The 71292-nt window shown below is 44.5% G+C and overlaps 5 protein-coding genes and 1 long non-coding RNA gene across 7 annotated transcripts; 3 read left to right on the top strand and 3 right to left on the bottom strand.

The window, feature by feature from the left end:
• The first annotated feature begins 5709 nt into the window (after positions 1-5709).
• On the top strand, positions 5710-8036 carry LOC100383062 (40S ribosomal protein S2-1). Of its 2 annotated transcripts, XM_008646192.3 has the most exons (3): positions 5710-6568; positions 7356-7521; positions 7717-8036. In XM_008646192.3, exons 1-2 carry the CDS (start codon positions 5906-5908, stop codon positions 7515-7517), a joined length of 825 nt encoding a protein of 274 aa, XP_008644414.1. In that variant the 5' UTR covers positions 5710-5905; the 3' UTR covers positions 7518-7521; positions 7717-8036. The 2 variants fall into 2 exon arrangements, with proteins under 2 accessions (XP_008644414.1, NP_001169209.1); NM_001175738.1 differs by having other exon boundaries at positions 5842-6568; positions 7356-7986.
• Positions 8037-11210: 3174 nt separating this feature from the next.
• Positions 11211-15141, top strand: LOC118476188 (uncharacterized). The gene is made up of 2 exons (XR_004855665.1): positions 11211-11494; positions 14789-15141. It is a non-coding gene; the product is annotated as an uncharacterized lncRNA (long non-coding RNA).
• On the bottom strand, positions 11652-13081 carry LOC100381951 (uncharacterized). Its single transcript, NM_001174724.1, has one exon. The coding sequence runs from the start codon at positions 12197-12199 to the stop codon at positions 11867-11869; it is 333 nt and encodes a 110-aa protein (NP_001168195.1). The 5' UTR covers positions 12200-13081; the 3' UTR covers positions 11652-11866.
• Positions 14554-23694, bottom strand: LOC103644217 (polygalacturonase). Its single transcript, XM_008667413.2, has 4 exons — positions 23166-23694; positions 15666-20004; positions 15327-15555; positions 14554-15225 (listed from the first exon to the last, which is right to left on the bottom strand). The coding sequence occupies exons 2-4, from the start codon at positions 16203-16205 to the stop codon at positions 14684-14686; spliced, it is 1311 nt and encodes a 436-aa protein (XP_008665635.1). The 5' UTR covers positions 16206-20004; positions 23166-23694; the 3' UTR covers positions 14554-14683.
• A 21201-nt stretch (positions 23695-44895) lies between these two features.
• LOC103644218 (polygalacturonase ADPG1) lies at positions 44896-46780 on the top strand. Its single transcript, XM_008667415.3, has 3 exons — positions 44896-45619; positions 45724-45952; positions 46059-46780. The coding sequence occupies exons 1-3, from the start codon at positions 45071-45073 to the stop codon at positions 46604-46606; spliced, it is 1326 nt and encodes a 441-aa protein (XP_008665637.1). The 5' UTR covers positions 44896-45070; the 3' UTR covers positions 46607-46780.
• A 2924-nt stretch (positions 46781-49704) lies between these two features.
• On the bottom strand, positions 49705-55402 carry LOC541803 (cellulose synthase 5). The gene is made up of 14 exons (NM_001111485.2): positions 55123-55402; positions 54788-54980; positions 54242-54489; positions 54044-54143; positions 53769-53955; positions 53192-53458; positions 52762-53107; positions 52534-52671; positions 52299-52424; positions 52002-52214; positions 51581-51833; positions 51195-51397; positions 50614-50964; positions 49705-50533 (listed from the first exon to the last, which is right to left on the bottom strand). Exons 1-14 carry the CDS (start codon positions 55141-55143, stop codon positions 49949-49951), a joined length of 3231 nt encoding a protein of 1076 aa, NP_001104955.2. The 5' UTR covers positions 55144-55402; the 3' UTR covers positions 49705-49948.
• Between the last annotated feature and the right edge of the window lie 15890 nt (positions 55403-71292).

Here is a 71292-nt window from a genome sequence, read left to right on the forward strand (position 1 = left end):
TAGGATGCCACGAGCCTCCTCGTGTAGCTTATTCGCCTCAAAATATGCTGTGAGCATCGACCTATCAACACCTGGACGGTTGACGACTCGCTCGACCATTTGTCGCTCGTGAAACGCCACCATGTGCATGTTTGGAAGATGGAGTTGCAACTGCATCACAGGTGGAGATATCTGACTAAGCTCAAAGTCGTATATCCTCCACAAGGCTTCTAAAGGAGTCACCCACCTTGCATCTCTATACTGCTTGATCTCATCAACATCATCATCTGCCTTGCTTGCATCTCCCATAACAGCAGACGCACGATCATGGCCTTTGTATATGTACTTGAACAGGTATTTAACAGCCTTGAAGCTCCCACATGCCTCAACATTGATGTGATAGTTGAAGAGACGAAGGAGGTATGGGTTATAAGGGACAACCCATCTATTGTCTAGTTCGCACCCTCGGACCTTTTATTTACGGTCATCGTCACGACGTCTATAAATAAGGTACGAATCCTTTAGGGTTAGCACGGAGCTATCCCCTACTTATAGCGTCCGACTGGTTCCAAGATTCTAGTAGTGGACTTTGTTGATTCTACTCAACAGCGGCAAGCGACAAAAAGAAATAGGAAAATGTCCGACTGAAATGGAAATAGGGTTAACCTTTTTCCCACAATTAATTTTGGTGGTTGAATGCCCAACACAAATATTGGACTAACTAGTTTGCTCTAGGTATATGTTCTACAGGTGCATAAAGGTTCAACACAAACCAATAAAAGATCAAAGTTAGGGATCAAATTCAAAGGAGCAAAGAAACCGAGTGTGCCCTAGTCTGGCGCACCGGACTGTCCATTGTGCCACTGGACTGTCCGGTGCACCAGCGGAGCAACGGCTACTCGGCTCAACGGTCGACTGCAAAAGCCGCTGACTCAATAAACAGTGAAGAACAGTGCGTACAGAGACAGAGCGCAGAAGTCAGAGGCGCACCGAATATTGAACAGTGCATGTCCGGTGTGGCACTAGACTGTCCGCTGCAAGAAGACAAAGCCTCCAACGGTCAACTGCTCCAGAACCCTAACGGTTGGGTGACGTGGTGACTCACCGGACAGTGTCCGGTGGCGCACCAGACTGTCCGGTGCGCCCATCGACAGCAGCCTGCCCCAACGGCTATGTGGTGGTTGAGGGCTATAAATACCCCCAACCACCACCACTCCAAGCATCCAAGCATTCAGAACTTTGTATTCAATACAAGAGCAATAGACTCCACTCCAAGACACAATCAAAGCGATCGATCCACTCAAAGTCCCCGAATCAACTCTAGTGAACTAGGACATGCGAGAGGATCATTTGTGTTCCATTGTTGCTCTTGTTTGCTTGGCTTGGCTTTCTTTTCTTTCTCACTTCTTACTCTCAAGAGTTTTGTAAGCAAGGCAAGAGACACCAATTGTGGGGTGGTCCTTGCGGGATCTAAGTGACCCGTGAGATTAAGGAAGAAGGCTCACTCAGTCTAGGTGACCGTTTGAGAGAGGGAAAGGGTTGAAAGAGACCTGGTCTTTGTGACCACCTCAATGGGGACTAGGTTCTTTGGAACCGAACCTCGGTAAAACAGATCATCGTGTTCACTCGCTTTATTTCTTGGTTGATTTGTTTTCCCCCCTCTCTCCCGGGCTCGGATTTAATTCTAATGCTAACCCTGACTTGTTGTTTGTGTTTTAAGTTGTAAATTTCAGATTATGCCTATTCACCCCCTCTAGGCGACTTTCACCGACCCGTTATAATCCCCTGAAGGGAGACATTTCCCCTCAGGGGCTTGAGGCTACTATCAGGGAAATGATCCCCAGTCCCTAGGGCCCATCGGTCAGTGAGCGCATGAGGAAAGAGCACCTAATCGTGGGGGCCCGTTAGTCAATGCAAAGAGGCAGATATGTTAACCCTAAAAAGACCCGCCCCTGGTCGAACCCCGCGGCACCAAGCCTAGGGTCGGGCGTGGCGGAACCTGACAAGGGAGGCTGGGCATGTTGGAAGAGAACCACTCGAGTGGATCCCACGTCCAATCGTAGACTAACCCGACGTAAATGACTGGCCGCATTAAGCACGCCTAGCACCAGGCCATAGTGTGGATGCCAGTCCGCTTCCCACTTATGGCCTACGAACCCCTTAGGTCGCATAGCGCTCATGACCTACGAGCCCTCGGACGGCGGGGCATCAATGGCCCGCGTGTCCCTCGATCCATGGCACACTTATGGCCTATCGAACTAGGCCTGAGTGTGCAAACCTCCTCGTAGGGCACTACACGACGGGCTCCACCGAGCCCCAGGCTACGGAAGCTAGGGGTTGGCATAGCCCGAATGATGGCGCATGGGACCAATGCCGCCCCACATCATCCACTACAATTAATGTGAGATAGCCAGGTAGCCCTAGACCCCACAAGTACGCGTTACCTCACCCAAGGTAAAACAATGGTTTTGCAATTGCCTTACAACTCCTTCCTGGGGAAGCCACCACTGGTCGATCCCTATCCCAGACTATAAAAGGGAGAGATCGACCTCCAGACAGAGGGATCGAGGAGAGAAAAAGAGAAGGATGGATTGAGAGGAGAGCTCTTGGAGACAACTAAGCGCCTTCAGACAGAAACGAATCCACAAGGACAAATAGGAGGAGGAGCACCAACGAGAACCAGGAGGCCGGAGCCCCGCCAAGCCAAGACTTAACTAAGACTCCACCTTGCAGCTTCTAAGCCCCACTTCCACCTGATAATAGATTTGGGACCTCTCCTCCCTCTCTTGACTGCTTGTAACCCCTAGTACGAGTTTGATCATCAATGGTGCTGGTAGCGCAAGCCATCGATGACTGCAAGTAGGGACATTATGTCTGAACTAGTATAAATCTTGCGCCCTTCACGCATACCCTTAGAGCTTAGAACATGTACAATAAATTTACTTGTTGGAGCAAGGTACGAAACACTGATAAGTCCAATCCCAGGGAGTTCGATCTCTAATTCCAAATCTCAATTCTGTGTGCAATCAAACAACCTAATTTAGGAAAGCTGATTCCAATTTCCAATTCTATGCTCCAATATCGACATCCAAACGGGCTATAATATAATTGCTACCTGAGAATAAGTGATGCTACACTTTGTTACTTTGACTTTGGTTTCCGTACTAAAGTTTAGTCCTTGTCATATTAAATGTTTAACTATCAATTACAAGTATTAAATATATGTTTGATTAGGTTTAATAGATTCATCTCATCTTTTAGTCTATCTGTATAATTAATTTTATAATTATATTATATTTAATATCAATAATTATTGAAACATTCAATGTGACATGGACTAAACTTTAGCTGTGTGTAACCAAACACCCATTGCTACCGACATGGATAACCACACGAAAAGTCTTTTTGCTCTTCCTTGCTTTCTTGTAGTATCGATTGGTCAATTCCCTCATGATTGTGCTCTAGTTTAACCCCATCTTCTTCTCTCTCTCGGAATCCTAGTTTGGAACTCTAGCTAAGGCCTTATTTGGATACCCTTGTATTCACCTCAATCCACGCTTTTTGAGGTTGATTGGAGTGTAACTTAAACTAATTTACACTCCAATCCACCTCAATACACATGGATTTAGGTGAATACGTGAGTATCCAAACAAGGCATCCGGTGGATCGGGATCCCCTCGACCATTGGATCTAGGGTAGTTTCATGCTTCTTCCGCCTTCTATTGTTCACTCTTGATTTTTGTTCACTCTCCCTTTTATTAGTTTGGTTTTGTTATTGGCTGGAGCTGGTGATTTCATAAATGCTCATAGTTTCACTTCACAACAATGGTAGAGAAAGATGATCGATCGTCTTAGTAATCTAAATTTTCTGTTTTCTGTTGGTAACTCATAGTTTTATCGGAGTTAGCTTGTTCTAACTCCTATCCTGCTTCTATGTTACTGTTGATGTTATCAAAATTGATCCTTGCAATGCTTTTACACTAGTTGCTTGTTGCGGTAAGTATACAACTAATCTGGATTATGGTATGGTCGAAATGGGCGAGCAACAACACATTTTGTGGTTTGATTTGAATCATAGTTACAACTTAGAGACAAATTTGTAGATAATATGGACATCAAGATAATATGGGGTTGCACTCAAACTCTTACAGTATGGACAATAGAGAATGACTATATAGGTCAACGGAAATTAAGAACTAATGAGCACTTCTAAGGAGATGGTCAAGGGCATGTTAGCACAAAAGGTTGGAGATATTGTAGTAGAGGTAGTTGAAAAGGAGGATTACAATAAAATTCATAGTTCATTTGGGTCAAAAGCCACATCTAGTGTGACCAGCTTTGATTGTAGACCGCAAAAATTCCCTGAAGCTATTCTAGATGTTGGAGGTGCATGTGTTGTTAGCGGTTTAGGTGATAGCGATACTTTTACAAAGGGACCTGATGTTATTGAGTAGCTAGGTGTTTTTGTGGATTGGAGTACCTTAACAATCATACCTAAGGAGGGGGCAGATTGAGAAGCCAATGTGCTGGATGATGAGGAGAGAGTGTTTGAGGCCATGGATTTCGAGATATCTGATGAGAGGATAGAACAATTGGCCACTAAGGATCTGCATATTCTAGTGATGTTACATATATGTACCAAGGGTATCCGAAGACATTTCAATAAATATGACATTGACCTGTGGGACCTATGGACTCGGACTCAACTCGAGGGACTCGTAGGCTATTCACTTTAGATTAAAGCCAATTATTCGCACTGCTGCATCTGCAATCCATAAAGACAAAACAATGTAGAAATAGTAGAAACCAGTACAGATTAAAGTCAAGAGAACAAGCTGTCGGACTCAGATACCGAAGGGGCTTGTCGGCTTGGCCTACATGTGGTAGAGAAGGATCTTCCTACTTGATAGATATAAGGGAAGATGTAAATTCATGATAAGAACGATATCTTTATAAAAACAACATATCTCGACTTATAAGAGAGTCCACATTTAAGATAGAGATAAGTCTCCATGTTTTAAGAGGGGACTGGTAAGGCCGGACTCTATCCTTATCTAGCTAGCGACTAGATAGACTTTTTTAATCAACAACACCTCCTTGGACTATAAAAGAAATAATAGCGCCCATCCAGCACATATCATCTGATCATATTGCATAGAAATAGACACCATAGTGCAATGTACGTAGGGTATTGTCTCATTGAAAGAGCTTGAACATGTCCAAATCGTCGTGCCCCTTTTGCATTTACCTCTCGTACTTGGTTTTACGATCCACCCCTTAATTTCACTACTAAATATTTCTCGATAGTTGGCGCGACCATAGGGTTGGTCATGCTGAATAGTTCGAACCTGCTATATTGATTTTTCACCATATGTAGTCTATATGTAGTTCATTTAGGACTTGCTTTAGGAATGATTTTAATCTTTAAAGTACAGAATTATCTATTAGTTCTTATATAAGAATATAGTGCTATAAGAGCTATAATATGGAACAATTTTTAAATGGAAAGTGATTGAAAACATTTTATTGTAAAAACTAATAAAAACCTTTCATACAAACCGATTAAATTCGATTGATTTGTGTATGGTCCGTTAAACAAAATTCGACTGATACTGTGAGTCTGTGACGAGCCGACCGTGTGGTGGGATCGATTGCATTGTGTATGGCCCGTTAACCAAAACTCGAAGGTCGATTATAGAAAACGAGCCTTAGGGCTGTAATCCTGGAATGTTTACTGGATCCAGGCCCATGTTTCAGCCCATGGCCTCCGTCGCAACATCTACTGGAAAACCCTAGTTCTATCCTGACACATAAACACCTCCACCCGTCCAGCACCGCCACTGTTCGCGCCGCCGTAGCCCCCAAACCACCATCACCCTCCGGAGCGTCGCAGCGATCCCACCCTCATTCTCCCCTTTACCCGTCCATGGCGGAGCGCGGCGGCGAGCGTGGCGGCGAGCGCGGCGGGTTTGGCCGCGGCTTCGGTCGCGGCGGGCGCGGCGACCGTGGCGGACGCCGAGGCGGCCGTCGCGGCCCGCGTCAGGAGGAAGAGAAGTGGGTCCCCGTTACGAAGCTCGGCCGCCTCGTCAAGGAGAACAGGATCACCAAGATCGAGGAGATCTACCTCCACTCGCTCCCCGTCAAGGAGCACCAGATCATCGAGACCCTCGTGCCGGGGCTCAAGGACGAGGTGATGAAGATCACGCCCGTTCAGAAGCAGACCCGCGCCGGACAGCGCACCCGCTTCAAGGCCTTTGTCGTCGTGGGCGACTGCGACGGCCACGTCGGCCTGGGAGTCAAGTGCGCCAAGGAGGTGGCTACCGCCATCCGCGGCGCCATCATCCTCGCCAAGCTCTCCGTTGTTCCCGTCAGGAGAGGCTACTGGGGAAACAAGATTGGGCAGCCACACACCGTGCCCTGCAAGGTCACCGGCAAGTGCGGGTCCGTCACCGTGCGCATGGTGCCTGCGCCCAGGGGTTCTGGCATCGTCGCCGCGCGCGTGCCCAAGAAGGTGCTGCAGTTCGCTGGCATTGAGGATGTCTTCACCTCGTCCCGTGGCTCCACTAAGACCCTTGGCAACTTCGTCAAGGTACTACTACGAAGACCGTTTTGCTCTTATTCATACTATAATGTTGCGTTTCTAATATACACCTAGGCATGTGCAATTTCGGCACCTTAGGACTGGTATTAATAGATGCAACGATGAGCTACTGATTCATGCGGTTTTCTAATTCATACTTGGTTATACTAGTTTTGCTGTGGTTTCATATTGGTTGGACACTTATTATTGGCTGCCTACTTGCTCTAGCATGAAATTGTGCATTCTTAATGGCCTTTATTGGAACATGGTCAGAAATTGGTATAAAGTTCTAAACTATCTTCCAAAAGTTCTACATTTACATAGCAGCATTCTTTCATTTACGTATACTAGTTAGTTGCCTGTACGTTTCTATGGTTTCTACATATTATATAGGTAGATCTTGTTTAAATGAGATATTTATTCAAACATCATCGCATTTTTTACTTTCCAATCATTAGTATGTATATTTATAATATCACCTCTTCATATAACACAAACAGACTTCTGCCGTAGAGGTAGAGGCCAATCGTCGTTGAGGTGACTGGCCTGGGTTTGAATCATGTTGCACACATCATTTTTTTTGTTGCATATTCTGTGATGGTGCCGGAGACTTATCATGGAGTCCTGAAGTATTGGAAATTCTAAAGTATATAAGTCTCTTATGTGGTTACACCAGAACTCGATCTGTTAGCATGTATTAACCTTTTGGCTGTATTGCAATTTAATTCATAGTCCTACGTTATTATATATGTCTATCCAGTGCCATTCATAAGCCATCTGGTTTGGTTGTGCGCAGGCAACCTTCGACTGCCTCATGAAGACCTACGGCTTCCTTACTCCTGAATTCTGGAGTCAGACCAAGTTCTCCATGACTCCGTTCCAGCAGTACACGGACCTGCTGGCGAAGCCCACCAAGGGTCTTGTGCTTGAGGCCCCAACTGAGACAGTAGAGGCTTAGGATGGTTTGTGCTGTCTAAATGCACTTTCTATGTTATAGTTAAGAACTGTTGTCAACTTTCAAAAAAAAACTTTGGGTTTTGTTTTGCCCTGGATGTTCTTTGTTGTCAAGTTTTGGATATAACAGTACTCTTTTTTAATCAGTGAATGCTACATAATCATCTCAAAAATCTCATGATAGTCTTTTTTTCACGGTGAAGGCTTTCGGAATTTGGAAGCTGGTGGCCTGGTGTTTGTTGAGTTAGGTTTGCTGTCAAGTGTCTTGGTGGTGTGAATCTGGTGCGTGGCCTTGCTAAATTGGTATCCAACGTTCAAACAGACGAACCAGGTTCACAGAAATATATCGGCATGTTTGGAGAGAATCTGTGATTACGTGAAGGAAGATAAAGATATCCATCGTGTTCAGGATTTAGATAATGATGGATCCTATTACTGTAATGGCTTGATCGATTATATGTTTTTGTTGATTTTGTATGGTTTTTAATATATCGATTTTTATAAAAGCTAGCTTTCAGCTGAACTTTTAGAAGTCCTTAGTAGCTTTTGGGCTAGAGGCTGAAAAAAACTTAAACAAACAAAATCTATATCTCCAAACGGGCAAGCAGCTGGCGTCCCGTCGTTACTTTTATGTAAACGTTATCTTTTACACACTCACATTCACCACACGGAGGCCTACAAACACATATCAAAATTTACAAAATAACACTTTAGTAATTTGTTTTTCTTATATTTATATGGACCATCAGCTAGTATATATGAGGGGCTATAAAAGAGATTTTTTAAATACCGGCAATGACAGACCCTCTCATCTGGCCGCCTGCATGTGGAGTGTGGACGCGCCTATGACACGCGGGGCCGCACGTGAATTCCTCTTACAGCCCCTTTAGATGCAATATCAGAGCATAGAATTGAGAATTATAATCAACTTTTCTAAATTCTATTGTTTAGTTACACACATGAAATTGAGATTTGAAATTAAAGACATAATTCTCTGAAATTAGACTATAACTAGAAACTTACTCTTCCAATTCATAGCATCATCCCTCTGTATTGTGTAGAATTCAACCACACAATTTCAAGCTTCGATTCGGTGACATCCAAACAATAGAAATGAAATTATATCTCATTTTAATACCATAGTTGATTTGATACTGAATCCAATTCAATTTCATGCCCTCCAATATCGACATCCAAACGAAGCATTAGAATCTTCGCAGGGCCTACGTGCCCACCCGACCACGGCCACGTGGCGCTGACATGAAAAGCTTCTCCCAATCTGGGACTGCCGCGCGTCCTGAGCCTCAGATCATTTGGTTGGCAAGCGCGAGAGCCAGCCACGAGGACGGGACAACTTGTGGAAAGCACTACAAGTCCTCTTCTCCCTTACGCGAGAGCCATATCGTCGCTACTAGTTGCTTCCTAGTTCGTCGACCAGGGGAAACGAGTTGCGGCTGTCGGCTGCTGTTGCAAGAGGACATCATGTCCAGAGTTCAGGTGATGCTGGCGACCGTGGGCAGTGTTGAGTTTGTGATCCAAATCCATGAATTGATTATAATGATGTTTTCTCTTTAGTTGTAAAGCATAGCTCTAATCATACTTTCTTGAGTATTGTTGCTATGCAAGATCTTGAGCTTGAACAGTTAGATATGAAGAATGCTTTCTTACATGGAGAGTTAGAGGAAGAAATTTATATGGATCAGCATGAGGGTTTTATGGTTCCTGGTAAGGATAATTTTGTTTGCAAATTGAAGAAGTCCCTTTATGGTTCGAATCAGTCTCTGAGGCAACGGTACAAGAGGTTTGATTCATTTATGATTTCTAGTGGCTTTAAAAGGTCCCAGTATGATAGCTATGTCTATATTAAATTTGTTAATGGTTCACCTATCTATTTGTTGTTATATGGTGATGTCATGTTGATTGTCGGCAAGAGCAAGAAGGAGATCGCTACCTTAAAGGCACAATTAAGTAGTGAGTTTGAGATGAAGGACCTGTGAGCCGCTAGAAAGATTATTGGCATGGAGATTGTGAGAGACAGGAAATCTGGTTCGTTGTTTCTCAGTCAGTGCAGTTATATTCAAGAGGTTCTGTGTCATTTCAATAAGCATGATTCTAATTCAGTAAGTACTCCCATTGCTCCTCAGTTCAAGTTGTCATTTGCTGTCCAACCAAAGATGAAGATTTAAAGTATATATCAAAGGTGCCTTATTCTAGTGTTGTTGGTTCTTCGATGTATGCTATGGTTTGCTCACGCCCCGATTTGTCATATGTTATGAGTTTGGTTAGCAGATACATGACTAATCCTGGTAGAACACATTGGGAAACTGTTAAGTGGATTTTCAAGTACTTGTGTGGTACGTCTAATGCTTGTTTGTAGTTTGGCAAGGTCAAAGAGGGACTTGTTGGACATGTTGATTCAAATTATGGAGCAGATTTGGACAAAAGAAGATCATTGACATTTTATGTATTCGCTGTTGGTGGATGTGTAATCAGTTGGAGGGCTTGTCTATTGTCCACCGTTGCTTTGTCTACTATAGAGGCAGAGTAAGTTGCAGCTTGTGATGCTAGCAAAGAGGCCATTTGGTTGAAAGGTCTACATGCTGAGTTTTGTGGAGATACATCTTGTATTACATTGTTCTCTGACAGTCAGAGTGCTATTTTCCTTACAAAGGATCAGATGTTTCATGAGAGGACAAAGCACATTGATATTAAGTATCATTATATCCAGAAAATAGTTGCAAAAGGTAAATTGAAGGTATGCAAGATCAGTACACATTTGAATTCAGCTAACATGATAACTAAACATGTTCCTGGAGCTAAGTTTGAGATTTGCTCGAACTTAGTTGGTATAACTGCTTAGCCCTAGTGGCTATGTTGGCACCAACAGTTTACTCGTTCTATTATTCAGAAAGTTGCTTACAAGTTATTGGCTACAAGATAGAATTTGTCTCAAGGTGGAGATTAGGGATGACAACGGACATATTTTACCCGCATGCCCGCGGGTAAAAACCCTATAGGGTGCGGGTTTGAGTGTGAGTTTGTATCCGCGGTACGGGTGCGGGTTTGATTCTCAACCCGTTAGATTTTTTCTCGCGAGTATGAAAATGTTGTACCCGTTCCCGCAAACCCACAATGGATATATATGTGTATGTGTGTATATATACATGTGTGTGTCTATATATATGTATGTGTGTGTATATATGTAATTATATATATATATATATATATGTGTGTGTATATATATTATATACATACATGTATATTTATGCATGTGCCTGTGTGTCTATATATATATTGTACATGTCACGGGTAATGGGTAGTATATTGTACACGTCGCGGGTAATGGGTAGAAGTGTGGGTTTAATATTAAACCCGCGGGTTTCAAACCCGTTGTCATCACTAGTGGAGATTGTTGAGTTTGTGATTCAAATTCTGCATATGCAGGCCGTGTTGGCGAGTGGAGCGGAGTACCGTCACTAGGAGGTTTGGGCCAGAGCGTAGCGATGCCAACTGGTCCATCGACCAGCAGCCCTGCACGCAAATGGTGTCGAGGGAGTAGAGCCCCGACAATATATATTATTGACTCTAATTAGGGTTTTATGGCGCGTCACAATCATTACTTCTCTTATAAGCCACCGTCTAAGGATGGCGTTCTGTAAATACTCCACATCATAGTAAAGGTTTCATCTGGCTGGTGCCCACAGTTTTCTCTTCGTATTAAATGGGTTTTCACGTAAATCTGTGTGTCGTGCTCTGTAGTTTGTTGGTATTTCTTTTTATCTGTCGATTCTGCTAACATGCAGCAGTACTACCGGCTTGTTCGCCGCCGGCGACCGGAGGAGGAATGCTCGCCGCCGCCCGGCGTGCTCGGTCTGGGCACTCAGGCTGGGGCGGAGCAGCAGCGGGAGTAAGAAGGCAGGCCTCGGCATCGTCCGCAACCTCGACGGATAGTACGAGGACACCTTTAACGACGTCCAGCGGGTACCCGTGCCTCAAACCTCATACTAAACTAGGAGTCTCTTGCACTTAACTTTCATCACTTTTCATTACTTGTGATGAGCTTCCCTCCTTCTGTCTGTGGCTGCAACAACTGATGAACCACTTAACCTAATAAATCTTATTAGGTTGTAATTTGTATGAAAGCTACTAGGCCCCCGCGTCGCCCCTTTGGCGACTTGGGCGGCTGCAAGCCTAGCCGCCGCCAACTCCCCTCCCTCCCCATCTCTTTGCCTTGCCGCCGCCGGAGCTAGCTGGTGGGTTGCCCGCGCGGCTAGCAATGAAGGCGGTGGTGGGGTGCTTGCTGCCCTGCTCACGCGTCCAACCCGTGGCAGCGCTGTCCGTCCACTCAGGCAGCTAGCCTTCGGCTGGGTGCGCGCCCGCGTGGATGGCCCGGTGGCGGCATCTGCCCATCCCTGATGCTCGGGGGGTTGGAGGTGTGCCTTGACTGCGTGCTCGCGCAACTGATGCGGGGAGGGCTAGATCTGGCGCCCCTAGGGCTGGGAGCAGTGTCGGCCCGTGGAGGGATGGATCTGGCGCGCGCGAGGTTGGCGGTCTCCGTGTGCCAGCCGTCGGAGGCGCTGGGAGGCTGGTCCCGGGCCAGCGCATGAGCGGGGGTGGAGTTCGGCGTTGGTGCGCCGGCAGGCCTGCGCAGTCGGTCGGAATGGCGGTGGCTGGACCTCCTCTCATCTGCGGCTGCGTCGGCTAGTGACTCGGGCTAGCGCAGGGTGGTGGTGGCGACAGGCCCCAAAATCTTCATCATTGTGCGAGACGACGGGGCAGTGGCGACGACGGAGGCAACTTGTTGTGTCTCGAGGTTTCTGCCAGATGCTGTGCTGGGAGCTCTTGGGCGAAAGTCTCGGCGACGGTGACGCTCATGGGTGCCGCTTCACCTGTTGAGGGCGTCGCATCCCCAACGTTATCTTCCTTGGGTGAAAGCTCGGTCGATCGCGGATAGGCGACAGTGGCGTCACGGTGACGTCACTCCCTTCCTGAAGACGTCGCTTCTGAATTTCGTCTTGGCCATGACTTTGCCTTCGGCTATTGCTTTGCTTCTCAGCAACGTGAAGTCGGAGATGCTATTTCAGGGGATGTGGCTCGTCAACGATAACATGAGGCGAACCTCCCTTCTTCGTGGTCCACAATATTTCGAAGGTCGGGCAAAAACGAGAGGCGGGGCGGAGGGTCAAGATTGAAAGTCGGAGCTGCTCTGTGCCTTGAGCCCGGCAACGATGACCTGTTGAGACCTTTCGTTTCGAGCTATTTATCTGTTTTTCGTTTGGTTCGCCTATCATCTGCTTTGGGAAGTCGGAGTTGCTGGAAGCTCTGCATCTTTGCTTGACAGCGATGACCTTTAGCAGTTTTGTGTGCTCTCGTGTGGGTTGTCGCTGCCTGTGTTGTTTGGGCGCTCTGTGTCGGCGGTGATTGTGGTGCCGTATTGATGTTCCAATCCAACCGACGAGTTGGGTTGTATGATGTCAGCGTGTTGATGTCCCAATCCAACCGCCTATTATCTGTTGTTTAGTCCGATCCGGACCACTTCTTCTTTACTAATATAATCGGTAGCTCTCTTGTTTGGTTCGTTTCAAAAAAATTGTATGAATAACAAAAAGCTTCGGTAGAGGTCTGGCGGTCTCTACATTTTCCATTTGGAAAAAAAATCCAAATTACTCCACCGTACAATGTTCACATAATCTACTAAAGTATTTTATTAGTTTATTTTATCTCTAAACGAGTTGGTTCAATTTACAACCTAATAAGATTTATCTTTTTTATTTTATTTACGTACAAATTAAAATTTCAGTTTAAATTTTGTTGATAATAGCTAATAGCATAATTTAGCAAAAAAAAACAGATTATGATTCTTTATAATTATTTTAATAGTTTAGAGATTAGGCATGATAATAATATTAATTGTATAAAAATAAATATTAAATAATGATATAAAATTCTAGATGTGCGACATCTCTCTCGTCTCTGTCGCATGTCTTTGGGCCTATTTGTTTTGGCTTATTTTTAGTTTTTGTCCACGAGAAACTATTTCAGTTTTTAGCCCGCTTTTATGAGAATCGTTTTGGTAAAAAAATGTCTAAAATAAATATGAACATAGAATCGGCCGAGTCGACACGGATTTTGGAATTCGACACTTTCTAGATCATAAACTCATGAACAGTTGAACACCTTCATCTCCACACGTAATTTTTCACGATACTTAGATATTCCTACAGTCAAATTTTTGGTAAAGCTCGTTGAAAAAAAAAAACAAAATAGTTATGGATTCTTCCCAGAGTCATATTTTTCCATTGTGACAAGCCACATCATCCACAAATTGTAGGCTACAAATCTTAAGCTGCATGTAACCTTAGGGCCCCTTTGGAACACAGGGTAGGAAAACACAAGAATGAGAAAAACATACGAATTGAGGTGCTAGATTTCGTCGATCCTATGGAAACTCAAAACATAGGAATTTAGATGGAAAGCCTTTTGGTAGCACCATAGGAAAGGATCGATTTTGGTCTTCTGTACAAGGAGGTGGGAAGAGGGAAGGTTTGCCGCCAAAATGCAAAACAACGTGCACGTACGCAGCGATGCGTTGATTCGCGCCAGGAAAATTTACATGAGGTCTGCGATCTTTTTTATATTTTCCTATGAATTGAACAACGGGATTGTTATCCTATAGATTAATTCCTTCCCTTTCCTGTGAACAAAAGGCGTAGATAGAAAAAAAAAGTCCATAGAAACATGAATCCTCCAAAAATCCTATGCCTACCCTTCGATCCAAAAGAGCCCTTAGAGGACATGGATTTACTAAACTAGGGTATCCATTCCTAGAAATATCAGCTGTTGCTACTTTATTTCCATAAAAGACGTACTATACATTTCGGTCATGAATGAACCAATTAACAAATACGCAGTTATAAGTTTTTTTGACAAGTGAGTTATAAGTTGAAGTTTTTATGGATCTTAAACTATCTCTAGTAGACTTCCTATTTCACTCGTTATCTCATTTTCTATTTTAAACTTATATCTACAAACAATGCATCTACAGTGCAAAACAATATTATACATGACCGCATGTACGGTGTTACTAGAGTTGGCGGTATATATATACATGAGTATGACTACTCCATCTGTACAGACTACAAAGCACGAGCAACAGACTTCAATTGCCCCCTACTTTATGGCAGTGCAAGGCTGCGGGCGAACTGTCCCAAATTCTGTCCATTTTGCATTCTGACAAGTGCTTCTTGTGTTGCCCTTGCCGTCCTGCATTTTCAGGTCGATGTTCTGCAAGGTAATGCCTTGGCATGGGACGTTCTCACTGCAGTTCATCTTGATGGCGTCCTTGGTACTGGTCGTCCCTCTAATGTTCTTGAAGACGACACCGCTGACCTGCACTGCTGACTCTTGTTCTCCGCATGGCTTAGCCTTGTCGCAGTAGTTCTGGTCGATGATTATCGGGTTCTTGACGTCGTACATAACCATATTTTGGAACGTGATGTCCTTGGCGTATCCGCTGCCTCCCTGGTACGTCTTGATGCGTGCTCCGTTGGTTGTGCCGTGTAGTTGCACTGAATCTATGGTGATGCCGGAGACTTCTGCTCTTGAGTTGTCGTCTCCTAGGCTTCCGATGCTGATCCCATGCCCTGGACCACAGTTAACTTTGGAGACATGGAGGTTGTGAGTCCCGTTCTCGATTGACATGCAGTCGTCCCCTGCAAAATTCAGTAAAACAAGGGAACTAAGTTCAGTGAAGCTTGAAGACACAACAATGGCATATGTTGTATATGATCCAAATCCTGAACATGCTATTTACCTGTCTTGATCTTGCAGTCTGTGACGCGTACATCTTTGCTGCGAGTGATGTGGATGCCGTCAGTGTTAGGGCTGGTGCCAGGCGCTGTGATGGACAACCGCGCCAGCAGCGCATTTGCAGAATCCTCGACTGACATGTGTATCTGTTGGCTGTTCACGATTTTCAGATCCTCCACTTTCAGGTCGACGCAGTAGTGGAATGACAGAGCCGTCGGAGCCTCCTTGCAAGGCTAAAGAAAAGAAAACAAAAAAAAAGGTCAATTCAATTACATTTGCCTGTATCTGTGAAGTAGAAGCTTATAGATATTTAGATCGACCAACGGGCCAGCGCCACACTTACGAGAGCCTTGTTGATCTTGCACGAGTGAGGCCACCATTTCTCGCCGTTGCCATCGATGGCGCCACCGCCGTTGACGGTGAGCTTGTCGATGCTCCGGAACACGATCCAGTGCCTCCTGTCATTGTCGCTCCAATCCGCCCGGTTTGGCGATGCAACCAGAGTGCCCTTCACCGTGAGCGTGACGCTGGACTTGCACGGGCCGCGGAGGGTGAGGAGCTTCAGCAGGTAACGCCTGCCGTCAGGGACGAGCACGACGGCCGGCCGTGGCGAGGCGCACGCCGCCTTCCACGCCATTTCCAGCGCCCGCGTGTCATCGTTCCTCCCGTCGCCACGGGCACCGTAGCGGTCGACGCTGTACACGCTGCTCTGCGATGCTTGCAGCGACCTTCCCCTGGGCGCGGCGGCGGGTCTGCTGGTGCCAGAGCTGTGCAAGTTGCCGTTCGTGCCGTCAGCCGAGCTGTCATTGCCCGCTCCTGCAGCCTCAAGAACGCCGGACATGAAGAGCAACGGTAGGAGGGTCACCATGTACACAAGCTTCATCAGCTTCCCGCTGGATGCGATTTGTAGAGCTAATCACGCTGCAGTGCAGGTGGTTAGTTGCAGGCTTGCAGCCCGGGCTGAACACTCAAGCTAGCGAACAAGATCAGAACAGAATCGATGGATATAGTGCAGCTCTTTTTGCAAGGCTTGCTCAGGTTGGTGCTGGTGCTGGTTGCTGGATTGGATGGTGACCTGGTGGTGAGTGAGTAAGCTGCATGCCCACGGCCGTTTATATAGGCGCGCTGAAGAGAGTTGCATGCGTTGCTTGTGAAGAAGAACAACGCGGGAGAGTTTGGTTGGCAGCAGATATGTGCAGTAGAGTGTGCATGCTTGCAGACACGCCATGACCCATACGTGCAGACATAGATGGATCCGGCCCTCAGATTCTTCAGCCATGATCGCAAGGAGATAAATGTGCCCGAACTGATTAACTGCTGAATCGAGTCCACCTGCAGGTTTTTCATGACGAAAATTCTCAAACATGTTTCCTTTCTCGTTGCAATTGGCATGGGAAGCAAATCCATGTCCATCTGATTCTGTGGAGTGGACTCCATGAAGATTGGAGCATGAGAGCCCCCACGGCAGTGACAACAAAATTCAGTTAGGCATCCGTGGAACCGATATAATTGCCCCGTAGCAACATATATCTACGTGTCGATGATGATGCAATCCGGTACTTGGTACATATACGCCTGATTGGATGACCGTACCCACGCGTATAATCTCGCGTGAGCCTGGCCAACCACGTACGACTGTTTTAGGCGTACGTGTGGATGCAACCAATATAACTTATTTTATGTCTGTCTATACAGCCTGCACTTCACACGTGCAGGCAACCAAACACAAACTCAGATAAAGTCAACGCACGTGGTGACGCGGGACGAGACGGTACAGCTAACCAATCACATATTACCTCGGTTTTCGAATATTTGTCACCAACTAGTTTATTTTTGAACTAAAATGAGACAAATAAAAAAGAACGGAGGGAGTATATGTTTATTTGCTATAGCCAACCTGAACGTCACTGTATGATACTTAGAGAACAGGTAATACTAACGGAGTAATGATGTTCACATTCTAAAATAAAATCACATGTACAAGAGAGTCATCATGTATGTAAAATGATCCTAAACATAGTTCATGCATTTCCTTGCTATTGATGCATTTAAACTTTTTTGATATAATAAAAGGAGTTAAATGTTAAGTATGTCACTTAGATCCACAAACTTTGAAAATGCATTTCTGGATCCCTTAAACATGCTAAGAACTTGTAAAAATGGTAAATGATAAGTTCATCTTTGGATCATACCGACCACTGCGGTATGCCACTTAATAAATTTAAGGACCCATAAATGTATTTCCAAAGTTCGTATACCTAAATGACATCTCTTGACAAGTACATGGGCTACAATGCATTTAACTCTAATAAAAATGTGACAAGAAAAAAGGCAAAAGATCTTTGTTCATTATCCTGGGCATCAAATACACTTGGGCGAAGTTTCTAGGATTTTTACAAAAAAATCTACTGGTTTTAGAACATTATAATACTACTAACTGGAGGTCTTCATCAGAGGCTCCATTCTCTTTCCCGAGATAATCTTTGTTCGTCTTGTATCTATTAGCACTATAATTTAGACATCTCTGTAAGCCTTCATAATCCTCACCTCAATATAGGATACAATAGTTCCTACACACGTGGATCTTTTCGATACCCATAATCAACGAACTCGCTAGCTTCTTTGTACATTACATGTTAGCATACACTTTGTTCTCCTCTAGAAGGAGTTTTGCTAGAACTAATAACACTCGTTGAAGCTAACATCAGACTAACTGAATTGACCTTAAAGTATCAACAACTAAATAACAGATCACAATATTGTGATTTTTGGGTACAACCCTTAGACTCTTCGTAAAAATGTTATGTTGCGGTCTCCTCTAAAGCCTCCATACTTTCATAAATAATGTTGATGACTCAGAATAATAATGCAATTTTGCTACGAAAAAAGTTCACTTGTTTTCTTTTACCAACCTAAACTTCGACGTCGTCTTGACCCACGTCTTTGTGCCCAAAGAAATCATTAGTAACACCTGGCATAACGTGATCAGTCTTGGTAGTGGTGTTGTGTCTCACATACCATTTTCCCCTCAATACCCATATTTGATCCCTCTACATGCATATTACATCCCTCGATAGGCATATTTGGTCCCTCAACATTGGTGTATGTTGGGTTCCCAATTGCATAAGGCGCAAAACTGTGGCGGAACCGCCCGAATTATTCCAGCTTAAGTGCCCAAGTCGCACCCTTAAGGGCAGCAACACACTTAAACAGGAATAATCTGTCAGTCCCTCGGATCTAGTCCGATAAAGCCACTTACCAGGATCGAATACCACTAGCTCACACGAAGGTGAGGCACAGAGAAATACAATAAAACATAATACCACAAATTTAATAAGTATCATTAGTGATTACATTATCAGAGTTTCAAAAATAATAACCATAAATTTTAATGCAGCGGAAATAACTAACGGAGAAGAACCGAGTAACATGGCGAAGTCTGGCCACACTACTCCTCCTGGTCCTCTCCTGCGGAAGCAATAACCCACTCGACCGTCTATCCCGGTGGCAGGGATGGAGGCCAAGTCACACCAGCAACCAATCACCCTAAGGGAACCTGCAAAAATTATGCCACAAGCAAGGCTGAGTATACTAATACTCAGCTAGACTTACCCGGTGTGAGGAGTCTACTCCTCTACCTCTAGACATGCAGCTGTTTGGCTGAGGGGTTTGGTTTGCCAAAAGCACTAGCTGAGTCTAAAATCAAGTTTTAGCTTTTCAAGTTTTAGTAGAATCCTTTATACTAGATGTGTACCTAGCTATTCATACATGGTATCAAACATTTTATCAATCAACATCTTTTGCCAGTCACCTCATTTCCACTTATTACTCAATGCAGTACAATGGATCAAGCAGTCTCATTAGCTGCGAGAAGCAGACGATTCGAATCGAGTTTTTATCCTTGCAAGGTAAACCTAAACACACGACGTGGCAAGGCACTCCGTCCCCACACACATCAACCGTCCCCGTCGATTCCCTGGCAACAGATCAGGGCTCACCGCCTTGGCGTACAATGCCTCACTGACCCCGACTGCCGTCGTGCAGTGACCGCACTTGTACCCACCATAACCGGAATGGGAGACCACGTCTCAGGTCGCGTGAGGGGATATGTCTGCGGGCAGGTTCACTCAGGTACTAGGCTTACCGATTTACCATATTTCTCGGTATGTGTTTAGTACGTTCAAACGCTTGACACAGGTATCCGCACGTTAATCCTTATTCCAATTTTCATCTCGTAGACCACGCGTCCCCATGGACTCGTGTCCACAGACCATCACCATTCTGTTATCAAAGTGGATACAACCAATTCATGACCTCGCGCGAGTGCTAGAAAAATCACTCGACTTCTACCAAGATCCCTAATTAGTAAAGCAGCTACTCGACCTAGCATACTAGTATCCATCTCAAAAGGGAACCTGAGTTCATGCAACTAGGGTTTCAGTCAACTCCTACACTTAAGTGCACAGTACAAGCCTACAAACATTAAGTGTAGTAAAATAACATACAATAACGGTTATGCATAAAACCGGGGCTTGCCTTTAATTTAACACTTAGGTAGTGTTTGCTGGGGGGGTACTCGCTTGGCGAGCATCAACTGGGTAAGTCCATCAGTCTTCAGGTCGTCCACCAACTGCATCTTGTGGTTGGCACCACATCACTGGCTCGATCATCATCTCTCGGTCCTATATGAGGTGCAAGATGCATATGTATGAATATAATGAAAAGTTATCACAAGATATACAATACACGGTAGTGAACTAAATATTTAATTGTAAGACACCGCAAACAACCACATGTTAGATTTAGTTATCTACACGTCATCGGGCATACGTAGTTACTACCATTAGAAAGACGACCGATACCTTCTAGACTTAACCAGCGCAATACGACATCACACGTGCAAGCATTTATCACATTCACTTTAATCATTCATTGGTTACTTAACATTAGGTTAGTTAAGTACTTAAGTTTCCTATGACTGATATGTAGACAGATTTAGTTGAAAAGGAACTAGACACTTAATTGGGCTTTACAATTATTTATTAGGCGAACACGTATTAGACCTTAACCAATTTAGTTCCCTAATTTAGCGAGGCGTGTACTAGTTACCTACATACTTATGCTCACTTATATTAGTTATATTATCGTTACTGCGTGTTCAACCAAAATCAAAACGAGGAAACGGTGACATACGCCACAGAGTAGAGCAATCCACAAAATACAACAAAATTAAGACAGCAGCACAGCAGTGGCTTGTTTTAACCATAACTCTTTAAATATTAATCCAAAACTAGCAAACTAAGATTTTCTGGAAATCTTAGAAGGTGCTCTACAACTTTGGTATTGTCATCACCGCACGATTAAACACTTAGCAAGGTCAAAAGTGCAATCACAGCAGCTCTGTCCCGATTTGGACAGATTCAGACCTGTGACTTTAAAAATCCATAACTGAAGATTCAGACATCCAAACAAAGTGATCTTAGACTTTCTGGAAAGCTAATTAAATGTTCTACAAATTATTTATAAACATCTCAAGGTGATTCAATATTTAATTAAGGATAAAAGACACTAGAAGGCTTGCTGTCCCAAATTGGACAGATTCAGTCTTCAGACTGTAAACGTTCATAACTTATTCTTTAGACCACCAAAAATAGTGATCCAAGACTTTTTGGAAATCTCAGCAAAAGCACTACATAACTTTTATAATCACTAAGAAGTGATTCAATGTTTAATTAAATCAAACAACATAGTTTTCGAAATCTGTTCTGACGGTGGACAGAACACAACAACTAGTTTGCAAATTTCATAACTCCTAAACCGTCAGGCCTTTAGTTATGAAATTTTAACACAACCAAGATCGGAAAAGCATCTACAACTTTCTTATAACGATCATAAACAGATTGCAACATTAAATTGAGCAAACAATGCAGTTTCTGAAATCTGTACAGAAATTGGACAGATTCAGTTACTGAATTTGTAAAAAGCATAACTCCTTAACTGTCAGACCTATGGCTGTCAAATTTTAACACCAGCAAGATAATAAAGTTATTTACCACTTTTCTATAGCACATATCTACAGAAAACACAATTTGGTTCATCAAATATACAGCACAACTAAAACAGTGCATGCAGTCCAAAACAGCAATCAATAAATTCCTTGATCTAGAGACTTGAATTATTCTAACACTTTATCATTTGTTAGAGTTAACATAATCAAAGGAGAACTAACAAGTAGACTTACTAAATTTCTATCCGTATCATTTTGTACGCTAGAATCACCACACACAATTAACAAACACATCCACCACAATAATCGGACCCGGTACATATACATGTATCGATGCGCCCTTCACACACTAATTTGCATTTTAGCTTAGACATCATATGAACACTACTGTTTTTTTACCCGCGGTCATAACCATGCGCAATTGGGCTACAACACGCAATTCATCGTGACCATGAACTTAAAGTCATCTAATAAGTTGATTAACCTGAGCAACAACCTAGGCCGCTATACAACATACTCGTCGGCTAGCCTATTATTATCGAAATCTGAGACACAACATATGCCACAACATTTATATAAACGTACATATTCACATGTATTTTCACACATCCACTAAATCATATGACCCGTAAACCACTATTCTCTAACTCGAAACCATCATGTGCTTACTTCCCAATTCATGAACACATAACGCGTATTGACCCTACTCAAGATATAGAGGAAGCGATGACTACTTTGACATGTCACCACCTCTCTATATAAGCCAAAACAATTTCTACTATCGACTAAGAGTTCTAAGTATTAATCACATTATTACTTTACACGCGCAAATAAACCTCAACTTAACACCAGTGACACCGATGAATTTTTACTAAACTCATCATGCGCATAACCATTTAATCTCTAATTGGTACTAAGGTATATTTCAACATTCCAAGAGACATGCAAGCTTTTGTTTACTTCTAATTTTCACTAACTCTTCTTTATAATTATAAAATGGGTGTTATTTTAGCACCATACGAAAGTACCTAATTTGGGGCTGGAATTTTTATGAGGCAAAGGTAATAACAATTTATGACTAATGTATAAATTTCACATGCCCAGGTTTTATATTTTATTTAATACAAAAATAATAAATTGTCAATGCAATAAAGCATGTGAGAGCAAGTTAAATCTAAAACTAATTATTTTCTGTAGATGCATTACCATATTGAGTTTTCTTAGGCTACTATAATACCATGCAAGGACAGTAGAACACCATTTTACATTTTTGCATCTATACATTATTTTTAAATCATTTAAAACTACTTAAGGTGCATTAAACAAGTTAAATCACTAACTTAATCATACATGCACAACAATTCATGAAATTTTTACCAGTCACCAAACATCACACCAAGAGTCTACTGTAAAACTTTCAACCTATTTGGAGCACCAGAGCTACAGATCCAAAAATAACAATCACAACAATCATCTTTTTCCTATTTAACATGTTTTAATTAACACACCAAGAAAACAGTGAACAACATATAAGTTTTATATTTTTCCTTGATGGAGTATAACAATATCTAACTAACAAAACAGGTTTCATCATTTTTAGATTTTTATAAATAAAATTATGGAGAGAAGCAAGTTCATTTTCTTTCTAAACCAGTTTTTAAATATGAATTTCTACAGAAAAACTTTTCCACTAAAACATACCAACATATAGATCCAAGAGTTAGAGCATTTCATAAGGAAGCCAATAAAACAGGTTTTACGATTTTAGGAGCTCTAAAACTCGAGATATGAATTTGTGAAGAAATAGCAAAAATCTGGAATTTGAAACACCCTTACCCTGCCTTGGGCCCACACGTCATAGACCCAAAGGGGTCTTCTTCTTCCTTCAGAACGCACGCACATTTCTTCTCCGGCAACAGAGAACGCTTGGCAACAGAGGACACCGGCCGCCGGCCAGGCCATGGGCACAAGTCGCTAGCGCGCCCCGGCAAGCACTGGGCGGCACGACCATGCTCTTTCCATCTTCTTCTCCAACGCATCCCTTCTCTCCATTTGCACACGCACGCAGACCTAGCTGCTGCTTGGTCATGGCGGTGCCGGGCGCGGAGGAGGGAGAGGCAGGGGAGGGGCGACGACATTGTGGGGGGAGAGAGAGAGGATGAGGCCAAGGGCGTCTGTTTATAGGCAAGGAGGAGCAGCAGAGCATGGACAAGTGGCGGCAATGGAGCTAGCAAGCTCTATGCATGGCGTCCAGGTGTTTTCCTGTGAAGCATACTGACAAGCATGTGGCAGACGCCAAAGGTGTCGACATTATGTCGACATTTAGGCATATTCCAAGCAGATTCGGTCCTAGGCGTCTATAGCAAGGTTGAAGCTGGCATGTTGGTCTTTGATTCGTATTAAGGGCTCTCAACCATTAGAGTGTTGTAACAGGAGATAATGACGCCCCAATTTACTAGTGTTAGAGAGTTGGAAATCAGTGGAAACTTATAAAAACTGAGTGCCAAAACATGTCAAACAGAATCGGATGAATGACATCTTTTAATATGTTATGCCTCTATTAGTTATTAACAACTTTTATATTTGAGGAAACTTAAGTTTTTCAACAAATTTTAGGGAACGCGAGACGTCGACCCGAACAACGCTGATTTCAGACTTAGAAGAATTCGAATCCTGAAATCAGATTTTTATTCTGTCTTGATGGCACTGATTGAGATACTTAGAGGTTGAATCAAGGCTTGGTTTAAATATAGTATTTGTTGTATAACACATGTTCTACAACTTTTATTAAAGGTCAAACCTCATATCTTGAATATAAATTAAAGTTTCACTTTTGTCAAGGTAGCATCATTATAAGGCTTTAAATTATATTTTTAAGGCAATCGGGGTATTTTCTCGATATTTTCTTGACATTTTCTCTAGATGAACCCTTAATAACTTTTGTTATAGAGTTAATATAGAGTTGTTTGAGCAAGATTACAAGGGTTGGTTGAATTTCAAAATTTGCACATGTTCAAACGAGAAGTTTCAAGCAAGTATATGATCTATGTTTTGATGTGAGCATTTGGTTCAAACTTTGAGAAATCTTTAGAATACACTTGATAGATAGAGATAAATGATGATATAGAGATAAGAAGTTGATTTGCATAAGAATTAATTAGAGATTGGCACAACAGAGATTCCACTGGATAATGCGGATTCGGACTATGTATTTGGACATAGACCGAATATCGAGAAAGCGGATTCGAACACCGATTGGATAACGTAACAACTATCGAGAGTCCGAATAAATGAGTCTGGATGGGAGTTGCGAGACGAGATTGACTTTCAAATTTGTGTTTGCTTCAAGAAACAAAAAGTTTTAACAGGCTCCAAATTTGGCTGTTCTGAGATCGAATAATTCCGAACTTGGTGAAACTTTCATGAGTAACTTGATAAATGGAGATAGATGTGATCGAGAAATAGAATTTTTCACTGAGCATCCGAGATTAGGATAAATCTCCCGACATAACGCGAAATTGACACCTGGGGTGTCACAAAAACTATCTATCAGTGTACAGGGAAGCCTTACCCCTAGATACTAGCAATACACCTTCCAAAACCTTTTACGAAAAAAACCCAAAGTGGGCTTAGCTGGTACCAGCCTCGTACCTTTGGGGCCCTGTGCCCCAAGGGGGCCATGTGTAGCTCTGGCTAGGTCCATGTCCATGCAGAACAGAGCACAAGATCTTAAGTCTCTTTTAGACCTCTAGGGTCCTTTGGGGCACTTCATACTTTGGGGTCTACCGGCCTCCTTGGGCCCCTTTGGATCATCGGAGCTCTGTCAGCCTCTCGTGGCCCTCCAGGTCAAGAACTAAGCCCCTTGCTTGATCAAAGCTAGGCATCCCTATATACTAAATCCAATAACTAGTCCTCTTTGGCATCCTTTAAGATGCACTCAGGGCAAGATGACCCTAGATCGAGATGCCTCTAGGCATGATAGGCCTAGGTGGTAAGGCCTCGATGCCATGAGTGCCCATATGCAAGTCAGATACATGGTGCTAGGTGATCAAGTTAAGGATTCCACCTATCACATTAAAATGCAATAGACGGTGTTGCAATCAAGGAAGTACATTGTTGCCACAACAAATGCATCATGTGTACCCATGGCCACTATGAAGTGTGTGTTATTGTCCCTAGATCGAATATGAACATGTTGATGCAGCCACAAACATTATAAATTACAAGCAACTATGTCGTTTACCAACTATGCCATAATGGCATGGACTTTGATATCTTTCTAAAAGTAGCCTAGAAGGAGCGAATAGGCTACACCTGCAATTCTCAACAAAAACTTCGAAGTTTTGTGAGAATAGACATATCAACAAGGGAGGTCAGTTCAACCGTTATTCTCCTGTTCAACTGTGAAAGCATATAGGCCCCTGGTTGGTTTTAGTGATTAATGATAACGTAAGATTATATGTGACTAACGTGTGTTTTGCAGAGTAAATGGTAAGTTAGGTCACATTGCAGGAAGTTGTGCTACAACGGTGAAAACAATCCCTCAGATGAGAACTTGAAGTGACGACTTAAAAAGGCGAATCAAAAGATGAAGGACTTCATATTCTAAGTGTCGAAAGAGTTGTGTACACTTGGTATAGAGTTAGGACTTCTATTTTTCTTTTAGCCGTACTATAAAGAAGGGTTGTGGATGAGTAGTTTGACCAAGAGAAATCTAGTGTAGTGTTGGTGCATGTTCACACTCACAACTAGTGTTAGCTGTCACTCTCTAACTCACTCACAAGTTAGAACGAAAACGGTTTAGAAAAACCTAAGGAAGAGATTTGGGTTTGCTGACCTAGGGGCACCGGACTGTCCGGTGCTTCCCCTCATAGTGGGCCCAAGAGTGTCCCGGGAGCAACCCTCTACCCCAAAGAAATTCAAGAGCACGATGATCGCTGGATCAATTTTTAGCCAAGCACCGGACTGTCCGGTGCCCACCGGACAGTCACTATTCACTATCTGGTGCGTTGTCAGAGCAACGGCTAGCTATCAGAGCGAGCCATTGGATGCGCACCGTTGGCGCACCAGTGGTGTATCGTACTGTCTAGTGCACCCATTTGCAGTAGCCTACAGTAACTGCTAGTTTTGGTTGGTGGGGGTATTTTTACCCCCTCTACCAGCCATTATGAGTGTCTTGCTGCCCATATACAATTGTATTCATTGCTAGAGCATTGCAAGCCCACAAAACATAGTGAGGTGATTAGAAAAATCATAGTCCCATGTTAGGACCTCATTAGTGCACATGAGAGCCACCTAGAGCACACATCACATGCATTAGGCTTCTCTTGGTCAAGTGAAAGTCTATAGCTTGTTACTCTTGGTGATCGGCATCACCTAGACAGCTTGGTGGCGATTAGAGCTCGGTGATCACCCCGGAGGATTTGTTCGTGACCTGACTCGGAGATTGTACGCGGTCGTGAGGGATCCACCGCGCTAGAGAGGTAAAGGATCATCTCATAGTGAGCACTTGGTTCTTGCAAGGACCAAGGGGGAGTGATACCCTTGTGCAGGTGCTCCAACGAGGACTAGGGAAAAGTGCCGGCTCTTTGATACCTCAGGAAAAATTGGAGGAGTCGTCTTGTCCCTACTTTACATTCTGCATTTACTTCGAGCATTTTACTTTGTATATTTGCTTAGTTAGTATTTGTAATAATGACTTACGATTGTTGTCTATCTCGTAGCATTTACTTATTGCTAGTAGCTTGGGTGAAGTTGGGCTCATGCTTAGGGTTTATTTTTTGTTGGAATTTTAGAAAAGCTCAATTCACCCCCCTCCTCTTAGGCATCGTGATCCTTTCAAACTACGAACTTAGTTAAAACTATTGAGATATACTAATAATAAACACAATGGAAGTGTTGAATTAAAACCAACTAAGTACATCTAAGATCTAAGAAGATGAGAGACAAAAACACACCCACAAAAGCACACGAGACACACGATTTTTACCAAGGTTCGGTCACACCACAAATATGTCCTAATCCTCGTTGAGGTGCCCACAAAGGGCCAAGTCTCTCTCAACCTCGTTCCTCCTAGCCGACCACATAGGTCAAGGCGATCCCTTACTCAAGTGCCCACAAAGAGTGGATGATACAGATCGTTCTTGGGGTTGTCCACAACTTTAGAGACTCCCAAGGCAATATTACAAGCACACAAGGAACAACATGTTCCAAGAACAAAGAATTGGCAAGTAAGAACGATTGCACCAACTCGAGAGAGAGATCGGAGAACTTGAATCAAAATCATGCTTTAGATCAAGAACTTATCTCACACTGAAGAGGCTTCCCACCAATTGAAGGGAGAATAACTTGGGGTGTGAGATCGGAGTTGAATCGCTTTGAATCGAGGGAGAGAAGCCATTAAAGTGCTTTGGTTCATGAGCCTTGGGGTTTATAGAGAGAGGGAAAGGCTTATATAACCATCCCCAAAACAGATCTAGCAAAACAAGATGGCTGCGCAAATCCCGGTTCAACCTTTATGAATCTCGGTTGAATCGCAATTCAACAGAGAGCTCTCTACAAAATCACGGTTGAACCTAAATTTGAATCCCACACGAACGTAGATTTTTCAGAGAGGATTATGGAGTAAATTATGGAGGATCTTCGCCGGGAATCACATGAAAATACTTCACTTTTCATTACTTGGTTCCCTGTTCGTTTAGCTTTTACTTTCTTGTGCATCTTTTTATATTTTAAACTGGACATACACTAGGAGCAAACTGATTAGAACACTTTTATTTGTTTTCTCCATTCATCACCAAAACCCTCAAGAGGTTGATTGCACTTACATTTCCACTACCACATGACATATTTTCCATATAGCGAGAAAGCACAACACTATGGCACATCCAAGGTATGCACCGCATACGGCTCCATGTTAGAGACAAGATAGGAGTAGTTGAGCCTCTATTGGGCAAGGCCTAATATCCAGCAAACATGTAACTCTCTCCTCGCTTGAGCCATAAAAGGGATGGTTATACCAATATAGAAGGGTATTCTTCTAGATTGGAACACAAACCAAAAGACCTAAGTTTTAGTAAGGCAAAGGTTAGATGACACTTGTTGGGTACCTGGGAACAGGGTACCCAAAGAAGGCCCGAAGGCCTCCCAAAGACGGTCCATGAACCGGGCGGCCCACCTGCCAAGCAGCTCAGCGTGAAGGTCTAAAAGGCCTCCCTAGGACGGCCTGCCAAGCCGACCAGCCCACCCACCAAACAAATACCAGCCGAGCAACCCAGCGAGGCAAGGCTACCGAGCAACCTGTCCACCGAGAAACCCAGCAAGGCAGAACATCGTACAACCTGCTCGCCGAGCAACACAGCGAGGCTACCGAGCAACCTGCCCACCGAGCAACCCAACAAGACGACAATCTGCTAAAAGGAAGAGACGTCCCAGTACTATCAAGCCACGTTGGCACGATGAGACATTACCGAGCCACATTTAGACCGTGGAAGCGGTATGGAAGGGTCTCTATCAAGCACCACGCTAGATACGTACCCTCGTTGACAAGTGGGACTAGACGACCCCAGTCATAGGGACCTCAGCATTGGGGACTCTACAATGACCCATACACCGGAAGGGATGGGGCAATACGCCGTCCCAGGCATACGCCTACGCATGATGAAAGGTTACACTAAGGGGATGACGGAAGACAAAGATGTACCGAAGACATCCCTAAACCACGCCTTCAGCTGACTCAACAGAACCCACCAAACACCACCACGTCTAAATTGGAGTAGCTACAGTAACCCATCGGAAGGCGGATGGGACACGACGCCATACCAGAGGTATGGCAGTGCACGTCTCGACAGATGACTCCATAGGGTTGAGGCCTAGAAGCACGACCCAGCAGACAAGACCATAGGGGCTATGAGGCCCAGAAGCAGGAGGCTGAACTCCACCCTAGTAGAATACAAGTTCTCATTGTAATGTCTACCCTTGGGATATAAAAGGGCAAGACAACCCCTATCCAAATGGCATCACACAACTTCACACAGGCACTCAATTGTAACACGTCCCAAGCAATACTACTGTCAGCACTGCACTGAACTAGGGCTCCGGCCTGAACCAGTATAATACGTTCGTCCTAGATCCACCTTCGAGCCCCTGTAGCTCACCATTCGGAGTGGGTCCACGCTAACATCCTTGTTGAACACAAATCTTATTGTCCCCTGGTTCTAGATTCCACGACACCACTTAGTCTAGAACTCTCACCAAAGCTAAAAGGAAAGGGAGTACTATTCAGTCATCTAGCTCAATTGATATCTAAGCGTGTAATCTTATCCATCTTTGCATTTATCAATCTATCATACACAAAGAGGAAGTACACATTTGTGGCCTAAGGGTTTGTTTGGTTTGTCTTTTTATTATGGCTTTTGCCCCCCAACAATACACAAGCCAAACAAAACACCATGTTTCAGTAAGCAACTTTTTTGGAAAGTCGGCTTTATTGTACTAAAAATGGAAACCAGTTCTAGACATGATTTTAGCGACTTCAGAGTGAGAGAACTTTCGTCCTTTTCATCGTGACTCCCACATCCACAGCCAATTCGATCAAATGACTTTTAGTTTTTTCACATCTCACAGCCCATAGAAGCCTTTTTTCACAGCTCACATCTTATAACAGCTTTTTCACAAACACAACCCAATCAAACACACCCTAAAAACCTATAAATCATTTGTGTGTTGGTAACCATAATAGTAGCTAGGATCAGTGTGCCTCTTACTTATGACCTTGATATCTCTAACTATTCCTACTTTTATGTGCCTACGATACCTTGATGGCATTATGCAATGACATATGACACGGTAGGTAGGGGCCACTTATTTGGTGCTCTTTGCTACTCTGCACGACCATGGCATCACCAAAAACCCACTTGACGAAGAAATCACCTATAACATCGGCTCTAGAAACTCCAACCATGAGCCATGGCACAAACACCACTGCAATCTTACTTAGTCTTGTCATCCATTACCTCAAAGTCATAGGATATCACCTAGTGGGGCCACATAGTGTTGCTCCTACTAAATCGACTTCAGTCCATGCACAACCAAAGCCCCCCATGCCTTAGGGACAATTATGGGGTTCGCCAACCACTCGAGATGTTGGACCTCATGGATGAAGTTGGCATAAAGGAGCTTGTAAATTTCATTGTAGATGAACTCTTGTTGCTTCGTGGACTATCTTTGCATCTTCTATCTGATGGGTCACACATCGGGCCACACTCCCAAATGTTGCTCAATCACCTACCTAGGTACCCTGAGCATGTTGAAAGGTTCATAGGTGAACACATCAACATTAGCTCGAAGGAAGGTGATGAATGTGAGTTCTTGTTTTGCCCTAGAGTTCCACCAATGCTCCAACTCCTAAAAGTCAAGGTCATACCCACACTCATAATGGATTAGTTTTTTGGTGACCATAGAGTCAGCTAGTCAGGGTGCTCATAGAAGTAGTTTGCTAGGTCCTTAACTGTCTGACACTTAGTTAGATCATGAGCACCTGACAAGTGCATGGGGTAGTATTTGTTTTGCTTGGTGGCCTAGACCACTGGGTGGGGCTACTTCCCTTCATAGGATGCAAGCGTTCTGGATCCACACATGGTGGCATAGAGGGACCACTAGGGTCATCGAGGCCATGCACCTTTTCTTCTTCTATGCATTAGCCCAAGAGGGACCAGTTCCCGTTAACCGTGGCTAGGTTTTGTGGGGAGCATGCCATGCTCTACTCTTGGTGGCCTACACACACCTATTCCTAAGAGAAAGAAGGTCACCCATGTCTTAGACATTATAAATGGTTAACTTCTCTAGTAGCTTCTTGTCTCAGATGCCTTGCTAGAAGGCGATGTCAATAGAAGTTGTAGAGATGCCAGTGGTGGTATTTTTGACCTAATAGAAGTGTTGCATGGAGTGTAATATTTCAATAGATCATTGCTAAATGATGTGAATGTTAGACTTTAGAAAGGCTAGGAGTACATGCCCTCGAAATTGAACATGAATAGTTGGAAAAGTTCTTCCCAAGACAAGGCAAAGAGCTCAGGGAGGTTCATGAGCCATGACCGAGCAGAACCAATAAAGGAAATGTGAAAATAGTTTGACATCGTCTCTTCATCTGTATTGATGATGATGAAAGGAAATTTTAAGTTTAAAAATCAAAAAGAAAAAGTGGTTGCACTAAAAGGGTCCAAAATGCTAAGTTTTAGACACACTTCATAATCTACATCTTCCAAATTGTATTTCTAGGTATACATGTTTATCAAACTAAGTTATAAATTAGTAGTTTACATTACTTTGGTTGTGTTGGCATCAATCACCAAAAAAGGAGAGATCGAAAAGAAAAGGCACATTTATTGTCGTGCCCCACTCTTATCTTTCAATTCTGATTTTACCCCTCATTTTTCAACTTTGTGATTTTACCCCTTCATTTTGAAAACGAAGAACTGTCGTACCCCTGTGTCGTAACATGTAGTTAACGATGTTAAATCTGATGAGAGAAAATACAAAAATACTGATACAATTTATTATGATTTTACCCTTCAATATATTATGTAATTGTGATTTTACCCCTATTGGGGTTGTGCCGATACAGAATAAGAGGGTAGTTTTGACCTTTCATCCATTTCTTTTCATATTTTTAATTTTTAATCACTAATTTTGATTTTCACTAATGGCGTTGAGAGGGAGGGGCAAACGGTAGCTTCATTTTCAAAACGAAGGGGTAAAATCATAAAGTTGAAAAACATAGAGTAAAATCATGATTGTCCCAAAGGAAATGGGCCTAAAATCCATATCTACATTTGTTTTGGTGTTTGATGATCGTCACAACCTATTTGACTAACTAATTTGCTACGTGTTTGGTCACATGATCAAGAGGAAGATTAGAGAAGATCCAAATGGAGAAATATAGCTCAGAATGAAAGAAAAAGAATGTATTGAGAGAGAAATGGACTATGGGACATTTCACCATTTAGATAATATCTAAGTAACTCTAGAAACATTTTGAAGCTAGTTGCAATAACTAGAGAACTTAGATTTAGAAAATAAGTTTTGAAGGGTCAATTTCCAAAAGCTGAGAAAATAGACTTGAAAGAACAAAATGGCGAAGACCTGTGACTAAGAATGTTATAATGGACTAAACATATGTTTGTCTAAGTTATAGAAGTTCCCAAGACACTAGCCAAACGAAGACAAAGAAAAAGATGCCAAGTTTCGAGAACTCAGGCTGAGTACAGGTGCACTAGATGGAGTCTGGTGTGCACCAAACCAATCACCAGACCAACATGCAGAGAGCATATTTTTAGGACTTTCAGAGTAGGTGCACCGGATCGAGTACGATGTGCACCGGACCAAGCACCAGACCGAGTAAGCAGAAAGGGTGCGATCAGGACTCAAGCAGATGGTGCACTGGACTAGAGTTGAGTGTGCATTGGACCAACAATGTTATCCAATAGTCTCATAGGATAGGTCAACAGAATGATGATGTGGCACTGACGTGGCGAGGTACAGTGGAACATCGAACATTCTGGTGAGTTTTGATAGCTGACAACTTTACCTAACATTCACTGATGTAGCAAGAACAACCAGAGGTTCGATGAGCATCGAACCTGGTACAGTGTAAGGTCCAGTGAATACATTTTTAGAGCAAAATTGATATTGTAGTTCCGTCAGTTATGAGGGGACTTGGGGCCCATATATATGACCCCAACCAATGTGTTTGAAATCCAAGAGCTAAGAAAAAACTGCATACACAAGAGCCACAAGTTGAGTAGAGAACTAGAGTTAGCCATCCTTTGTGAGACAATTGTGATAGAGCACTTGTTTGAGCTAAAAAGGTGAGTGTGTGTTGCGTTCATAAGCTTTGGAGCTAAGCTCCCATTGAGAAGTGTAAAGTACGCAAGAGCCTCCAAGTTGTGGAGTGCCTTGTAGAGACTAAGTCTCACTTGAGAAAAAAGGAACTTAAGTTTGATCTAGGTGATCATTCGAGTGAGGAAATGTTTGAGAGAGACTTGGCCGTTAGTGGACTCCTTAACGAAGACGTAGGTTTCTATGTGAAACCGAACTTCGGTAGCAAATCCTCGTGTCTCCTAATTTGTCTTTGCCTTTTGACTTTCCCTTTCCTCACTAAGTTTATACTTGCTTTTCACTTTAATTATATTCAATAGTGTTGCTAAGTCCAATTTCGCACTTATATTCATTAGCAACATTGTGCAACTATTATTCTTATGCTAACCCCAGAATAACTCATCTTGTTCTAGATACTTAATATCATAATATCGAATGAAGTTTTGGATTTTTAAGTAAAATTTCAAGTTTCTCCTATTCATCCACTTCTAGGCAACTTTTAGGTTGCTTAAACTTTTATAATGCATGTCAGTACCAGGGGTATCTTTATATGGTGTCATCTTGTTGTTGCTACATTTTAAAGGATTCCAAAGAGGACTAGTTATTGGCTTTAGTATATAGGGACACCCAACTTTGGCTTAGCAAAGGGCTTGGTTTCTGACCTAGAGGGCCTCAGGATGCTGAGAGAGCCACAATGGTCTTGAGGGGCCCTAGGAGGCTGGTAGACCCGAGGCATTTGGAAAGCTACAAGAGACTCCAAACAACCGAAAGGGCCCCAGGATCTTGTCATCTAGCCTTCATGGCCTTGAATTTCTCTAGAGCTTAGCATAGCCTTCCTAAGGCACGAGGCCCTAAAGTTATGAGGAAGTTATAAGTTGGACCTCACTTTGGGTTTCCTTCTATTAAAGAGATTTTTGGAAGGTGTATCATCAGCATTTAAGGGTATAGCCCTCCCCTGACATTGACAAGTAGTTTTGCACCTTATGCAATTGGCAATCCAGCAGACAAAATGTAGAGGGGCCAAATATGACTATCATGGGATGTAATATGCATGTAGAGGGATCGAATATGGATGTTGGGGGGTGAATAGGACGAATCTGAAAATTATAAACTTAATCACACACTACAAGCCGGGGTTAGCGTTAGAATTAATTTCGATACCGAAAGAGAGGGGAAAACAAATCAACCAAGAAATAAAACGGATGAACATGGTGATTTGTTTTACCGAGGTTCGGTTCTAAAGAACCTAGTCCCCGATGAGGTGGTCATAAAGACCGGGTCTCTTTCAACCCTTTTCCTCTCTCAAACGGTCACCTAGACCGAGTGAGCTTTCTCCTTAATCAAACGGGTCACTTAGACCCCACAAGGACCACCACACACTTGGTGTCTCTTGCTTTGATTACAATTCACTTGGGAACAAGAATGAGGAAGGAAGAAAGTGATCCAAGCAACAAGAACACAAAGAACACAAACAAAACACTCTCTCAAGTCACTAAGTGGTTGGAGTGGATTTGGCACTTGGAGAGGCTTTGATTCTTTTGATTTGTGTTTAGGAGTGAATGCACTAGCTCTTGTATTGAATGAGAAGTGCTGGAAACTTGGATGCTTGGAGTGGTGGTGGTTGGGGGTATTTATAGCCCTCAACCACCAACAAGCTGTTGGGGGTGGATGCTATCGATGGGCGCACCGGACAGTCCGGTGCGCCAGCCACGTCACCCAACCATTAGGGTTCGGAAGCATCTGATCGTTGGAGGCTTTTGTCTTCTAGTGGCACCGGATAGTCCGGTGCCGCACCGGACAGTCCGGTGCCGCACCGGACAGGCACTGTTCACTGTCCGGTGCGCCTCTGACGACTGCTCTGACTTCTGCGTGCACTGTTCGCGCACTGCTGTGTTATAGGGGTCCATTGCAGTCGATCGTTGCGCTGGATAGCCGTTACTCCGCTGGTGCACCGGACAGTCCGGTGGCACACCGGACAGTCCGATGAATTATAGCGGAGCGCGCTGGTGAAAACCTGAGAGTGGCTGGTTTGGAGTTGTACGGTCCTGGTGCACCGGACACTGTCCGGTGCACCAGACCAGGGCACACTCGGTTTCTTTGCTCCTATGTATTTGAACCCTATCTTCAATCTTTTTATTGGTTTGTGCTGAACCTTTAAGCACCTATAGAACATGTATTCTAGAGCAAACTAGTTAGTCCATTATTTATGTTGGGCATTCAACCACCAAAATTAATTATAGGAAAAGGTTAACCATATTTCCCTTTCAATCTCCCCCTTTTTGGTTATTGAAGCCAACACAAACCAAAGCAAATATATAAGTGCAGAAATTAACTAGTTTGCATAATGTAAGTGCATAGGTTACTTGGAATTAAACCAATTTATAATTACACTAGATATGCATGGATTGCTTTCTTTTATTTAACATTTTGGACCACCTTTGCACCACTTGTTTTGTTTTTGCAAATTCTTTTGGAAAATCTTTTTCAAAGTCTTTTGCAAATAGTCAAAGATATATAAATAAGATTGCAAGAAGCATTTTCAAGATTTGAAATTTCTCCCCCTGTTTCAAATGTTTTTCCTTTGATTAAACAAAACTCCCCCTGAATGAAATTCTCCTCTTAGTTTTCAAGAGGGTTTTGGTAGATACCAATTGGAAGTAATTTAGATGCCAAGTTTGAAAATCTATTTTTGAATATACCAATTGAAAATAAACATACCAATTTGAAATATACCAATTGAAAACTTGATTTCGAAAAGTTTGAAATGGTAGTGGTGCGGTCCTTTTGCTTTGGGCTTAATATTTTCTCCCCCTTTGGCATTAATCGCCAAAAACAGAGAACGTTGGAGCACTAATTACTTTCTCCCCCATTGGTACAAGTAAGTATGAGTGAAAGATTATACCAATTTGAGAGTGATGTGGAGTGAAGGCGAAGGATAAATGATACCGTTAGAGTGAAGTGGAAGCCTTGTCTTCGCCGAAGACTCCATTTCCCTTTCAATCTATGACTTAGGATAAAAGTATACTTGAAAACACATTAGTCATAGCCTTGGTACATAAATAATAAGAAATATGTATTTGTACCAAAATGAAAGAGATATGATCAAAGGTATATAGATGAGCTATGTGTGCAATGATTCAATCAAAATTCCGAGAATCTAGTATATTTAGCTCATTCCTAACTTTGCTAAAGGTTTTCTCGTCTAATGGCTTGGTAGAGATATCGGCTAATTGTTCTTTGGTGCTAACATAAGCAATTTCGATATCCTCCTTTGTTGGTGATCCCTCAGAAAGTGATACTGAATGTCTATGTGATTAGTGCGGCTGTGTTCAATGGGATTATCCGCCATGCGGATTGCACTCTCATTGTCACATAGGAGAGGGACTTTGCTCAATTTGTAGCCATAGTCCCGAAGGGTTTGCCTCATCCAAAGTAATTGTGCACAACAATGTCATGCGGCAATATACTCGGCTTCATCGGTAGAAAGAGTTACTGAGTTTTGTTTCTTTGAAGCCCAAGACACCAGGGATCTCTCCAGAAACTGACAAGTCCCTAATGTGCTCTTCCTATTAATTTTACACCCTGTCCAATCGACATCGGAATAACCTATTAAATCAAAAGTGGATCCCTTGGGGTACCAAAGTCCAAACTTAGGAGTGTAAACTAAATATCTCATGATTCTTTTCACGGTCCTAAGGTGAACTTCCTTAGGATCAGCTTGGAACCTTGCACACATGTATACGGAAAGCATAATGTTCGGTCGAGATGCACATAAATAGAGTAAAGATCCTATCATCGATCGGTATACCTTTTGATCTACGGATTTACCTCCCGTGTCGAGGTCGAGATGCCCATTGGTTCCCATGGGTTTCTTGATGGGCTTGGCATCCTTCATTCCAAACTTGTTAAGTATGTCTTGAATGTACTTTGTTTGGCTGATGAAGGTGCCGTCTTGGAGTTGCTTGACTTGAAATCCTAGGAAATACTTCAACTCCCCCATCATAGACATCTCGAATTTTTGAATCATGATCCTACTGAACTATTCACAAGTAGATTTGTTAGTAGACCCAAATATAATATCATCAACATAAATTTGGCATACAAACAAATCTTTTGCAATAGTTTTAGTAAAGAGTGTAGGATCAGCTTTTCCGACTTTGAAGCCATTAGTGATAAGAAAATCTCGTAGGCATTCATACCATGCTCTTGGGGCTTGCTTGAGCCCATAAAGCGCCTTTGAGAGTTTATATACATGGTTAGGGTACTCACTATCTTCAAAGCCAAGAGGTTGCTCAACATAGACCTCTTCCTTGATTGGTCCATTGAGGAAGGCACTTTTCACGTCCATTTGATAAAGCTTAAAGCTATGGTAAGTAGCATAGGCAAGTAATATTCGAATTGACTCAAGCCTAGCTACGGGTGCATAGGTTTCACCGAAATCTAAACCTTCGACTTGTGAATAACCCTTGGCCACAAGTCGGCTTTGTTCCTTGTCACCACACCATGCTCATCTTGCTTGTTGCGGAATACCCACTTGGTACCTACAACATTTTGATTAGGACGTGGAACTAAATGACATATCTCATTCCTTGTGAAGTTGTTGTGTTCCTCTTGCATAGCCAGCACCCAATCCGAATCTCTTAGTGCATCCTCCACCCTGTATGGCTCAATAGAGGACACAAAAGAGTAATGCTCACAGAAATGTGCAACTCGAGATCTAGTGGTTACCCCCTTATAAATGTCACCGAGAATGGAGTTGACGGGTGATCTCTTTGAATTGCTTGGTGGACTCTTGGGTGTGGCGGTCTTTGAACCTGAATCTCTTGCTCATCTTCCTTGTCTTCATCTCGCCCTTGATCATTGTCCTCCTCTTGAGGTGGCTCATCTTCTTGATCTTCATTTTCATCACCTTGAGCATGTTCCTCATCTTGAGTTGGTGGAGATGCTTGCATGGAAGATGATGGTTGATCTTGTGCTTGTGTTGGCTCTTCGGATTCCTTAGGACACACATCCCCAATGGACATGTTCCTTAGTGCGACGCACGGAGCCTCTTCATCATCTAGTTCATCAAGATCAACTTGTTCCACTTGGGAGCCATTAGTCTCATCAAATACAATGTCACAAGAAACCTCAACTAATCTAGTGGATTTGTTGAAGACTCTATATGCCCTTGTGTTTGGGTCATAACCAAGTAAAAAGCCTTCTACAGCCTTAGGAGCAAATTTAGATTTTCTTCCTCTTTTAACAAGAATAAAACGTTTGCTACCAAAGACTCTAAAATATGAAACATTAGGCTTTTTATCGATGAGGAGTTTGTATGATGTCTTCTTGAGGATTCGGTGAAGGTAGAGCCAGTTGATGGAGTAGCAGGCGGTGTTAATCGCCTCAGCCCAAAACCGGTCCGGAGTCTTGTACTCATCAAGCATGGTCCTTGCCATATCCAGTAGAGTTCTATTCTTTATCTCCACTACACCATTTTGTTGAGGTGTGTAGGGAGAAGAGAACTCATGCTTGATGCCCTCATCCTCAAGGAAACCTTCGATTTGAGAATTCTTGAACTCCGTCCCATTATCGCTTCTTATCTTTTTGATCCTTGATTTGAACTTGTTTTGAGCTCGTCTTAAGAATCCCTTTAAGGTCTCTTGGGTCTATGATTTTTCCTGCAAAAACAATACCCAAGTGAAGCGAGAATAATCATCCATAATAACCAGACAGTACTTACTCCCGTCGATGCTTATGTAAGCAATCGGGCCGAATAGATCCATGTGGAGTAGCTCGAGTGGCCTGTCAGTCGTCATTATGTTCTTGTGTGGATGGTGGGCACCAACTTGCTTTCCTGCTTTACATGCGCTATAAACCCTGTTTTCTCAAAATGAACATTTGTTAGTCCCAAAATGTGCTCTCCCTTTAGAAGCTTGTGAAGATTCTTCATCCCAACATGGGCTAGTCGGTGATGCTAGAGCCAACCCATATTAGTCTTAGAAATTAAGCAAGTGTCGAGATCAGCTTTGTTAAAATCAACTAAGTATAGTTGACCCTCTAATACTCCCTTAAATGCTACTGAATCATCACTTCTTCTAAAGATAGTAACACCTACATCTGTAAATAGACAGTTGTAGCCCATTTTGCATAATTGAGATACAGAAAGCAAGTTATAATCTAAAGAATCTATAAGAAAAACATTGGAAATAGAATGATCAGGTGATATAGCAATTTTACCAAGTCCTTTGACCAAACCTTGATTTCCATCCCCGAATGTGATAGCTCTTTGGGGATCTTCGTTTTTCACATAGGAGGAGAACATCCTTTTCTCCCATGTCATGTGGTTTGTGCATCCATTATCAATTATCCAACTTGAGCCCCCGGATGCATAAACCTGCAAAACAATTTAGGCCTTGTTCTTAGGTACCCAAACAGTCTTGGATCCTTTCACCTTAGAAACAAGCACCTTGGGTACCCAAACACAAGTCTTTGACCCATTGTGTTTGCCGCCAACATATTTGGCAACTACTTTGCCTGATTTGTTAGTTAAAACATAAGATGCATCAAAAGTCTTAAATGAAATGTTAGGCTCATTTGATGCAGTAGGAGTTTTCCTTTTAGGCATTTTAACATGTGTAGAATGCCTAGAGCTAGATGCCTCATTCTTATACATAAAAGCATGGTGAGAAACAGAATGAGACTTCTTAGCATGAATTCTCCTAATTTTGTGCTTAGGATAATTAGCAGGATATAAAATATAGCCCTCATTATCCTAAACCATGGGAGCCTTGCCCTTAACAAAGTTAGACAATCTCTTAGGGGCATTAAGCTTAACATTGCTTCCATGTTGGAAACCAATGACATCCTTAATGTCAGGGCGTCTCCCATTATAGAGCATGCTTCTAGCAAATTTAAATTTTTCATTTTCAATTTCATGCTTATTGATTTTAGCAGTTAATTGAGCTATATGATTATTCTGTTGTTTGATTAAAGCAAGGTGATCATTTATAGCATCAATATTAACATCTCTACATCTAGTACAAATAGAAACATGATCAACAGTAGATGTAGATGGTTTGCAAACATTTAATTCTTTTATCTTAGCATGTAATGTGTCATTCTCATTTCTAAGACAGGAAATAGAATCATTGCAAACATTTAAATCTTTAGCCTTAGACATTAAACTAGCATTTTCGGTCCTAAGGCTAGAAATTGATTCATTCAATTTATCAATCTTAACAATTAAACTAGCATTTTCATTTCTAAGATTGGTAATTGAATCATGGCAAATGCTAAGCTCCTTAGTCAAGATTTCATTTTTCTCTACTTCCTGAGCATAAGCATTTTTTACTTTAACATGCTTTTTGCTTTCTTTAATAAGGAATTCCTCTTGGCTATCCAGAAGTTCATCCTTCTCATGAATGGCTCCTATCAATTCATTTAATTTTTCTTTTTGTTGCATGTTAAGGTTGGCAAAAATAGTAAGCAAGTCATCTTCATCTTCACTAGAACTACCCTCATCACTAGATGTAGTATACTTGGGGGTGGTTCTAGTTTGTACCTTCTTCTTCTTGCCGTCCTTTGCCATGAAGCATGTGTGGCCGACGTTGGGGAAGAGGAGTCCCTTATTGACGGCGATGTTGGTGGCATCCTCGTCGGAGGAGGAGTCGATGGAGCTCTCATCGGAGTCCCATTCCCGACACACGTGGGCATCGCCGCCCTTCTTCTTGTAGTATCTCTTTTTCTCCTTCTTCTTTCCCCTCTTGTCGTCGCCCCTGTCACTATCACTAGACATAGGACAATTAGCAATAAAATGACCGGGCTTACCACACTTGTAGCACACCCTCTTGGAGCGGGGTTTGTAATCCTTCCCCCTCCTTTGCTTGAGGATTTGACAGAAGCTCTTGATGATGAGCGTCATCTCCTCATTGTCGAGCTTGGAGGCGTCGATGGGGAGCCTACTTGATGTAGACTCTTCTTTCTTTTCTTCCGTCGCTTTGAATGCGATGGGTTGCACCTTGGGTGTTGAGGTGGCGCCTTGCTCCAAGTTGACGAAGTGTTTGGAGCCTTTGATCATTAGTTCAAAGCTCACAAACTTTCCTATCACCTCCTCGGGAGACATTAGCTTATATCTAGGATCACCACGTATTAATTGAACTTGAGTGGGATTACGAAATACGAGGGATCAAAGAATAACCTTGACCATTTCATGGTCATCCCATTTTGTGCTCCCGAGGTTGCGCACTTGATCGACCAAGGACTTGAGCCAGTTGTACATCGCTTGTGGCTCCTCTCCTTGGTTGAGGACGAATCGACCGAGCTCCCCCTCGATCGTATCCCGTTTGGTGATCTTGGTCACATCATCTCCTTCGTGCGCAGTTTTTAGCATGTCTCAAATCTCCTTGGCACTTTTTAACCCTTGCACCTTATTATACTCCTCTCGACACAATGAGGCAAGGAGTATAGTAGTTGCTTGGGAGTTAAAGTGACGGATTTGGGCGACCTCGTCCGAGTCATAGCCCTCGTCCCCCACCGTAGGTACCTGCGCTCCAAATTTAACAATGTCCCAAATGCTTGCGTGGAGTGAGGTTAGGTGGTGCCTCGTTTTATCACTCCACATAGAATAATCTTCACCATCAAAACATGGTGGCTTGCCTAATGGAATGGAAAGTAATGGAGTGCGCTTAGAAATACGGGGATAACGAAGTGGCATCTTACTATACTTCTTGCGCTCTTGGCGCTTAGAAGTGACGGACGCCGCGTTGGAGCCGGATGTGGAGGGCGACGAAGAGTCGGTCTCGTAATAGACCACTTTCTTCATCTTCTTCTTCTTGTCGCCACTCCGATACGACTTGGCGCGGAGAGAGGATCCCTCTTTGGCTTTGGTGCCAGACTCCCTTGATGGAGCCTTCCCGTGGCTTATGGCCTTCTCTCCTGTTTCCATGTCCCTCTTGGCGTGATCTCCCGACATCACTTCGAGTTGTTAGACTCTAATGAAGCACCGGGCTCTGATACCAATTGAAAGTCGCCTAGAGGGGATGAATAGGGTGAATCTAAAAATTATAAACTTAAGCACACACTACAAGCCGTGGTTAGTGTTAGAATTAAATTCGAGTCCGAAAGAGAGGGGAAAACAAATCAACCAAGAAATAAAACGGATGAACACGGTGATTTGTTTTGCCGAGGTTCGGTTCTAAAGAACCTAGTCTCTGTTGAGGTGGTCACAAAGACCGGGTCTCTTTCAACCCTTTCCCTCTCTCAAACGGTCACCTAGACCGAGTGAGCTTTCTCCTTAATCAAACGGGTCACTTAGACCCCACAAGGACCACCACACACTTGGTGTCTCTTGCTTTGATTACAATTCACTTGAGAACAAGAATGAGGAAGGAAGAAAGTGATCCAAGCAACAAGAGCACAAAGAACACAAACAAAACACTCTCTCAAGTCACTAAGTGGTTGGAGTGGATTTGGCACTTGGAGAGGCTTTGATTCTTTTGATTTGTCTAGGAGTGAATGCACTAGCTTTTGTATTGAATGAGCAGTGCTGGAAACTTGGATGCTTGGAGTGGTGGTGGTTGGGGTATTTATAGCCCTCAACCACCAACAAGCCGTTGGGGGTGGCTGCTGTCGATGGGCGCACCGGACAGTCAGGTGCGCCAGCCACGTCACCCAACCGTTAGGGTTCGAGAGCTTCTGACCGTTGGAGGCTTTGTCTTCTAGTGGCATCGGACAGTCCGGTGCCGCATAGGACAGGCACTGTTCATTGTCCGGTACGCCTCTGACGACTGCTCTGACTTCTGCGCGCACTGTAGCGTTGCAGGGGTCCGTTGCAGTCGACCGTTTGCGCTGGATAGCCGTTACTCCGCTGGTGCACCGGACAGTCCGGTGGCACACCGGACAGTCCGGTGAATTATAGCGGAGCGCGCTGGTGAAAACCCGATAGTGGCTGGTTTGGAGTTGTACGGTTCTGGTGCACCGGAAACTGTCCGGTGGCACACCGGACAGTCCGGTGCGCTAGACTAGGGCACACTCGATTTCTTTGCTCCTATGTATTTGAACCCTATCTTCAATCTTTTTATTGGTTTGTGATGACCTTTAAGCACCTGTAGAACATGTATTATAGAGCAAACTAGTTAGTCCATTATTTGTGTTGGGTATTCAACCACCAAAATTAATTATAGGAAAAGGTTAACCCTATTTCCTTTTCAGGGGGAAATATGGTATACGAGACACAACACCACTGGCCTAAACTGGTCATGTTATGTCAGATGTTATTGATGATTTCTTTTGCAACAAAGATACAGGTGAAGACGACATCAAAGTTCAAGTTGGCGATGACGAACAAGCGGACTTCTTCAAGGCATTGTTGCTTGTTATTTTGTTTCATCAATGTTGTTTATGAAAGGTATGGAGGATTTGAAGGAGGCAATAATATAGCTTTTGTACAAAGAGTCTAAAGGTTGTACCAAAGAATTGATATTGCAATTTGTCCTTGAATAGTTGGTGCTTAAAGCTTGATTTGGTTGGTCTCATTCTAGCTTCCACAAGTTGTTGTGTGTTATAGCAAAACTCCTCACGGAGCTATACAAAGAAGCTAATCATCCTGCTCACTATGGTGTCGAAAAGATCCACGAGTGTAGAAGCCATAGAGGTGAGAATTATGAAGGCTTCAAGGGTTGTCCAAATTATGGTGCTAATAGGTATATGACGAACAAAGATTATAAGGAGAAAGAAAATAGAGCCTCTAATGAAGACCTCCTATTGGTAGACTTTTTAAAAAAAATCCTAGAAAATTTGCCAAGTGCATTTGGTCCCTGAATAATGAATAAAGATAGTTTTCCTTCTTTTCTTGTCATTTTTCATTATATCCATAAGAAGAGTTATGATGCTTTTAATTGTACGACTAGATTTTTTTGAAATCCTAGAAAATTCTCCCAAGTGTATTTGATGCCTAGAATATTGAATAAAGATCTTTTTTGCCTTTTTTCTTATCACCTCTTTATTATATCCACAGGAAGAGTTTAAATGCATCAATAGCAAGGAAATACATGAACAATTTTCAGGACCATTTTACATACATGACGAATCTCTTGTATATGTGATTTTACTTTGGAATGTGAACATCATTATTACTCCATTAGTATTACCTGTTCTCCAAGTATCATACGGTGACATTCAGGTTGGCTATGGAAATTAAACACATACATACATACTAATACTAGAGTTGTGACAACATGACTCTTTCGCCGAACTGGCTGAGGTGCTTATATGTACTAGTAGCAGATTGCATCATCATCTACACGTAGATATATGTTGCTACGGGGCAATTATATAGCATCATGGTTCGGTTCCACGGATGCCTACCTGAATTACGTCACTGCCATGGGGGCTCTCATGCTCCAATCTTCATGGAGTCCACTCCACAGGATCAGAATTTTCGTCATGAAAAACCTGCAGGTGGTGGACTCGATTCAGCCATAATCAGTTCGGGCACATTTATCTCCTTGCGATCATGCCTTATTAAGAATCTCATGTCCAGATCCATCGATGCCTGCACGCATGGGGCATGGCGTGTCTGCAAGCATGCACACTCTACTGCGCATATCTGCTGCCAACCAAACTCTCCCGCGTTGTTCTTCTTCACAAGCAACGCATGCAGCTCTCCTCAGCGCGCCTATATAAACGGCCGTGGGCATGCAGCTTACTCACCATCACCAGGTCAGCATCCAATCCAAGCATCCAGCAACCAGCACCAACCTGAGCAGCTTGCAACAAGAGCTGCAGTATATCTATAAATTCTGTTCTGATCTTGTTCGCTAGCTTGACTGTTCGAGCCCGGGTTGCAAATAACAACCTGCACTGCAGCGTGATTAGCTCTGCCAATGGCATCGTCCAGCGGGATGAAGCTTGTGTACATGGCGCCTCTCCTCCCGTTGCTCTTCATGTCCGGCGTTCTTGAGGCTGCAGGAGCGGGCAGCTCGGCTGACGGCACGAACGGCAACTTGCACGGGTCTGTCACCAGCAGACCTGCCGCCGCGCCCAGGGGAAGATCGCTGCCGGAATCGCAGAGCGTGTTCAGCCTCGACCGCTACGGTGCCCGTGGCGACGGGAGGAACGATGACACGCGGGCGCTGGAGATGGCGTGGAAGGCGGCGTGCGCCTCGCCACGGCCGGCCGTCGTGCTCGTCCCTGCCGGCAGGCGCTACCTGCTGAAGCTCCTCACCCTCCGTGGCCCGTGCAAGTCCAGTGTCACGCTCACGGTGAAGGGCACCCTGGTTGCATCGCCAAACCGGGCGGATTGGAGCGACAGTGACAGGAGGCACTGGATCGTGTTCCGAAGCATCGACGAGCTCACTGTCAACGGCGGTGGCGCCATCGATGGCAACGGCGAGAAATGGTGGCCTCACTCGTGCAAGATCAACAAGGCTCTCGTAAGTGTGGCGCTGGCCCGTTGGTCTATCTAAATATCTATAAGCATCTACTTCACAGGCAAGTGTAATTGAATTGGCCTTTTCTTTTTTTTTCTTTTCTTTAGCCTTGCAAGGAGGCTCCGACGGCTCTGTCATTCCACTACTGCGTCGGCCTGAAAGTGGAGGATCTGAAAATTATGAACAGCCAACAGATCCACATGTCAGTCGAGGATTCTGCAAATGTGCTGCTGGCGCGGTTGTCCATCACAGCGCCTGGCACCAGCCCTAACACTGACGGCATCCACATCACTCGCAGCAAAGATGTACGCGTCACAGACTGCAAGATCAAGACAGGTAAATAAATAGAATGTTCAGGATTTGGATCATATACAACATATGCCATTGTTGTGTCTTCAAGCTTCACTGAACTTAGTTCCCTTTTTTTTACTGAATTTTGCAGGGGACGACTGCATGTCAATCGAGAACGGGACTCACAACCTCCATGTCTCCAAAGTTACCTGTGGTCCAGGGCATGGGATCAGCATCGGAAGCCTAGGAGACGACAACTCAAGAGCAGAAGTCTCCGGCATCACCATAGACTCAGTGCAACTACACGGCACAACCAACGGAGCACGCATCAAGACGTACCAGGGAGGCAGCGGATACGCCAAGGACATCACGTTCCAAAACATGGTTATGTACGACGTCAAGAACCCGATAATCATCGACCAGAACTACTGCGACAGGGCTAAGCCATGCGGAGAACAAGAGTCAGCGGTGCAGGTCAGCGGCGTCGTCTTCAAGAACATTAGAGGGACGACCAGTACCAAGGACGCCATCAAGATGAACTGCAGCGAGAACGTCCCATGCCAGGGCATTACCTTGCAGAACATCGACCTGGAAATGCAGGACGGCAAGGGCAGCACGAGAAGCACATGTAGGAATGCGAAATGGAGAGAATTTGGGACCGTTCACCCGCAGCCTTGCACTGCCACAGACACAGAGTAGGGGGCAATGGAACTCAGTCGCTTGTGCTTTGTAGCTAGTCTGTACAGAACTACAGATGGAGTAAAGGCATACTCATGTATATTTGTTAATTGGTTCATTCATTCATGTATATAGACTGTATAGTATTTTGTAGAACGAAATAAAGAAGAGCAACAGTTGGTATTTCTAGGAATGCATACCCTAGTTTAGTAAATCTGTGTGTCCTCTAAGATTACATGAAGCTTAAGATATGTACCCTACAATGCGTGGATGATGTGGCTTTGTTACAATGGAGAATGGATAAATATAAAGACCTCACGGAGAGGAGAGAGAGAGAGACGTCGTGCATGCATCATGTATGCATGGCGTTCATTTGCGAGCACGTACGGGAGGAGGTCATGCGGCAACAGCTTCCGCTCGACGACGATCAAACTGCCTGTACTACGTACGTACGTGGTCAGCTGACGACGAACGACGATGATCTCAAGATCCATGGACGATGACGACATGCTGGCTTCGTTCATCTCAACCACGCAACGACGACACGCTGCTGTGCATGTGGACTGACGTGTGTGTCCACGCCAATCCATGCAGGCACGACTACCTCCTACGCTTTATATTTCTTTTACGAAAGCAACTCACAAATGGATAAGTCAACAATTCTTTCCTATAGTCAAATACATAATGATAAAATTTCATGTTATCTGAATGGTAATAAAAGAAATATTGGACACATAAAATATAGGAGAAGGCGATGTTAATTAATAAGCTGCAGCACGCGAGTTTTTCCTCTCTTTTTTATTTTTCACCACGAGACAGGGACATCAGACAGTAGAAAGTAGAAACTAACCAACATGCATGCATGGAAACGAGCTTATATTCGGGTACATCTATATATATCTGCTTCCCATGCTTGGAGATCAATAGTCCTGCTGCTTGCTTCTACCTGCACGCGTGTAGGCCTAACAACAATGCAACCCCGCAGCCATGCATGGCGATGCGATGATGCCATACATGCAGACCAGCTCATTCTTCTTCACACACGCAACGCAATAGTCAACGTGCACAACCCCTTTCCTTCATCCCCTCTCAATATGCCCGTGAGCTGAGGCTGATCCATGCTCAACATCCAATCACACAACAAGCCCAGCTAGCAAAGCAACCAGTCCAGCTAGCTATAGAGCTTGTTGGCGCATTTCATCAGGCAAGTCTTCGCATGTGACTAGGGATGGCAATCGGAAATTCCCCCTCAGGTTTGAGCTCTCTATCCCGTCATCATGATGAAAAAATTTTCCCACACGGATCCCCATGAACGCTTACGGAGACATTTCTTCCTCATCTCCATTCCCCACGGGAATAAATCCTAATCGGGAATCCCCGTACCCGCTTAAATTATAATTAAGACGTACTTTATATATTATTAACGTAAAACATTATCACTTGTACATATTGTTAGATGTAAGAAATCATTATGTGTACATCAAAATAAATACATTTTACAATGACTTATCTCTTGATAAGGTAATTATTTATTTTAATCATTAACTAGTATATGAAACGTTGGCATGTGTAAGTTTAACGGGTCACCGCGGGGAACATGAATTCCCCATCATGTCCTCATTTACCCGTTTGAGAAGAATTTTTTTCCCGTTTACATCCCATGGGAGGAAACGTCCTCATCCTCTAATGGAAGAATTCCCCACGGAGATCGGATCTCCATTACCATCTCAACCTGTGACCTCTTTGCTCATTACCTGGTTGTGGCTGAGATTGATTATGGCTGTTTTGGTGGACAGACAAATAGAAGGGCTTCCTGTTCATAGGTTCCCTTCATTTCTATATCCACCAAACCAGCCGTTAAAGCTGCTAGCTGCTACGTGTGTAAAATATAGGGTGTGTTTGGTTTGACTTTTGGCTTTGGCTTTTGTCTCCTAAAAGCCAAAAGCCAAACCAAAGGGTTGGATCAAGGAAGCAGTTTTTTCTAAAAGCCGACTTTCTCGCAGTGCAAAAATGAAAGCACCCCTGAACCTGCTTTTAGTAACTTTTAGATGGAACTGTGAAAACGTATATCGAATAACTTTTAACGATTTTTAGTGGTTTCGACCAAATGGTTTTTAGCTTTTTAACAGTTCACAGCCCACAGCAGTTTTTCCCACAGCTCACAGTCCACAGCAGCTTTTTTCACAGCCACAGCCCAACCAAACAGACCCATAGTCAATAACAACGGCGTCTCGTACAAACAAGTTGCGGCTTAAGCTGTCCGCAGCGCTCGCTGTGCACGGCCCCCTCCCCTTTCCCTGTACCTTGTATGTCGGCTACAGTCACTCGCTAAGGCTTTGTTTGGGTACTCTAATATTAACCTCAATTCATATATGTTGAGGTAGATTGAGGTGTAAATTAGTTTAAGTTACACTTCAATACACCTTAATACATATGGATTATGATTAATACTCACCCAAACTAGATCTAAAGGGTGCATCGCCCACCCCTTCACAGCGAAGCGGTTGCGCTCTCTCACTCTTACTGCAGGAAATGCCCTGACGAAAGGGTGGCAACATGACCATCTGTGTGTAAGTGTGTTGATTGCCCTTTCGCTAAACCGGAGCGGAATTTTTTGTGAAGATAAGACTCAAAATTGAAAGAAGACAGGGACAGTTTGATGGTCTGATCATCTCTTACTAGTGGAATTTTTGGTTCCAGTGTAACCGGGGAATATTTGGGACGAGTGTAACCTGTCGGCCTATGCGCGTGTAACAACAGCGTCTATATTCGCAGTTATTTATAAAAAAAAATATATTCAAAAAAACATGCCAAGACATAGCTTGCAAATCAACGACCTAAGAATACAGGGCGGTAAGGGCAATACACAGATCACATGCCATGCCAGAATGTACAATGGGGAAAATCCAGGACGGTTCGCCCACAGCCCTGCGCTGATAAGTGATAAGAGCTAGGATAGGCTAGTTTTTGAGCAGTTTATAGCCTGTACATACGAGGGTATACCAAAAAAAACTTATAGAAAATGGTGTTAAATAATTGTGTTTGTTAATTGGTTGGTGTAGCATTCGGTTTTTTTTTTTTGGAAACGCAACGACAATTGATACTTCATGGTTAATGCATTTGATATTGGCAGAGACATTTAAATATGTACACACAAAATCAAGTAAACAACCTGTTGCCCATACATAATTCTCAAAGCAGTATATATATTAACTTACGGATAAAGACCAGCGGAGGTACATATAGCATATGTAATTAACGTCTCCCGACCAAGTTCCTACCATACTATAAAAAGAGCCACCCACTGATAACTTACGATGCACAATGCGTCTAGTTCCACTCTTTAATTATCTTCAGCTCATCCTAGCAGTTGATGCCACATTTCGCGATATCAGGACCAGTGACCCGGGTGGTGAATGGATCGATACGAACCCACATCAGGGAAAAGATCGACGCAAGGAGGATAGCCCAGACAACGACAATGGTCGGCGTGCGGTTCTGCTTCCCCATGAGGCCCTTGAGGAAGGGGTACAGGTGGACAATCACCCAGAACGCAAAGAAGAGCTTCCCGAAAAGAGGTCCCCATGACTGGTAACCGCTATTGATTGCGTAGGAAATGCCAGCGACCACGCCGACCAGGTTGATGATCAAAATAGTGGTTGGTGGGATCAGAAGCGTTGTCCACTTGAACATGTAGAGCTCGGCAAAATCACCTTCTTCGTCAGTGGCCTTAGAGGTGACAGTGAAGCTCGTGTCGATACCAGCAAGCACCTTCAGGAGACCCTGGAAGACGGCAAATAAATGCGCAGAAATACCACCAATGACCCAGAACTGCTCGTTCCTCCACCATTCATCAATGCCAACACCACTCCACCTCATCTCAAGGATACCAGTGGCAAAGATTGAGATAAAGAGCGATATAAACCAAACACTCTCTAGGTTACTAATCTGCATTCGAGAAAATAAGGGCAGTCAGAATCAATTCTTTGCAAATCTTCCTGCACAGTACATTAATGTGTGCGCTTTACCTTTGGGATGATGAACTTCCCAGTGAGAAGACAAACTGCTGGCAATATGCAGTACAGGAGGAGCGGGATTGATGTGAGTGGATAAATTGTTGTGTTGATATAAGCAAATCTCTCCAGGAATTTAAGCCGACCTCCATAGCCATACCATATGGGACAATGCCTGCTGAAAAGAATTTCAATGGAACCAAGAGCCCACCGAAGCACTTGATTCAAACGATCCGAAAGGTTGATAGGAGCAGATCCCTTGAAAGCTGGTCGCTTAGGCATGCAGTAGATTGATCGCCAGCCTCGAGCATGCATCTTGAATCCGGTGAGAATGTCTTCTGTAACAGAACCATAGATCCACCCAATCTGCGGTGCACCATATTAAAGACTTACAATTAATAAACATTTCTTTCTCTTCGATTCAATAACAAATATATCATTTCCAACAACAGATTAGGTATTTATCACAAAATCAAAGGTTTTACGAGCAAACCAGACAAGGAAACATCAATTCATATCTCGACATTTCTTAGCAAGTAATAGCACAAGCATCAGCAACACTGATGTTACAAAGTTATAACTTCAGGAGTCGTTACCTCAGTTCCCCAGTCAGTTTTGTCCTCATAGCCACAGCTGATGACATGAATAGCTTCTTTCAGAAGAGACTCTGGAGTTGCAGATTGTGGAACACCGCCATATTCCATCAGAGTAGAGGCTACAAAAACACTGGACTGGCCAAATCTCTTCTCCAAGCTCATTTGAGACATAATCAGCGATTTCTCATCATCAAACTGAGAACCTATGAAGATTGTGAAGTGCAAGGTAAAAGTTCAAGGATAAAAGAAAGGTAATTCCACTTGTCTATGGTACCTTAGATTTACAACAAATACGATGAATAAATGGACAGATTAATCATTGTGTCAAAAAATAAGAAATATTGAATGCACATCTACTCAAATTAAAACAGACAACTCAATGATACCTTCAATCCCTTCCTCTATATCTTCGAGATTAAATACTGGTACAGAACTGTCTGCGTGTCTATGTGACTTCTTCTTTTCCGAGCTCTTCTTAGATTTTGACGTCTTTTTCCTTCCCCCACAAAGCGAAGAGAAGAAGCCTGGCTTTTTTTTCTTGACTGGAGGCTCATAACCATATAAGGCCGTTCTGTTAAACACACAACCAGTTCCCACATAAACTGGCCCTTGAATGCCGTCAAGACCTCTCAAGTTAATCTGCAGCAAACAGAAATACAGATAATTACCTGGCACATTCACTGGGATTATCAAAAACTTCATCGCATAACAAGTATTAGCATAACTAATTCATCAAGTTTTCTTTATGCCTCATTAAAATGTGGAGGTGAGAGGCCCAAAAATCTTTAAAGAGTAATGCTAGCTTACATCGAAAAACACAGTGTTCCTGTTTGCATATCGGTCATTCCTATCAATACCATCAAACCTCTGAGGAAATTGGACATAACAGACATTCCTTCCTAGGTTTGGGTCCATAAGGAAGCACATAGCTTCTCGAAGAGCCTTGCTATTATTGATGTAGTGGTCACAGTCAAGATTCAACATGTATTGCCCATTAGTAAGGACAGCTGATACACGAACCTGCAGAAAATATTAAACCTCCATTACATCCAAGTAACTAAAGTTAGCAAGACACATTCTGAAATTCTGTATTTAGCCACTCACAAGTGCATTCATGGCACCAGCCTTCTTGTGATGTTGGAATCCAGGACGTTTTTCACGAGACACATAAACCAAACGAGGAAGTTCATTGCCTTCAACGTCAAGCCCTCCACTGTGACCCAGGAAAACCTGAGAATGACCACAATTTTGAGTTTAAAATGTTTACAACAATAATCATTCAGTGCAGGAAAGATATATGCTGTGGCCAAATAGTTTAGGGAGGAAAATTGAGCTTAACCTGAATCATTCCAGGATGGTCCCTAGTATTGTTCCCAGGCCAAGGTGTACCATCTTGCATGATCCATCCCTCCTCGGGAACTTTTTGTGCATTGGCTACAAGACCATTGATACGAACTTTGAATTCTTCATATTCTCTCTGTCAAGTATGTTTAAAGATACAAATTAACGTCATTCAGCGGCAGGAACTGCCAAAACCTACATGCATATATATAAGTATCAAATATACCTTCATGGCCCGGCGTTCTTTCACAAATGAAGTTTGAACTTTGTCTTTCAAGTAATCAATTTTCTGAGCAAAGTACCATTCCGGAGCCCTAGGCTCTATGTTGTACTTCTTACAGAACGGAACCCATTTTCTAGCAAACTCTGAAGTTTCAGAGAGAGCATCAAAAGTCAGCATAGCAGCTCCATCATCCGAAACATAGCAAGATACCTTGTCAACCGGATAATCGACAGCAAGGATGGAAAGCACAGTATTTGCAGTGACAAGAGGAGGCTCCTTCATAGGATCCACAGTACTGACAAAGATATCAACAGGAGCTAATTGAGATGGTTCACCTTCTCGGTCATACCTGACAATGGAAGTAGTATTGTGAAATTGTCAGTAATAGAACAACAAATACCCTTTTGAGTTAGCACTAAATACTTCACATCACCTTAAAGCCAGTCTATCAAGGTATGTTTCACGGTTGATTGGGGACCACTTTGGGAACTGATCCAAAATCCAGGACAAAGCAAACCAGATCTCACATATGACGGATAAAAGCCACAGTGGATATGCATTGTTCACAGGATGTGTGATACGGTAGCGCAAGAATATGCATAGAACAGCCAAACGTAGCACAATGACCATTCTGTACGGATTTATTCTGGATGAAGGAATTGGCACTTTTCTAGATAGAGGTTGCCGAGTTTCATCATTCCTGCAATATGGATCCACAAAAAGTTATTGCTAAAAGTGCCATGAAAGTCAGCATTTACATGTTTGATAGCGATAACCGACATCTGCATTCATATATATAATATAACGTACAAGTATTTCCACTGACATCAGTCATCTGCATAAATTTTGTTCAAAAGGCATGATTTGACAAACTGTCTTAGATTTCTGAACACGCCAAAGTGCAAACTACTGTTAACAGTGCTAGTACATATAAAGGAGGAAACATTAATTATTGGTACATTTGGAGCTCGCGAAAGGTACGCACAAGCATATGTGAATTGTGAACTTACAGTAAGGCATCTTCCATGTTATAATCAGTAGAAGCATCAATATCAGCAACTCCACGCCCTTCTGATGGAGCAATGCTTGTTCCATTGGTCATAGGAATTGCACCTTTATCCTTCATTTTCCATCCATCCACCCTCTCTTTCCATGCAACATTGCCAAGGCTACCGGAGAACTCCCTCGATGGGTTTGCTGATAAGAACCAGGCCGCAGAGATTAGATCATAGCAGATGCAACAGTAACCAACAAAACATGAGATATTGATGATCGAGACACCTACGAGAATGATTTACATAAGGAAATTGATGTCCACGCCTGCCAATGTTCCCAACAGGAGACATCATATGATCAGGGGAAGCTCCAGGAATCTCTCCTGAGATCTGTAAATACGATTCATATGAAGGAACTGAATATTAGTTATGTCTTCTGAACTATATTTAACACAATCGCCTTAAAAGTCTAAAGTTTCAACTCCAACCTGGCTATGAGTTAGTGACGGGATATATCCACGAGGGATCTCACCACTGTCATACTTCCCATGCCCAATTTCACCGCTGTCATACTTAGCCAGGCCAATATCACTGCCACGTGAGTTTGTCCGCCAGGTGAGCATTCTCTCAGCAATCTTTTGCTTCTGATCCTGGTTGCCAGATGCTTGGTAGTTGTAGTCACTCACATCGTCAGCATCCACATCCTCATTTTCCTCACCGTGTACTGGTGGGCTCCCTGAACAACAGAACACGATTGAGTAAAGAATAAGATTCAGCCTCGGTTGAAGCCAAAGAATTCCACTCTTGTGGCTCTTGGCGGCAATGTGACTCGAAACTACAATTCGAGTACAGTTCACTGAGAGAGCTAGCTTACGGTGAGAATCTGAATAAATTTGCCAAACACTGAACTATTACCTGTTCCTAGCGATTAAAACACAACTACCTGCTTGATTTCAGTGGCTGTTGCAGCCTAGCCTGCTGCACTCAACCTGGAGTACATGGAAATCGGTGGAAATGGCGGCGGTTGGCCATACCTTTGTGGCGCTTGTACTTAGTCTTGCACTGCGGGCACGCCTGGGTGCCGTCCTTGCGCTCGTACTCGTAGCATGGGCGGCACACGGGGAAGCCGCAGACGTCGCAGGCGGTGAAGAGGTCGCCGTCCGCCGCGGTGCCCACGCCGTCGCCGCAGATCTGGCACACCTGCCCGGCCACATGCTTCCCCGAATTCTTCGCACGCGCGCAGATAAACCAAACCCAAAAGGCACACACACGAAAACACCTTCAGTAACGAACAAACCGCGGGAGAAAACCCTCCTGCTACTCCCTATAATTCCCCCAACCCCCGTCCCCCGAAATGCGTGCCACTCACCGTGGCGTCGCCGCCGTCCATGGCGCACCAATCCGAGCCCTCCACGAGTTCACAAACGCCGGACCCCCGCCGACTCACCGCATTCCTCGGCTTCCCCTCCCGCGTGCCGGCGCCGAATCGCCCCCGGGCTCGCGCGCTGGCGGGAGAGGCAGAAGCAGAGGCAGCCCAGCGGTGGCAGTGGCCCTAACCCAGTGTTCACCTCGCGCAGGAGCAAGTGGTGGAGCTCGCTCGAGGCGGCGACGGAGGGGGGAGGGGAAAAGGGACGCGGCACCGACGAGACGGCGACGGGGTGGGGTGGGGTGGGGGGACGCGCACACGAGGCAATGCCGTGCGGATTGGATCGGCGTGTTACCACCTTGCTTGCGTGGTGCCGGGGTTTAGCGATCGGTGATTGAGTGATAAACCCCGGGATTTTGCTGGGTAATTTTGGATTCGCTTGCGAGGTTGGAGTTGATCTGTCCTTGGTTTTGGCTGTTAGTTTTCGCGTGGGGGAGGCCAGGTGGGGAATGGGATTAGCGGTGGGGTGGACGGGGACCACAGGACAGCGATGTACGTGGGGGAGTCCATGTCGAGACCTCGCTCTCGTGGTCGGCCGCACAGCTGGACTCTGGAGAGGGCGTGTGGGGCCGAGTGGCAGGGACTGCGGCAACGCGCGACAGCTGGGGATTGGTTGGCTGCCGCAATGCCGCTGGAGGAGGAGTGGAGGACTGCCCGAAGGACGGACGGGAATGAATGAATGTCGTAGGATGGGGGGTTTTTTTTAAGGAATGTCATGGAATGGAATGTGTGGATCCTTAAGGTCACAGCTGCACATATGCTGTCAAACAGCCGAACAGTTGAGTTTCCACTGTGATCGTGTACAAATACAGTATCATCACATACGTGTATTCGTGCCACTACAAGGTAGAACTGATTGTTTGCCTAGGCCAAGGTGGAGCAATGTCGTTAAGCATGAATTCGGATCCACTCGCTCCGAATATATCTAGATCGTTATATCTAGCTTTTTAGTTTGGAACACATAGTCACATAGATATGTAGATAATAAGTAGGAGGACCCAATATAATATGTACTATCTATTAAATTAATAATGTAGGCCACGACACTAGACGCACTACCATCCCTCGCTCCCTCTCCGCGCACACGCATGCGTCCGCGCCTGCCTCCCCGTGCTCGCAAAATCCGCTCCAACCCCTTCTCCTCGGACCGCCGCCCCCACACCTCCCATTTCTCGCATCCACTCCCTCCCGGCCATGCCCCCACCTGCACCTGCACACGTCCTCCCAACGATCCGGGATCCTATCCACTCGACAAAACCTAACAACCCCATGTGATTTATCCGCCCCGATCGCAATCCATTCGGTTAAACCCTAACAACCACGGTCCCCATATAATCATCGTCGCTAGCGCCATCGGCATCTGCCTCCTCGTTGTGCTCAGGCGCCCTGTTGGGGGTATGCTTCGTAGCCGAAGATCCTAAAGAAATGAACACCTTCGGCAAATCCTCTCCAAAGCAGCGCCGAAGCTAGCGACTGTAAAGCTTCGGCACAGTGATATGTCTCAAGACGAAGGGGTGAACCGACTTAAAGATGAAATGACTTGAAGACCCATAATATTCTGTGTCATTATTGTAGTTCATTGTAAAGGGTATAAATGTAATTATATACAGGCTGTGAACTGTGCCTATAAATAGGTGAACAGCACCCCTGTACTGTTCACGTGCTTTTCTGTAATCACGCATTGGGCATTTGTTTTTGCTTCACGCTGGTATTTTTGCTTTCCTTCAAGCCGAAGGTACATTTGTAATTTGTTATCATTTTTACAATAATGGAATAGAAATAAGTTAATAATAATAATCATGTGTTTAAATTATTTTACATATTTTTTATCCTTCCTCATTATTTGTCGTGTTTATGAAGGTATAACCTTCATAACCTTCGTCTGGAACCCATTATATCCTGAGGGAGATAATGCTTCGAAGGACGAAGGACTATAACATTTAACAATTTCTATGTTGCCTTGTTCTTGATTCATAGTATTTGAGAACAAGTCCCCAACATTGGCGCCCACCTCCGGTGAACTCACTTCCACTTTTTTGAGCTGATGGCTTCGATCAAGAATCAAGCTGGAACTGCTTCGGCTCCGAAGCTGGTTCTCCCGATAACAGGCGGTTCATGCTCAGAACCGGCCAACAAGAAACAGAAGAAGGAGGCACAGAGAAGAGTACAACATGTAGGGGTACAAGGACCCTTCATCAAATCAAGATGGTCTCACATTCCAATTACTTTTTCTCAAGAGGATCTTCAGCTCAAGGATTACCCACACAATGATGTTATGGTTATCTTTTGTGTGATCAAAGGATTTCTAGTCCATAATGTTTTGGTTGATACAGGCAGTGCAGCTGATATCATATTCGCTAAGGCCTTCAGACACATGCAAGAGCCCGAAGACAAGATCCATGATGCCACACACCCCCTTTGTGGCTTCGGAGGAAGACAGATTGTAGCACTCGGAAAAATCACAATGCCAGTAACCTTCGGATATATCAACAACACAAGGATTGAACAAGTTGTATTCGATATTGTTGACATGGAATACCCTTACAATGCAATCATTGGTCGTGGTACTCTCAATGCCTTCGAAGCAATTCTTCATCCAGCATATCTTTGCATGAAGATACCTTCAGACCAAGGACCCATTGCTATTCATGGAAGTCAGGAAGCTGCCAGAAGGGCCGAAGGAAATTGGACAGACTCAAAAGCAATCCATAACATAGATGGAGCTGAAGCTTGTGAGCAATACAAGTTCAGAAGGGAGAAAGCTGCTTCGGCCGATCAGCCGAAGCCCATGCTTTTATGCGAGGACATAGCAGAGCAGAAGGTGCTGTTGGGATCTCAACTGTCAGAGGAACAGGAGAAAACCTTGATAAGGTTTCTGTTCAACAACAAAGATGTTTTTGCATGGTCAGCCAATGATCTTTGCGGAGTTAACAGGGATGTTATTGAACACTCAATCAATGTTGATCCATCCTTCAGACCCAGAAAGCAGAGGCTTCGGAAGATGTCTGATGACAAGGCCGAAGGTGCTCGGAATGAAGTGAAAAGACTCCTCAGTGCCGGAGTTATCAGAGAGGTAAAATACCCAGAATGGCTGGCTAACAGTGTTATGGTAAAGAAGGCCAATGGTAAATGGATGATGTGTATCGATTTTACTGATCTCAACAAGGCCTGTCCGAAGGACGAGTTTCCATTGCCAAGGATAGATTCCCTAGTTGATGCAGCAGCTTCATCAGAGCTTATGAGTCTGCTGGATTGTTATTCAGGCTATCATCAAATTTGGATGAAGAAGGAGGATGAGCCGAAGACCAGCTTCATAACCCCTAGTGGAACATATTGTTACCTTCGGATGCCTGAGGGGCTCAAGAATGCTGGAGGAAGCTTCAGCAGAATGACAACGAAGGTTCTTCAATCTCAGATAGGCAGAAATGTGCTAACTTATGTTGATGATATCATTGTAAAAAGCACGAAGCAAGAGAATCACATTACTGATCTGCAGGAGACCTTCGCTAATTTTAGACAGGCCGGTTTAAAGTTGAATCCAGAAAAATGTGTCTTCGGAGTGAAGAAAGGGAAATTTCTTGGCTGTCTAGTTTCAACAAAAGGGATTGAGGCTAATCCAAATAAAATCGAAGCTATCCTTCGAATGGAACCACCAAGTACAAAAAAGGGGGCTCAAAGATTAACAGGAAGATTGGCATCTCTCAACAGATTCATATCTAGATCAGCAGAGAGAAATTTACCATTTTTCGAAGTGCTGAAGTCAGCCGAAGTTTTTCAATGGGGACCAGTTCAGCAGAGAGCCTTCGAAGAACTGAAGCAATATTTGATAGACCTAACAACACTAACTCCACCAACACCAGGGGCTCCTCTGTTGCTATATGTGGCAGCTTCGCACTCAGCGGTAAGTGCAGCACTTGTTCAGGAGAAGCTTGAAGGCCAAGTCAAAAAGCAGGCCCCAATATACTTTGTATCTGAAGTTCTTAGTTTATCAAAGAAAAATTATACAGAATTGGAGAAGGTGCTATATGCTGTTTTGATGGCCTCTAGGAAGCTTCGACACTACTTTCAAGCATACAATATAGTTGTTCCTTCTTCACAACCGTTGAAGGATATTATGAGAAATAGAGAAGCTACTGGAAGGTTTGGAAAATGGGTTGCGGAGCTCAATGAATTTTGTATTGATTATGTGCATAGATCTTTGATTCAGTCCCAAGTGTTGGCTGACTTCATTGCTGACTGGACGCCAGGGGCTCAGGAAGAAGAAACGAGTAAAGATGCCGAAGTGTGGACAATATTTTGCGATGGATCTTGGGGAACCTTCGGAGCAGGAGCAGCTGCTGTGTTGGTCGCACCTTCCAAAGTTAAAACTTGTTACGCAACAAGACTTGATTTCAATTGCACAAATAACATTGCTGAGTACGAAGCTTTGCTCTTGGGTCTTCGGAAGTTAAAGGCAATGGGAATCAGAAGGGCGGTTCTTAAAACTGATTCCCAAGTTATTTCTGGTCATATTGACAAAAGTTATAAAGCAAGAGATCCGAAGCTTGAAAAATATTTAGACACTGTCCGAAGGATTGATGCTTCCTTTGAGGGGTTTTCTGTTAAAAATATTCCTCGTGGAGAAAATGAATATGCTGATTTATTAGCCAAGTCAGCAGCACAGGGGCTGCCCTTACCTTTGGAAGTATTTTTCGAAACAATAAAAGCACCTTCGGTTGAGCTTCTTGAAAGAGCAGCCCTCAACATATCCCCTGTCTATAGTGAAGACTGGAGAACTGAGATCATCTCTTTTCTTCAGGGTAACTTTCTTTCAGATGACGAAGCTTATAACAGGAGGATAGAGGCAAGAGCTCGACCATATGTTATAATAGAAGGGGAGCTATACAAGTGTGGCGTCTGTTCTCCGTTAGAGCCGAAGGTATAGAACTGATGAAGGAAATACATGCAGGCCTGTGTGGATCTCACATTGGATCTAGGCCTTTGCTTGGAAAAGTTTTTCGTCAACGATTTTATTGGCCAGAGGCAGCTTCGAACGCAGCGGAATTAGTCCAAAAGTGCGAAGGTTGTCAGAAATGTGCAAGAGATCAAAAACAACCTTCGTCTCTAACTCAGTTAATACAACCCACTTGGCCGTTGCAAAGGTGGGGCCTTGATTTGTTAGGTTCGTTACCACCAGCACAAGGGAACTTAAGATATGTTGTAGTGGCAGTGGAATATTTTTCTAAATGGATTGAGGCAAAGCCTTTAGCCACAATAACTTTGGTCACTATTCAAAAGTTTTTCTGGCAAAATATTGTTTGTCGTTTCGGAGTACCGAAGGCTATTACTATAGATAATGGGACACAGTTTGATTCCGAAGCTTTCAAAGAACTTTGTGATCAAATTGGCACGAAGATCCATTTCGCATCAGTTCGACATCCAGAGTCAAATGGGCTTGTTGAAAGAGCTAATGGCATCATAATGACAGGAATAATGAAGTTAATCTTCAATCAGCCCAGAGGAAAGTGGCCAGACAAATTAATCAAAGTGGTGTGGAGCCACAACACAACAATATCAAGATCAACGGGCTTTACGCCATTCAAACTATTGTTTGGTGACGAAGCAATAACTCCGGAAGAAGCCAAAGCAGGATCAATAAGAATAGTAGCTTCGGCAGAAGGCGAAGCTGAAGCTGATTACTCTGTGGAAAAAGATGCTATAGAGGGGATCAGGCTTCAAGCTGTGGAAAACATCAACAAATACCAAGCTGAAACAATAAAATGGAGTGATAGAAATGTTAAGCTAAATAACATCGAACCAGGGCATTTGGTGCTTCGAAGAGTAGCCAACCCAGAGACAGTAGGCAAATTACAGCTGAAGTGGGAAGGACCTTTTCTGGTAGTATCTTCGTCAAGACCCGGTTCCTACAGGTTGAAGGATATGGACGGCAACGACATTCCTAGATCATGGAATGCGGACGAGCTTCGGCGATATTATGTTTAGCTTGATGTAATTTTTTCTATTCTTTCTTGTGGCACCCTTTTCCTTTCCAAAGGGGGAGAAAGGTTTTTAATGGGGCCACAACATGTAATTTTTCTTTTCCTTATTTCAATTTTATAAGAGTGATATCCCCCAAAGATGTAAATGTAAAAACTGACAACGCACCATCGAGTGCAAAGGAAAAAGAAAAGAAAACAGGGAGAAGCTCAAAAGCCATTCCTAAGGGAATGCAGAGCTTACAGCGAAAAATAAACGCTGATTCCGCCGAAAGTAAAAGGCGAAGAAGCTCCTAAGGGAGACTTACAGCGAAAAATAAACGCTGATTCCGCTGAAAGTAAAAGGCGAAGAAGCTCCTAAGGGAGTGTCACACCCGGTTTTTAGAAGGCAAACCGAATGCGAACCATGTACGTGCCAGGATCAGTTATTCACGTACACAGCAGTTACATAATATGGACATCATCACACAGTGCTCAAAATAGTATTAAAAGGGGAAATAATAGTCGATTACATCATACGTCTGAGACGTCCATATAGTTCTTACAATAAATCAAAGTGCGGAAAAGAAACGTAGATAACGCGGCCTTCACAGGCAGCCGACTGGGGGTTGCCGCTAACCCACACCTAGAACTCGTCGTAATCTTGGAACTCCTGGAAGTCTCCTTCCACAGCTTCATCTTCGCCTGAGCAGTGGTTGCAATGCTGACAACCTGGGGGGGGGGGGGGTTTGGTGTGTAGAGCAAGGGTGAGTACACATCAACATACTCAGCAAGTATCCTGTTTGGCTGTAGTGGACTAGCTTTATGTGGGGATAAGTCAAGCAGTTGCTTTTAGTTGGTCAGGTTATTACTTACTAGTAGAAAGCCAGGTTTTAACATTAACCCAAGTTATTAGCCCAATGTATCCTTTCCAAACGGAAAGAATACCACTTACCAGCACCATAATCATAACCAGATTCAACAGTCTCATAACCACCTGTACCACAATATCTCTGATCAAGTACCACTAATCATTGGAGCTCCCTTGGCCGCTCATAACCGCGAGCACGGCTGATATATCAGTTTCATAACACTCTGCAGAGGTTGTGCACTTTACCCACAAGCCGTGATTCCCATTCTGCCCGGAGATCATGACTCTCCATTGATCACTACCAAGGTGATCCAGCAGGGCATCACTACGAAGCCTTTACAAAGATTCCCCGGGGCTGTAGCCACCCGTTAGGTTTCCTAAATGCACCGCACTCCTCCCCAAGGGGCGAACCCAAACTTGGCAGAGCGAGCCGCATACACCGAGCCCCATTGACGGCACGACGGCTAAGTGAACTACACCCCGGATCCTCTAATTATTCAGCTAAGGGCACCCCATTCCACCCTCATGGTTGCACTGTTTTCCCGGGCGGTCATCCATAGAACAGGTCCTTACGGAGAGGCACTCGAGAAACCGCTCGAGTCCCCTTGAAAACCACAAGTATAATCATAAAGAAGAGCGGGAAAACAGCGTATCATAGATAATCACATCATGTTCATTGATTAGAGTTGAGCAATAGCATCAGACTAAGTAGTAATAATCCGACCCAAATAGGTAAACAAGGACATGGATAACAAAAGCTAGTCAATCCTTAGGTATAAATGTGTAAAGCGGGAGGTGAATTAAAGAATGAATAGGACATAGATAGGTCAAAGGACACTTGCCTCCACCAAACGACTGCTGCTCAGGGGCTTCTCCTGCGAATTCCTCGGGCTCTTCGACCGGATCGTTCTCTATGCGAGCGCAAACATACATACATACATCCACATATTTAATACAAAAGAACAGTACACCATACAAGATAACAAATAAAGCGAATATGCATCAAGTATGACATTCGATAACGCATTTGTTATGGTTAGAAAGAAACGGGAAAGGTCTCGCAGGGGGGGTTAAATCTTATGCACTAATGACACAATTGGTTTTTAACAAAAGAATTCTGTTACATATACACTAATGGAAACCTAATCACTTTTAGTTGATCAACATTGCACAGGGTAAACAATTAACTACGTGCATCAATAGCATAACGGAATTTTAAATTAAACTTCCTATTTTCCCATAGCATGAACAGTGATTAGCCTACTTAAAATACAGTAATTATGATTACAGAAAGTAAATAAAATAAAATAAAAAAAAAATAAAAAAAAACAGAAGGGGGGGGGCGGTTGAACCGGCCCTAGGGCGGTTGAACCGGCCCTAGGCGGGGCGCGGGCGCGGGCGGCTGAACCGGCGGGGCAGGGGGCGGCGCAGGGGGCGGCCGAGCCGGGGGGGGGGGGGGCGGCCGAACCGGCGGGGCAGGGGGCGGCGCAGGGGGCGGCCGAGCCGGGGGGCGGGGCGGCCGAACCGGCGGGCAGGGAGGCGGCGCAGGGGGCGGCCGAGCCGGGGGGCGGGGCGGCCGAACCGGCGGGCAGGGAGGCGGCGCAGGGGGCGGCCGAGCCGGGGGGCGGGGCGGCCGAACCGGCGGGCAGGGAGGCGGCCGAACCGGCCATGGGGAAAGGGGAGAGGGGATGGGGGAGGGAGGAGAGGGGGAGGGGGAGCTCACCGGGGAGGGGCGCGACGGCGAGGGGCGGCCGGCGGCAGGGGCGGCCGAGGGCGGCGGTTGGGCAGGGGGCGGCGGCGGCTTAGGGCAGGGGTAGGGGCGGCGGCTTAGGGAGAGGGAGAGAAAATGAGAGAAAATGAGAGGGAGAGGGAGAGGGTTTGGGGAAAAAGGGGAGGTGGGGGGGGGCGGTTGGGCCTATTGGGCCCAGGGGGGGGCGCGCAGGGGCGGCTGGGCCGGCCGGGGTCGGCCCACGGCGCGGGAGAGAGAAAAAAAAAAAGGAAGAGAGAGAGAAAAGAGAAAGAAAAGAGAAAGAAAACATTTTCGAAATCCGATTCTTCTACATGAATGCATTTGCACTTTCAAAGCAATCAAAGGAAATGCAAGGTTCGGCATGGTGCATCGAGCAACATAAAGCATTTAGGGTTTTTCTTACACGGGAAATCCAAACCGAATCCCGCTAGAACTTTGGAAAAGGTCAAGGTTTAGCGAGGGAAAAAGAAAAGGAAAGGTAACGCCCGAATTTTGGCGAGTAAAGAAAAGAAAAAAAATTCAACTGCAAAATTCGGGGCGTTACAAACCTATCCCCCTTAAAAGAATCTCGCCCTCGAGATTCAGGGCTGGCTAGCAAAGAGCTCCGGGTACTTGGCCATCAGATCATCTTCACGCTCCCAGGTTGCTTCTTCCTCAGAGTGGTGACTCCATCTGACTTTGCACATCCTGACGGTCTTCCTTCGGGTGACTCTATCTGCAACCTCAAGGATCTGAGCTGGCTTCTCAACGTAGGTCAAGTCCTCCTGGACTTCAAGACCTTCCACTGGCAACTGCTCTTCTGGCATACGCAAGCACTTCTTCAACTGAGACACATGAAAGACATCATGCACAGCAGACAAATTCTCTGGCAAACTGAGCTGATAAGCCACTTCTCCACGTCTTGCAAGAATCTGATACGGACCAATGTAGCGGGGTGCTAGCTTGCCTTTCACTCCGAATCTTCTGACTCCTCTGATCGGTGACACTTTCAGATAGACAAAGTCTCCGACTTCGAAACTCAGCTCTCTTCTTCTTGTGTCTGCATAGCTTCGCTGCCTTGATTGCGCTATCTTCAGATTCTCTCGGACCATCTTGATGTTCTCTTCGGCTTCAAGCAAAATGTCTGGCCCAAACACTTGCTTCTCTCCAGGCTGATCCCATTGCAACGGAGTTCTACAACTCCTTCCATAGAGCGCCTGAAATGGTGACATCTTCAAACTGGCCTGATAACTGTTGTTATAGGAAAACTCTGCATAAGGCAATCGCTTGTCCCATCCGGACTGATCTTGCAACGCACAGGCTCTCAACATATCTTCAAGAATTTGATTGGTTCTTTCAGTCTGACCATCTGTCTGCGGGTGATAAGCTGAACTGAAATTCAGATGCGTGCCCAAGGCTTCATGCAACTGCTGCCAGAAATGAGAGGTGAACTGCGTTCCTCTGTCTGACACTATCTTCTTTGGCACACCATGAAGACAAACGATCCGAGACATATACAATTCTGCCAATACTGCACTGTTGTAGTTGGTCTTGACAGGTATGAAGTGGGCTGACTTGGTCAAGCGGTCCACTACTACCCAAATGGAATCGTAGCCGGCTCGAGTGCGAGGCAATCCGACTATGAAATCCATGCCAATTTCATCCCATTTCCACTGAGGGATCTGCAACGGTTGCAACAATCCAGCTGGTCTCTGGTGTTCTGCCTTAATTCTTCGACAACTATCGCACATAGCCACATGCTCTGCGATTTCCCTTTTCATTCCGTACCACCAGAATTTCTTCTTCAGATCCTGATACATCTTCTCACTGCCAGGGTGAATCGAATAGGCTGTCTCATGAGCTTCCTTAAGAATCAACTCCCGAATAGACTGGACATTGGGAACACACAAGCGGTCTTTGAACCATATCACGCCTTCTGCATCTTCTCGAAAGTCTTTGCCTTTGCCATCTAGAATCAATCGCCGAATCTCACTGATCTTCTCATCATTTTTCTGCGCTTCTTTGATTTCGCGCTCCAAGGTAGGTTCCAATTCAACTGTGACTCCTCGCGAATTGTTCAGAAATCCGAGACTCAACCTGTCAAACTCCTTGGCCAACTCATAAGGCATCGGGCGAGCAACCATCAGATTGACTTGACTCTTTCTGCTCAAAGCATCTGCCACTACGTTTGCTTTGCCTGGATGGTAATGAATCTCCAACTCATAGTCTTTGATCAATTCTAACCATCTTCGTTGCCTCATGTTCAATTCTGACTGAGTGAATATGTACTTCAGACTCTTGTGGTCTGTGTAAACATCGCATTTCTGTCCATACAAATAGTGCCTCCATGTCTTCAGTGCGTGAACCACTGCTGCCAACTCTAGATCATGGATTGGGTAGTTCTTCTCATGAACCTTCAGCTGTCGGGACGAGTAAGCCACAACTCTTCCCTCTTGCATCAACACACATCCCAAACCTGTGTAACAAGCATCACAATACACCGAGAAGGGCTTGTGCACATCAGGCAAGACTAGGACAGGCGCTGTTGTCAACTTCTCTTTCAGCGCTTCAAAGGCCTCTTGGCATTTCTGGGTCCACTTGAACTCAACCTTGTTGCCTAGCAACGCTGTCATTGGCTTCGCAATCTTCGAAAACCCTTCAATGAATCGCCGATAATATCCGGCCATTCCAATGAAGCTCTTGATTCCTCTAGCATCTGTTGGTGCTTTCCAGTTCAGAATGTCTGCCACTTTCTTCGGATCCACAGCCAATCCTTCTTTGTTGATTATGTGACCCAAGAACAGGACTTCACTGATCCAGAACTCACACTTGCTCAACTTTGCATACAACTGGTGCTCTCGCAATCTCTGCAACACCATCCTCAAATGATCTGCATGCTCTTCTTCACTTTGAGAATAAACCAGAATGTCATCAATGAATACCACCACGAACTTATCAAGATAATCCATGAATACACTGTTCATCAAGTTCATAAAGAATGCTGGCGCATTGGTCAAACCAAAAGACATCACTGTGAACTCATATAAACCATACTTGGTAATGAATGCCGTCTTCGGAATGTCCGAAGGTCGGATCCTGAGCTGATGATAACCTGACCTCAGATCGATCTTGGAGAACACACTGGCTCCTCTCAACTGGTCGAACAGATCTTCTATTCTGGGCAAGGGATACTTGTTCTTAATCGTGACCTCATTCAAAGCTCGATAATCAATACACATCCTCTTAGTACCATCTTTCTTCTCCACAAACAAGACAGGGGCGGCCCAAGGCGAGGTGCTTGGCCGGATGTAACCTTTCTCTGACAGCTCATCAATTTGCTTCTTAAGTTCATCCAACTCTGGTCCAGATATTCTGTAAGCTCTCTTAGAGATGGGGGCGGTTCCAGGAAGAAGCTCTATAGCAAACTCAACTTTTCGCTCTGGTGGCATACCCGGTAAATCCTTTGGAAACACATCTGGGAATTCAGACACAACCCTGATACTCTCAATTGGGTCTGCTTCACTGCTATCGACAGCCATCTGATAACAACTTCCTTTCTTTGGCTCAGGCGGGACTAACTCGGTCACCACTTCCTCTCCTAGTGGGGACACCAACTTGATGGTCCTTTTATCACAACTGATAACTGCCTGATACTTATCTAACCAATTCATCCCTAGGATGACATCTATTCCCTGAGTACCCATTACTATAAGGTTGGCGGGAAACGCTATCCCCCTTATTTCCACACTTACATTTAAACAAATGCTATCAGCTCGAATTCTACCACCGGCTGAGTCAATTTGAATGGGGGTTAACATGGTAGTAGTTGGAAGATTATGTGCTTCTACCCATGATGCAGTAATGAAAGAATGTGTTGCTCCAGTATCAAATAACACTTCTGCAATATGGGAATCGACTGGGAACATACCTACTGTCATGCCGGGGGTCTCCTGAACTGCTTCAGCTTCCAAGTGATTCAATCTTCCATGATTATAGCGCTGCTGAGAGCGATTGCCTGCTCCAGGCTGAGGCACATTCTGCTTTGCTGGGGCATTGGGGCCTGACTGCTGCTGGGCTGCCTTCTTCGGACATTGCATCACCCAGTGGCCTTGCTCTCCACAGTGGAAACATGCCCTGTTTCCAACTTGAGCTGGTGCTGCCTGACTGTTCTGCTGATTTGCTGGGGCAGGAAGACGAGGTGCTTGCTGATTCTGCTTCTGAAACTGACCTCCTGACTGATTGCTCTGACGGTTCTGGTACTGATTCTGAGGGTACTGCCTTTGAAACTGCTGATACTGCTGACGCTGCTGATGCTGCTGAGGTGGACGCTGGTTCTGCCTGAACTGCTGAGGTTGATTGCCTGAGAAACGGGGACGGCTGCTGCTTCCAGGCTGGGGTCCACTGATCTTGCGCTTACGATCTTCCATCTCCTTGCGCTTCCTTTCTGTCATGATTGCTCTGTCAATCAGGTGCTGGAATGTCGGGAAGGTGTGATTCATCAGCTGATACTGCAGAGGGTCAACCAAGCCTCTCAGGAAACGGTACTGTCGCTTGGCGTCAGTGTTGACATCTTCAGGAGCATAGCGAGACAACTGCAGAAACCTGTCCCGATACTCACTGACAGACGATGACCCTTGCTTAAGGGCCAGGAACTCCTCCTTCTTCACTGTCATCAGACCTGCAGGGACATGGTACTGACGAAAGCTACCTCTGAATTTTTCCCAGGTGATAGTGTCGGGGTTGGCATGGGTGGCGAGGTAAGACTCCCACCATGACTGGGCTGCTCCTCTCAACAGACGGGGACCATACAGAACTTTCTCCCTGTCATCGCACTGAGCGGTATGCAACTCCCGCTCCACAGTGCGCAGCCAATCTTCAGCATCCATGGGGTCAGAAGAGTGAGCGAACGTTGGTGGATGACCTCTCATGAATTCAGCACGCTTATCTCTAGGCATCTGAGGCATCTGAGGCTGGGGTGGTGCTTGCTGCTGCTGCTGCTGCTGCTGCTGAATGGCGGCCAAAGTCTGACCGATAGCTTGAACTGCCTGAGTCTGCATCAGAAACATCTGCTCAATCGACATCGGGGGCGGGGGCGGCAGGTGCTGCTGCTGGGGCACCTCATCCTGCGGAGCGGCTCGCTCCTGCTGAGCACGCCTTCCTCCTCTACGCCTGTTCTCTGACATCTGCAGAACGCAACCACACACCAGAACTGATCTGGCAAAGCTTGCAGCATAAGAAAAGAGTATAGAATTCTCCAACAGCACTGAACAGATGAGCATCTTCACTGATCTCCAACACAGACCACACAGCTTCTCAGATAAAGAGGAAAGGAGAATAATGGGTTTCCCAACTATACAACTAACTTTATTGACATAGTATGTAAACCAAAATGCAGGGGATACCCACACTCTGGTGACAATCATTACAAAGATCCAAACCAAACATAGTTCATCATGACAAACATAGATGCACAGGATATAGCAAACTACCCTGTCTAACTAAAACTAACTAAGATCGAGGCTAATGCTAAGACTGAAGCTTCCATGTATATATTTCGTATTAATTACAAGATCCAACTCTAACGATCTATGGTTCTAGGTTGATCTTGGTCTTGCAGGCGGGATTGCCATAAGACTGGTGTCCACGCTGAGGTGAGCGGTACGGGTGCTGAGTCCCAACGGGAGCGGGGGATCCACCGTCCAGAAAACGACGTTCCGCGCGCTCAGCCCGCAGCAGGGCGATCTCAGCACGAGCCCTACTCAGCTCGTCTAATGCATGGTCCAGCTCCGTGTTTAGCACGGCGGCTAGGTTGACTGTGCTGCTCAACCTAGGATTGCCCTCACCGACGGGTGAGACAATCACGCCTCCTGTGCTGCCAGATGAACGGCGGGGGTAATACTTCAGGTCAAGACCGTCAGCTGCCCCACCGAAAACCGAGCAGTAGTGCGAAAGCGCACGCCGTGCAGCATCTTGCATGGCTGCCTCAGCTGAGTCCCGCTCAGAGATAGAATAGTGCTCTGAACAGGCCTCTGCACCCTGGAGACTGTCCTCCGGGCAGCGCACCAAGCAAGTCGCCTCCCAGCGGTCCGGGTAGACCCCGCGACTATGCTGGTAGACCACACAGCGATACTCGACGGACCAAGTATGCCGGTCAAATGCCCGACGTAGCAGGGTGTCGAGCGCATCATGGAAGTGACACCCGCGAGCAGCGTCGCGAGTGATGGGTCGAGCAACCCATCCTTCCGGCTCAGGATTAGCAGAGAAGTCGGTGTCGTGGCTCGAGCTGTCGTCGCCTCCTCCGTCGTCTGGGTCTCCCCCAGCAGCTACTCCAGAAGCTGGGGCGCCCAGTGGTGGTGCAGGGGGCGGCTCCAGAGGAAGCACAGGGGAGCAGCTCCTCACAGACTCTATCTCCTGGTGGAGCGAGAAGGAAGAGCTCTGCTGCTCCTGTCGTCGATGTTCCTGCTCCTCACGCAGGCGGTGGTGTAGTCTCTCCAAGTGGCTGGACTGTCCGGCCACGGGACGGCGAAGCGGACGCTCAGCAAGACGGGAGGGTAAGAAGGGGATGACTGACTTTCGTGCAGTGTGTCTAAGTCGAGCCATCTACAAAAGACATCGCAAGCAAAAGGGTGAGAACAGAGTTAATATGACCAGCAAGTAATGAATCATAAGTAAATGAAGGATTGGAATAAAACATGATTTTTAGCAAGGTATAGTATATAGTAGAACATAGGTTTGGTCAGTAGGACCAACTTTTGAAGGGATATCAAAGTCAAGGAAGAGACAGAGGTCTATAATCCTTAGAACGACCATTCTACTCTAGGTTAGCGGTCCTACAGTCAGCACGGCTTTGATACCACTTATGTCACACCCGGTTTTTAGAAGGCAAACCGAATGCGAACCATGTACGTGCCAGGATCAGTTATTCACGTACACAGCAGTTACATAATATGGACATCATCACACAGTGCTCAAAATAGTATTAAAAGGGGAAATAATAGTCGATTACATCATACGTCTGAGACGTCCATATAGTTCTTACAATAAATCAAAGTGCGGAAAAGAAACGTAGATAACGCGGCCTTCACAGGCAGCCGACTGGGGGTTGCCGCTAACCCACACCTAGAACTCGTCGTAATCTTGGAACTCCTGGAAGTCTCCTTCCACAGCTTCATCTTCGCCTGAGCAGTGGTTGCAATGCTGACAACCTGGGGGGGGGGTTTGGTGTGTAGAGCAAGGGTGAGTACACATCAACATACTCAGCAAGTATCCTGTTTGGCTGTAGTGGACTAGCTTTATGTGGGGATAAGTCAAGCAGTTGCTTTTAGTTGGTCAGGTTATTACTTACTAGTAGAAAGCCAGGTTTTAACATTAACCCAAGTTATTAGCCCAATGTATCCTTTCCAAACGGAAAGAATACCACTTACCAGCACCATAATCATAACCAGATTCAACAGTCTCATAACCACCTGTACCACAATATCTCTGATCAAGTACCACTAATCATTGGAGCTCCCTTGGCCGCTCATAACCGCGAGCACGGCTGATATATCAGTTTCATA

Source organism: Zea mays, chromosome 1, assembly GCF_902167145.1.
Source record: "Zea mays cultivar B73 chromosome 1, Zm-B73-REFERENCE-NAM-5.0, whole genome shotgun sequence".
Classification (NCBI taxonomy): Eukaryota; Viridiplantae; Streptophyta; class Magnoliopsida; order Poales; family Poaceae; genus Zea; species Zea mays.

Bases quoted from the DNA above. Each gene is read 5' to 3' on its own strand.
- LOC100383062 (XM_008646192.3), top strand. From the start codon at position 5,906: ATGGCGGAGCGCGGCGGCGAGCGTGGCGGCGAGCGCGGCGGGTTTGGC. The intron at 6,569-7,355 runs GTACTACTACGA...GGTTGTGCGCAG, and splicing joins CCCTTGGCAACTTCGTCAAG to GCAACCTTCGACTGCCTCAT.
- LOC100381951 (NM_001174724.1), bottom strand. From the start codon at position 12,199: ATGAGAGGAGGTCCAGCCACCGCCATTCCGACCGACTGCGCAGGCCTG.
- LOC103644217 (XM_008667413.2), bottom strand. From the start codon at position 16,205: ATGAAGCTTGTGTACATGGTGACCCTCCTACCGTTGCTCTTCATGTCC. The intron at 15,556-15,665 runs GTAAGTGTGGCG...TCTTTTCTTTAG, and splicing joins GCAAGATCAACAAGGCTCTC to CCTTGCAAGGAGGCTCCGAC. The intron at 15,226-15,326 runs GTAAATAGCATG...TGAATTTTGCAG, and splicing joins AGACTGCAAGATCAAGACAG to GGGACGACTGCATGTCAATC.
- LOC103644218 (XM_008667415.3), top strand. From the start codon at position 45,071: ATGGCATCGTCCAGCGGGATGAAGCTTGTGTACATGGCGCCTCTCCTC. The intron at 45,620-45,723 runs GTAAGTGTGGCG...TCTTTTCTTTAG, and splicing joins GCAAGATCAACAAGGCTCTC to CCTTGCAAGGAGGCTCCGAC. The intron at 45,953-46,058 runs GTAAATAAATAG...TGAATTTTGCAG, and splicing joins AGACTGCAAGATCAAGACAG to GGGACGACTGCATGTCAATC.
- LOC541803 (NM_001111485.2), bottom strand. From the start codon at position 55,143: ATGGACGGCGGCGACGCCACG. The intron at 53,459-53,768 runs GTAAGTTCACAA...TCCATATTGCAG, and splicing joins AACATGGAAGATGCCTTACT to GAATGATGAAACTCGGCAAC. The intron at 51,398-51,580 runs GTATCATTGAGT...CAATCTTCATAG, and splicing joins TATAGAGGAAGGGATTGAAG to GTTCTCAGTTTGATGATGAG.